The sequence below is a fragment of the Pelophylax lessonae genome (genome assembly GCF_965119305.1).
Source record: "Pelophylax lessonae genome assembly, chromosome: 8".
Lineage (NCBI taxonomy): Eukaryota > Metazoa > Chordata > Amphibia > Anura > Ranidae > Pelophylax > Pelophylax lessonae.
In genome coordinates this window covers 97,435,513-97,507,601 of record NC_138775.1, presented here as the reverse complement: position 1 = coordinate 97,507,601, position 72,089 = coordinate 97,435,513, and the positions used below count along the sequence as shown (strand labels likewise).

Here is a 72,089-nt window from a genome sequence, read left to right as displayed (position 1 = left end):
GATTGCACAAGGGATCTCATCTGCTCTTCCACAACCGGGTCATGGGAGGGGACGTTCTTGACCCGTACTTCCTATCCACCGAGAAGTCCAGAGCTATGTTCGTGTCACCCATCAGGATGAGGGTCCCGGAGCTATGCTGGGAAACTACTTTGTGGAGGTGGGAGAAGAACCTGTATTGAAAGCGATTTGGGGAGTAGTGGTCAACCAAAATTTTTACTCCAGGGCACTTTAAATGGCCAGAACATAAGTATCTACCGGTCGGGTCTGCTATTTCCTTAGAGCACGAGAATAGAAGATTGTGTCTAAAGGCAATTAGAACCCCTCCCTGCTTCTTTCGGGCGGAGGCTAAATAAAAAAAAGGAAGGCGAGAGGAGAAAAGCCATTTGACTTTCAACTGTGATCAGCTGTGGTCATTTTGATTAGTTCAGCATGAAAATAGCTTTCCTGGAGCAAAAAGGTGTTATGGTCAGAGGAGACTAAAATTGAATTATTTGGCCTTAAAACCAAACAATATGTCTGGCGGAAATCCAGCTCACCATCCAAATAACACCATTCCTACAGTAAAGCATGGAGGGGGTAATATGCTGTTTTTGGGGGTGTTTCTCTGCAGCAGAAACTGGAGCACATGTCAGGATAGAAGGAAAAATGGATGGGGCAAAATACTGTTTTTTGTTTAGGTAAATCTGCTGCCCTCTGCCTCAAAGCTGACAATGGGAAGGTTTACCTTCCAACATGACAATGACCCAAAGCACACAGCAAAAATGACCATACAGTGGTTGAAGGAGAAAAAGGTGAATGTCCTTGCATGGCCTAGTCAGAGCCCAGACTTAAAACCCCATTGCAAATCTATGGAATTACTTGAAGACTGCAGTCCACAAATGGTCACCATCAAATTTAACTGATCTTGAGCAGTTCTACAAAGAAGAGTGGGCAAGTATTGCAAAGTCTAGATGTGCAAAGTTAGTAGAGACATATCCCAACAGACTAAAGGCTGTAATTAAAGCAAAAGAATGTTAAACAAAATACTGACACAAGGGGGTGATCCTTTTTCCAACTCAGTGATTCTGGTTTTTATTTATTTATTTATTATTTTTATTTATTTATTATTTTAAAGGGGGTTGCTTTTTTTCGACACCCACTGTACATCTTGTCTCTGGGTGGCTACACTTACTCCTCCACGATATCTATGGTTGTTACACAGGCTGGACTTTAAGGCCTCATGTATACTACACCTGCTAACCTGAAGTTTAAGAGCAGTTGGGTGTTTTTTTTCAACAGCCCCTTAACTCTCCTCAATGTTATCTTATGTGTACATGTACACTCAGTAGTTTATTGTAGTTTAGAGGCAGTTGAGGTTACAGGCATATTTGAAAAAAAATCACGTTCAGGACTGTAGCATCTCAAACGCCAAACGCTTGTAACCACGTGCCACCGCATGTAACCGCAGAAAACCACGTTTATGAACATTTGCATTTATAAGCGTTTTTAAAGGGGGAAACATTTCTGATAATTTTTTAAACATATAAAAATGTTGAAAAAACATAAATTTCACCACATGCTGTTGCCTGCATCAATGGTAGCCTTTCACTAAATGTTCTTGTCTTTGGAGCCTCAGCAACATCAGGAGCCATTCCTCACACATGCTCATGATGGGATCCATATTGAAAACACATAAAATAAGACAGCTATCTACAAGCCCACTGCTCTCTCTGCTGCTACCCTCTCTTCTCTCACAGAATGGCTGAAATAGGTAATAATTTACCTGTTTTTCATGCACTGTGGGCATTTGGGAGGGTCTCCTAAAGCTATCTTTAAAAAATGCTTCTAACCTTTAATGCTTAAGTTTTGTTGCCAGCGGTTTAGACATTAGTGGCTGTGTGTTGTTATTTTGAGGGGACAGCAAATTTACACTGTTACACTCGGTTCACACTGGGGCGGCACGACTCTGTACTACTTTGGGGGCGACTTGTGAATTCTCATGCACCACGACTTCGGAGTGACTTGCATGGACTTCACATAATGGAAGTCTATGCAAGTCGCTCCGAGGTCGCCCTGAAGTAGTACAGGACCCTTTTTCTAAGTCGGAGCGACTTGTGTCGCTTCTATTAGAACGGGTCCTGTAGCAGTCAATGGAGCGCGACTTGTCAGGCTGACAAGTCGCGCTAGTGTGAATCGACTCTTATACAAGCTGTACACTCACTACTTTACATTGTACCAAAGTGTCATTTCTTCAGTGTTGTCATGTAAAAAGATATAATAAAATATTTACAAAAATGTGAGGGGTGTACTCACTTTTGTGAGATACTGCACGTGACTCGATTGTAAAAGGATAATTCTGTTGCACCTAAAACTGATTTAAATGCATGTATGGAATGTTGGTTCTTCTACTGAACTTTGTCTTTATCCTGTGCCCTGACTTCCATTATAAACAAAGCTATTAGCTACATTAGCAACAATAAATCTTTGTTGTCTAGTTTTTTGCAGGAATTTAAGTCACAACTAATAATCATGGGGGCAAATGAACGAATTCCAGGCAGTTTCACATAAAATACATGCCATTCCTTGGATGAGGCACTAATCACATTACACAGATTGCTAGTAATGCTTTAACAATACTGTGCATTGCAGCCTAAACAGAGATGGGCTGTTTACTGCAAATAGTATCATTTATGATAACAAATACTGTAATTAGCATGCAGCTAAACCTATGGCAGCATATGTGGGGAAGAAAATATATATAGCTACAGTATATTTATGTGTCTATATTTATAAAGCTGTACTGTTTTTATGGCACTTCCTTCCTCATTATTTTTTCAATTAAAAAACATGTTAGAAGGGAATCCAATGGCAAAGCTGACTGTAGACTGAAATGGGCAATCAGCTGAAAGACAATCATATGACTGCCGTAAAATCTATAATTACCACGATTCTCATATAAAGACATAAATGTGTGTATGTAAAGAACTGAATGGGCTGCCCTTCATGCAAAGCATGACAATGCGTGACAAACGTACAGAATCGCGATGCCTGATGGCGCTCTACACTATTGGGAATGAGGGGGAATATTTTAGAGAGACACACACATATTTTTGGCCATATAATATGTTTGCGTTCTATGTACAAGCATGACTTCAGTGCAATGTGCACTCTCAAGGCATATTTGATGGGATTAGCTAGTGGCAAATTATTCTGTTATTTCACAAATAGTGACAATATAGTGGGAAAAAAATGTAAATGAGTTGCCACAGGTGTCCAGTTGCCTCCATTCCTATGTATATGTGTACAAGCAGAAAAGATTTGGGACTTTAATTGAGGTCAATTGGACAAAAGATATATATTCTTTATTATTGTTTGATGACATGAGTGATATGGTAAAAACATAAAAATACTGTAGCATAAATACATACAGAGATAGCGCACATAGTAAGTACAGCGATACACATTGAATACACAATAAATACAATCTTTTTCTAGGACCAAAAATGGATCACTCAAGAATAAAATGGATACAATATAGCATATATATTCTGTGTGCGCATAATCTTTCAATATATTACAGTAAAATGAAACATATGAATAATTATTAACTTAATTTTCGATATATCACAGTTAGATAGAACATATGAGTAAATGTAGGCTCGACGCGTTTCATGGACCTCCGTCCATTCATCAGGAGCTTTGAATGTTTGTCTAAAAATAATGATAATATGGGTTATGTTGATGTACTAATATGGATTATTGGACTATAGTGAAAAGTATAATGGAATGGACACTACTTTAAGCAGTGTCATAAATACTAGAGCTATCCAGTCAGGGGCAGACAGACCAAAGCTGATCCAGGATATGCCTGACCCGGGGCTGAGGCATGGATCACCTCCAAAAAAACGGGCAGTAGAGAGGAAAGGATCTCAGATGGAGTAAGAATACATCAGCAAGTAAAAAGGTTTTAGGAGCGTCACTTCACGAATTGATGATAAAGATGTATTGGGAGCAAATGTAGTCTGAAAATATATATATAAAACTAGATAAGTATAAAAAAAAGTATATATATATATATATATTGAGAACATCAATCTCAACGACTCTATACAAGATAAGATATATACTGTAAGTCAGACAGTTGAACCCAAAAAAAAAATAATGCCTTTGGGTAGCCAGCTAAAAATCATATAACTGAACAGAATAATAAAGTGCATATAATCAAAGCAAGAGTCCAAGAAAATGTATGAGTTGAATAAACCCCCGACAGTATAGTATTTATTTTGTAGTGAACTAGGCTTTTGGCATGGAAATGAATTCCTGACTCAGACACAACATGCAGTTGAGAAAAAAAAAGTATGGGGAAATCCCCTCTTGTTCAGAGTGACCAGAACAGGTAACCCCCCCCCCCCCCCCCCTCCGTAAAACTCTTCTTCTTCCCATTCTAGTGACAGTGAAACATTTTGGATTCCCCTCACTTTTTGACTAGCTTGTTCTAGTTCATGCTTCATATTTATGTTATAAAGGGAACACCGTACCTCTGCATTAAACCCTTAAAGTGGTATTAACCACTTGCTTACCTGGCACCTATACCCCCTTCCTCCCCAGGGCAATGTTTAGCTTTCACTGCTGTGGCACTTTGAAAAAAATGATAAATATTTCATTTGGGTTCAGTGATGCATGACAGCACAATTGTCATTCAAAGTAATAAAGCTTTTTTTGGTGGTATTTAATTGCCACTGGGTTTTTTATTTTTTTGCGTAAGAAACCTAAAATTTGAAAAAAAAATATTTTTCATAGGTTGTTATAAAATTTTGCAAACAGGTAATTTTTCCCCTTCACTGATGTGCGCTGATGAGGCTGCAGTGATGGGCACTGATGAGGAGGCACTATTCGCACTGATGAGGAGGCACTCATAGGTGGCACCAATGAAGCACTGATGGGAACTGATTGGCAGCACTGATGGGCACTGATAGGTGGCACTGGTGGGTACTGATTGGCAGCACTGGTGGGAACTGCTAGATGGCACTGGTGGGCACTGATGAGGCGGCACTATTCGCACTGATGAGGAGGCACTGATAGGTGGCACTGATGGGCATTGATAGGTGGTACTGATGGGTCTGATAGGCAGCACTGAAGGGCACTGATGAGGAGGCACTGATGGGCACTGATGAGGTGGCACTATTCGCACTGATGAGGAGGCACTGATAGGTGGCACCAATGAAGCACTGATGGGAATTGATTGGCAGCACTGATGGGCACTGATAGGTGGCACTGGTGGGTACTGATTGGCAGCACTGGTGGGAACTGCTAGATGGCACTGGTGGGCACTGATGAGGCGGCACTATTTGCACTAATGAGGTGGCACTGATAGGTGGCACTGATGGCCATTGATAGGTGGTACTGATGGGTCTGATAGGCAGCACTGAAGGGCACTGATGAGGAGGCAGTGATGGGCACTGATGAGGTGGCACTATTCGCACTGATGAGGAGGCACTGATAGGTGGCACCAATGAAGCACTGATGGGAATTGATTGGCAGCACTGATGGGCACTGATAGGTGGCACTGGTGGGTACTGATTGGCAGCACTGGTGGGAACTGCTAGATGGCACTGGTGGGCACTGATGAGGCGGCACTATTTGCACTAATGAGGTGGCACTGATAGGTTGCACTGATGGGCACTAGTGGGCAGTACTGATGGGCACTGATAGGTACTGGTAGGTGACACTGATAGGCAGGACTGATAGATGACACTGATGAAGCACTGATGGGAACTGATTGGCAGCACTGATGGGCACTGATAGGTGGCACTGGTGGGTACTGATTGGCAGAACTGGTGGGGACTGCTAGATGGCACTGGTGGGCACAGATGGACATTGTTAGGTGGCACTGGTGGGCACAGATAGGTGGCACTGATTAGCAGCACTGGTAGGCACAGATTGGGATCCATGACTCTATTAAAGAAAGCCAGTCACCAGCTTTCTTCTTTTCTCTTCACTCTGATCGTGAGGAGAAAAAAAGCCGATAACCGGCTTCTGTTTACTTCTGCAATCAGCTGTCATTGGCTGACAGCTGATCACATGGTGATCTGTGATCAGCTGAGTCCGAAGGACTCTACAATCACAGAGTGCACCGCCTGCGTGCTGCAGGGGCGTGCGAGCAGCGCAAATTACAAGAGGACATTTATACAGACTTGTATAAAGTACTCGAAATTTCTACTTGAGTAAAAGTACAAGTGCTCGATCAAAAAATTACTTGAGTAGAAGTGGAAGTGCTCGCAGAAAAAGTTACTTAAGTAGAAGTACTAAAGTATTCAACATTTTTTTTACTTAAGTATTGCAAGTAGTTTTTTCAAAAAATTTGCTACTTAAGTACTAAAAGTAAAAAGTACAAGTAGTTTTGAAAAAAAATTTCTACTCAAGTACTGAAAGTAGAAGTACAAGTACTGTGTTATGTAGTTATTAAAGAAATAAGTCAAAAGTTTGAACATCATATTGTTTTTATTATTTCAAATGATTTATTCAAATGATTAACCTGTGTTTGTTAGTAGTTTCTTGATGCACTTTAAGCGCTGTAGCACCATTTATTTGTTTGTTTCATATTTTATTTTTATTGGAAAGATTTGGTATAGCAGCTTTTATTATACACAGCCTTTATTTTCGTATGCGCTGATTTACAAATGACATTATACACATTTTTTTGAGCTTTATGCAACCTGCCATCTACTGTTCTGGCAGTGGTAATTTTTTTAAAAGTAACTAGTAACTATGCAGCACAAAAAAAAAATACTTGAGTAGAAGTATCGAAATCATCGAAAAAATGTAGTGAAGTAAAAGTAGAAGTAGGAGAAAAAAATTCTACTCTAGGAAAGTACAGATACCGCATTTCGGTACTTAAGTAGAGTACTTAAGTAGTTCTACTTCGTTACTATACATCTCTGCATTTATAGAAGCCCTCCCGGCATTGTAAGCCCGCGCTGTAGCTGTCTTTCGGCTATAGCACAGACATAAAGTGGTTAAATACAAAGGCAAACATTTATAATGCAGTTTTTATAACAGCTTATTGCAGTTTACCAATTCTTAAATGTGATGGCTACATTCATTTTTTTAAACTTTCTTTTCATTGTTTTCACCTGGCGATCCTGCCAGTAAGTCTGTTGTTTTTCCAGAGAACAAGCTCTCTTGCAGATGTAGCTGTTAGGCCTGGTTCATACTGGTGCAGCTGTGATTTCATTGGAGTTCCAATGCAAATATGTTGTGCAACTACAGTGTGACTTGGACTATTTTGATGCATTTTTGACCCGATTTCACTGGTGCAATTTCTGCTGGGGGAGGGAGGAGGAGGAGAAGAGTTGGGGGAAAATTGCATGGAATCACATCAAAAACATGCTTACATGCATTTTTTTTTTTTTCCATAAACTTACATGCAATTTTTATGCATTTCCATTTCCAAAGTACCTTCCGCAAAGTTGTGTTGCGTTGATGTGAAGAGGCCCCATTGAAATCAATGTGATTTCTATTGTCATGAGATTCTGTCAAGTCGCATCTGAAATGACACCAATGTGAAACCAGGCCTTAGAGAGATGAGACAAACCGTTAACAGTAACAGGGGTGCTTACAATGATCAGCTTTTATATATGTGAAACCTTTACCCCAAAAGGAAAAAAACTGTTGCTGTAAATGCTTATAAAGTGTTACCTGGAGTTTGCCTTCAATGTATTAGTGTATCTAAATTCGCTACTACATCTAACACTCCCCTCCCCCCAGATTAACAAAGATGCTATTCAAAAGTGTCCCTGTGCTCCTTCATCCAGAGTGGAAGCACTCTAATACAGAAGGTGTGTTACTGGCAAGATCAACAGGTGAAAACAGAGGGGGAAAAAACTATAAAAAAGAAAATGAATGCAGCACCACATCTAATTACGATATATAGAATTTTTAGTTTTGGGTTTAACTCCGCTTAAACAGGGTTTCTAACTTTTCCCAACTCTATCCAAAACTAAAGGAAAAGTTTTGGCTTTTCATACATTTTGAAGGTAAAGTGAAGTTGATATGCAAATCAAAAACAGTGACAAGTCACCTGGTAGCAACATTCATATTAAGATTGTGAACATGAAAGACCTTGCACCATCATAAGCTCCTCTTGAAAACCAATGATCACTTTTTTTCAGGTCTCTAACTATAGATAGTGATGAGTACAGAGAGGACTGTATCTAAATATAGTAACTTGATGATATCACTGTCTATATAGAGGCACAGGACATCCAGACAGTTGCAGAGGTGGTGTTATGTGCTGATACCAAGAAATAAATATATGTATATTAAAGCATAAAACACTACTTTTATCTCAGGTGCCATTTTAAAGGACAGTTCAAATAAAGTGCAGAATTTAGTTTTAAATTGGGAAGTTTTTGAATTATTTAAATACTAGCAAATGTTTGACTGTTCATGAACGGGTTAATTTAGGCTCAACAATTTATGGCCTCTGAATGACTCATAACCCATTGGTATGTATTACTGTCCAGTCAGACAGTATTTTAATTAGACATGTATCGTTTGGTCAGGTGGACCATCTTACTACAGCTGATCATAGGGGAGGAAGAGTGTGTAGACTATTTGTAGAGTTGGAGTTAGAAGATGCATAGTGGGGGCTGATCATAGACAACAGGGAAAAGAAGTAGAGTGGAAATGGATCATGGACCATGAGGTTCAGCTGTCCATAAAGGGTTAGATTTTCATATGAACATGTACGGAAATTATGAAAAGTCGTTTATCTGAACACTCTTTCTTGCCATCATTGAGCCACCTAATGAATGGATGGTATTTAAAGCGGAGTTACGGGCACAAAATCAACCTAATCGAATTTGTGGCCATCCGCTTGCTCTTCTTCACCTGAAAAGGAATTGGATAGTTAGGATTATTTTTTTTTTTATACTTACCTTGTAATTGTAGAAAGAAATACTCATCTATTTTCCACTTCCTCCCTCTGTGGCCGCGGCCCGCGCCGTCACAACCGGTTTGCAATGATTCCTGGGAGCTGAACGTCATCGCTCCCAGGAATCAATGCGACGGCACCAGCCCCGCTTGTCACTTCTGGTGCGACGCCGCACCGGGAAGTGACGAGAGGGGCCGGTGCAGGCGCATTCTGGGAGAAGAAGACACGGAAGAGGACGCAGAAGAGGATCGCGCTGGCTTCAGCTGCCCACAACAGAGATGGCAACGCTGGAGAAGAAATTTTATAAGTGAGTATTTCTTCTTGCAGGTAAGTGCGAACCGGGACAGATCAGAGGCTAGCCATTGTGGAATGTACTAGCCCTGACTGTCCCGGGGGTATGTTCATTGAAACATTTTTTTTGTGCCCGGAATTCCGCTTTAACAAGTTTAACAAAAAAACAACGTGACAACGAGAATTGAATTCACTCAAGAAAACACATTCCATCCTGCTCCATGGAATTTTCCCATCACAACATTAAAAACAAAGATCGATTTGACCCTACTAACTGTTCCAAAATTGAATGAATGAGCCCAAAATAAAAATGTTTGTCTAAATTTCTTCTTGTGTTCGGCCGAAGAAGCATTTCAATGATGACTAAACATGGACTTTTAGAGGTTTAGAGGGGGTTAGAGGAGGCAGAAAGGTAACTTTGTGGGCCAAAGAAGAGGCAGAGTTGAAGCTAATCATGGGCAGATCGGAGAGAGAAGCACCAGCAGATCATGGAACATTGGGTGATGCAGGGAAGGATCTGACACGGGAGGAAAGAGAGAGGCCCAAAGGAGAAGATCATGAACTAGGGGAAGAGAGAGAAGGCAGTAAAATCGAATGGCGAACTTGAGATAGAAAACCATTTGTTCGAATATTCAAAAAGGGTTGGTGTCAAAGAGGAAGATGGCTGGGTGGTGGGAGAACTACAGTAGAAAATGAGAGGAAGAAGAGTAAGACGTTATTATTTTTGAGGGTCTAGGGGAAAAGAGAAGCAGCTAATCTTATTCTACTAGGAGAGAAGGCAGAGGAAAAACAGGTAAAAGACTGTAGCACGAAGAGATGGCATGTTGATGTCCCCAATCCTTTATTTACATTCACCTGTCAGCCAGGAATCCCCCACTGACAGCTGAATGAGTGGGCAGGGATAAGTCACTGGTTGAGCCTGAAATAAATACCGCATGAGTTATTTTATTGCAAAATTGCAATATTTAAATCAGTATTTAATTTTTACTGAATTGACCCCACTTTTTTTTGTAGGCAGTTTTCCATCTAAACATAAGTACCTCTATTTAAAACAATGTAGGTGGAAGAGGTAATTGTATGCAAACCATCCTGGCATCAGAGAAACTTGCAATTGGGGGGAGGTGGGGTTAAAAAAGTTTCTTTGATGTGTTTTTATTTTACAGCTTCTAACCCACCCCCCCCCCCCCATGTGATCCGTTTAGGTGAATGGGGCCATACTGCTACCACACCACAACTGTGAGTAATGCACGTGGTTGCAGCATGATGGTGCAAGCTTTTCGGGGTTAAAACAGGCAGTAGGGAGATGACATAATGCCACAAATCGCTCATCAGAGGGCTACCTATAGTGTAAAAAGCCTCTGCAGAGCTTATTACTAATGTTTATATAAAAGAACATCTGGGTAGCAGTGACCTTCATATAATTTCTCTTAATTTTAGCAACAAACACATAGAGGAAATATAAAAACACTTAACTATAAGAGAACAGATTTTCCAAGGATGAGGGCTGCTTTCCAAGATTTGGACTGGGAGGGAATATTGGCATCGATGAACATATAACAGAAATGGGAATTCTTCAAAAAGACTGTATGCAAACTTATTGCAAAGTATATTCCCATGGGCAATACATTTAAAAGGCTAAAAATAAAACCTATGTGGCTCACGGCCAAAGTTAAAAAAAGCTATAAATAGTAAGAAAAGAGCTTTTAAAAAATATAAAAATGAGGGAACACTATCATTGTTTAATTGTTACAAAGAACATAACAGAATATGTAAAAAGGAAATCAAGGATGCAAAAATTTTAAATGAAGGACAGATTGCAAAAGATAGTAGGACAAACCCCAAACAATTCTACAAATATATTAATAGTAAAAAGGTTAGGTCTGAGTATGTAGGCCTTTTACAAAATAATCTGGAGTGGGTGACTGGGGACAAAGAGATAGCAAATTTATTAAACACTTTCTTAAGCTCTGTATATACAAAGGAGCATGATGGGGATGGTAGTGACACAGCCCCAAATAATCCACAATGGCCCAAGATTTTCCAGAAATATTTAGACAGAATAAAGGTGGATAAAGCTCCTGGACCAAATGGCATCCACCCATGCATCCTAAAAAAATTGAGCTCTGTCATTTAAAAGCCTTTGTTTCTAATTTTTAGGGACTCGTTAATGACTGGAATAGTACCACTGGATTGGTGTAGAGCCAATGTGGTGCTTATATTTAAAAAGGGATGAAAGTCTTTGCCAAGTAACTATAGACCTGTTAGTTTAACTTCTATAGTCGGGAAGATACTGGAGAGTTTAATAAAAGACCACATAGATGAATTATTGCTGGAAAAAAAATATTTTAAGCAATCTGGATTCATCAAAGACAGAAGTTGTCAAACAAACCTGATTTTTTTTTTATGAGGAGGTAAGTAAAACCTTGGACAGAGGGGTGGCTGTGGACGTGGTATACTTGGATTTTGAAAAAGCGTTTAACCACTTGCCGACCGCCGCACGACTATCTACGTGGGCGGTCAGCCCCTCACAGGCAAAGTGACGTAGGTCTACGTCGCTCGCCTGTGAGGGTTTAGGGAGCGAGCGCGCGCCGCCGGAGGCGCGCTCCCGCTCCCGCGTGGTCACGGACCCCCCCGCGCGCGTGACCGGCGGACCCGATCGCCGCCGGCCACTCTGCGATCGGCGGGGGAGAGGGAGATAGTCAGGCAGCTTGTGTAAACAAGCTGCCTGTCATTCTCCTCTCTGTATGAGAGCTGATCACATGGATCTACTATGTAGATCCATTGATCACTCTGCATACAGTTGAAGCCACAGCCAATCACAGTTAGAATCACGCCCCTAGGGACACACACAGCCCCTCCCTCTCAAATAAAGTTAACCCCTTCACTACCAGTGCATTTTTACAGTAACAGTGCATATGTATAGCACTGATTACTGTAGAAATGTCACTGGTAACCCCAAAAGTGTCAAAAATGTCAGTCAAGGGTCCGATCTGTCCGCCGCAATGTCGCAGTACCGCAAAAAAAATCGCAGATCGCCGCCATTACGCGTTAAAAAAAAAAACAACAAAAATGACAAAAATCTTTCCCTTTGTTAGTAAACGCAATAACTTTTGCGCAAACCAATCAAAATACGCTTTTTGCGATTTTTTTTACCAAACATAGGTAGCATAAAACAAATTGGCCGAAAATATTAAAAAATTTTGATTTTTACATTTTTTTTTGGGGGAATTTCATATAAAAAAAAGGGAAAAATATTGCTATTTTTGCAAAATTTACGCTCTTTTTTTGTTTATAGCGCGTGATCAAAAAATCGCACAGGTGATCAAATACCACCAAAAGAAAGCTCTGTTTGTGGGAAAAAAAGGACGCCAAATTCGTTTCGGTACAGCGTCGCACGACCGCGCAATTGTCCGTTAAAGTCACGCAGTGCCGAATCGCAAAATGCCCTCTGGTCGTTTAGCAGCCAAATCCTCCGGGGCTTAAGTGGTTAACACAGTTCCCAACACACGGCTAATGTGTAAGGTAATGTCTACTGGCTTGGAAAGATCAGTTTGTAAATGGATAGAAAAGAAGTGGTTAATGATTCTTACTCTGAATGATCTAAGGTTATCAGTGGTGTACCGCAAGGTTCAGTGTTGGGACCCTTACTTTTTAATATCTTTATAAATGATATAGGGTCTGGGATTAAAAATACCATTTCAGTCTTTGCAGATGACATCAGGCTTTGCAGTGGAATAACTTCCTTACAGGATGTCTCCAACTTACAAGCCGACCTCAATGCACTGTTTCATTGGACAACTATGTGGCAAATGAAGTTTAATGTTGGTAAATGTAAAGTTTTGCACTTGGGGGCTAAGAATATGCAGGTATCATACATACTAGGGGGAGTAAAATTGGGGGAATCCATAGCAGAGAAGGATCTGTGTGTTCTGATAGATCATAAGCTTAACAATAGCATGCAAAGCCTAACTGCGGTTTCCAACGCGAGCAAAGTCCTTTTTTTGTATTAACAGAGGCATGGACTCCAAAGAGAGAGATATAATTTTGCCCCCGTACAAATCATTAGTAAAACCTCTTCTGGAATATGCAGTTCAGTTTTGGGCACCAGTTCTCAAAAAGGATATCGGGGAACTAGAGAAAGTGCAGAGAAGGGCAACCAAACTGATAAGAGGCATGGAGGAGCTCAGCTATGAGGAAAGATTAGAGGAACTGAATTTATTCTCTCTTGAGAAGAGGAGATTAAGGGGGGATATGATCAACATAAAATACATAAGGGGTCCGTATAGTGAACTTGGTGTTGAGTTATTCACTTTAAGGTCATCACAGGAGACATGGGGGCACTCTTTACGTCTAGAGGAAAAGAGATTTTGTCTCCATATACGGAGAGGTTTCTTTACATTAAGAGCTGTGAAACAGCCGACCGCTCTTCTCCCTGAAATGATCACAGAGCTCATGTGATCCTTCTATATAGGATCACAGGTCTCTAAGGTAAATTCAAAAGCCACGCCCCCCCCCCCACAGTTAGAATCACTCCCCTAGGTTCCCATTTAACCCATTAATCACCCATAGGGTTAACCCCCTTCCCTGCTAGTGTCATTATTACAGTAACAGTGCATATTTTTAGCACTAATTACTGTAGTAATGTCACTGGTACCACCAAAAGTGTCAAAAATGTCAGTTAGGGGTCTGATCTGTCCGCCGCAATGTCGCAGTCCTGCAAAAAATCGCAGATCGCCGCCATTACTAGTAAAAAAAAAATGTAAAAAAAAACAATAAAAATGACATAAATCTTTCCCGTAGGTAGTAGACGCGATAACTTTTGCGCAAACCAATCAAAATAAGCTTATTGCAATTTTTCTTTTACCAAGAATATGTAGCAGAAAACAAATTGGCCTAAAATGTTAAAAAAATGTTGATTTTTACATTTTTTTTGAGAATGTCACATAGCAGAATGTGAAAAATATTGTTTTTTTTTTTTCAAAATTGTCGCTCTTTTTATGTTTATAGCGCAAAAAATAAAAATCGCACAGGTGATCAAATACCACCAAAAGAAAGCTCTATTTGTGGGGAAAAAATGACATTGATTTTATTTAGGTACAGCGTCGCACGATTGTGCAATTGTCCGTTAAAATAACGCAGTGACGAATCGCAAAATAGGGCCTGGTCAGGAAGGGGGCAAATCCTTCCGGTCTTAAAGTGGTTAAGTATTGTTTTGCTAGTCTCCAGTAGAGTGTATTTCCGCCCTTTCATGTAGCCCGTGCTGTACTGTTAACCCAGCCTCGTTCTCGATCCAACGCTCCTTTGCCAACCGTGCTCCACTGCCGACTTGTTTTATTCCTCATTATTTACTTGTGCTGATCTTGTAATGATTGCCTGTGTCAGTGTTATAAAGTTCGCTGTATGCTGCGGCTGATCTCCACTGCAGTATGCAGTCTGATGCCCAGGTTTACACCCCATGTGATGTCACATGGTGTAGGGGGAAGCTTTGAGTGACCCTTTGAAATGCCATCATGCGTCGGTGACGTTGTTATAAAGAACAGGACTGATTACAACAGTGAGCAAGTAAGGAGACACCTACAAGCAGTGATCATTAGGCTTTTATATGCTGATTTAAATGTGATAAAGTTGTGGGAGAGAGTTTACAACCACTTTAATTTTTATTGCACTCAGCTGGCTTACTACTGCAGAATGTGGGGCACAATGCACCTTGGCAAAGTGCATCAGTTTACCTAAAACATGTGTGATGCCTTTTTTCCTTTTTAAACCACTGGTATATCTGAGATAAAGCCATATCCCTTCTTTTTAAATGTGCTCCTTGGTTTCTCAAGAACACTAGATTATGGCTAATGTGTTCTGTCCCATACACATTGGACACTTGTTGGATTGGGCAACTATCATCTAATGTCTCTAGTCAGCTCATAAGTCAATTTTCACAATAAATAAATTATAGACGGAAGGAGTTTGGGGGTTTTAGAAGGAAAGGAATGATAAGAAGAGTCATAAGACCCTTTACAGTTCAAAAAACATTACACCACCTCTCATTTATCTAGTTTAGTGGTCTCTACAGGTGAAAAGTATCTCTGCATACCACATGCTGTCTCCTATAGCTCTTTCTGTCATTTAATTTTATTAAAATAATGGCATGACACAAAGTGAGGGATTTGTACAAAAGAATGTTATCATTCAGATGTGCCTTGGGCAACTTGATGTCGAAATACAGCCCTGTTTATCTTCCTTTGATTCTCCCACAACTCTGTTTAGAAGTAAAGCTAAATGTCACATGAGGCTATGAACTCCCTGTGTGCTACATGAAGTGGGGACATCTTCCTCCATGCCGGGAAGTATTTCCTTCAGCTCCCAGCACTGAACAGAGCAGTGGGAGAAACAAGGCAAGGAAAGGATCTGCTTGGGAAGAATGTGGGATTAAAGCTTTGCTTGCGGTTTCCATTGCTAAGCTTTTTTTGCCTCTATTTCATACACACTTGATTTACTAAAACTGGAGAGTGCAAAATCTGGAGCAGCTCTGCATGGTAGCCAATCAGCTTCTAACTTCATCTTGTTCAGTTAACCACTTTAAGACCGGAAAAGATTTACCCCCTTCCTGACCAGGCCATATTTTGCGATTCGGCACTGCGTTACTTTAACCACCTCCCACCCGGGCCATTGTAAATATACGGCCAGGTGGGAGTCTCGTCCTTCTGATCAGACGTTCCAGAACGTCCTTCAGAAGGAGAGAGATCGCGCCGCCGCGGGCATGCGCAGCGGCGCGATCTCGATGTGCCTGTGTCCCAAGGACACAGAGCAACAAGACTCGGCAGGAGGGCCCTGTGATTGGCCCTCCTGATCACATGACGGCTGTGTCCAATCACAGCCGTCATGTAATGTAAATAGAGCCGTTGTAACGGCTTCGATCTCCTCTCCTCCTGACAGATCCTGTCAGTGAGGAGAAGAGGAGAGGATCGGTGCTGCAGCCGGGGGGATCAGTGAGTATTTCTAATTACTCACTGATCACAGGGGGGGTCTGTGCTGGTAATCAGATGATTGATTACCAGTGCAGCCCTGGGGGGAGGGGGTGCCACTAGAGCCACCAGGGATGCCCACCCATGACCACCAGGGATGCCCACCATGGCCACCAGGGATGGCAAACAGGGCTCAGAGAGCCTGCCAGTGGTGCCCTACTATCAGTGCTGCCCACCAATGCCATCTATCAGTGCTGCCCACCAGTGCCCGTTATTGCCATCTATCAGTGGCACCCACCAGTGCCCATTATTGCCCACCAGTGCTGCCTATCAGTGCCCATCAGTGCCCCCCATCAGTGCCGATCAGTGCCGCCCATCAGTGCCACCTATCAGTGCCCATCAGTGCCCATCAGTGCCCATCAGTGCCACCGATCAGTCCCCATCAGTGCTACCTATCAGTGCCCATCAGCGCTGCCTATCAGTGCCCACCAATGCTGCATATCAGTGCTATCTATCAGTGCCACATATCAGTGCCCATCAGTGCTGCATATCAGTGCTACCTATCAGTGCCCATCAGTGCTGCATATCAGCGCCACCCCATCAGTGCCACCCCATCAGTGTCTCCTCATCAGTGCCTGTCAGTGCGGCGTCATCAGTGCTCATCAGTGCAGGAAAAAACGTATCTATTTACAAAATTTTATAACCTAAACAAAAAAACTTTCAAACTTTTCGGTCTTTTTTTATTTGTGCACCAAAAAAGAAAAAACCTGGCGGTGATCAAATACCACCAAAAGAAAGCTCTATTTGTGGGAAAAAAATGACACAAATTTGGTTTAGGTACAGTGTTGCATGACCGCGCAATTGTCATTCAAAATGCAACAGTGCTAAAAGCTGAAAATTGGTCTGAGAAGGAAGGGGGTTTAAGTGCCCAGTATTGAGGTAGTTAATGGACAATTACGCAGTCGGGCGTAAAATTGATGTCCTTTTTTTCCACACAAACAGAGCTTTCTTTTGGTGGTATTTGATCACCTGTGCGATTTTTATTTTTTGCGCTATAACCAAAAAAAGAGCAACAATTCTGAAAAAAAAACTATATGTTTCACATTCTGCTATATAACATTCCCCCCCCCCCCCCCCAAAAAAAAATTGAAAAATCTAAATTTTTTAACATTTTATGCCAATCTGATTTCTGCTACAAATTTTTGGTAAAAAAATCGCAATAAGCGTATTTTGATTAAATTATGCAAAAGTTATCTACTGGAAAGATTTGTGTCATTTTTATTGTTTTTTTTTTTTTTATTTTTTCACTAGTAATGCTGGCAATCTGCTATTTTTTGCGGGACTGCGACGTTGCGGCGGACAGATCGGACCCCTGACTGACATTTTTGACACTTTTGTGGGGACCAGTGACATTACTACAGTAATCAGTGCTAAAAAATATGCACTGTTACTGTAATAATCACACTGGCCGGGGAGGGGTTAACACTGTGGGTGATCAAGGGGTTAAATGTGAACCTAGGGGTGTGTTACTAACTGTGGGGGGGGGGGGGGACGTGGCTTGTGAAATGACCACAGAGACCTGGGTTCCTAAACAGCAGGATCACAGGAGCTCTGTCATCATTTCAGGGAGAAGAATGGTCGGCTGTGTTTACAACAGCTGCACGTCCTTCTCTCTCTCTGCGGGGAGCGATCACGGGTGTCAGGCGGAAATCGGGGCCACCTGCCCGCTGCATCGGCTTCCCCGCTGATGAGCGGGGGCGGGAGCGTGCCGCCGGCGGGGCGTGCTTAACCCCTAGCTGCCTGCATGCGACCGACCTATAGCTACACCGGTTCACCTAGGAGCGGGTGCCTGCTGCAGTATAACTGCGGCGGGTGGTCGTTAAACGGTTAAGCTTTGACAATAAAACCTGGAAGCTGATTGGTTTCTATGCAGAACTGGACTTTTGTCATTGATCTATATACTTCTTCAGTAACTCAGTATTGAAGTCATTGGGTCCAAATATCAGCCAGGCAGCTACCATTTTGAGAAAGAACTCAGAAAATGAAGCTAAGTATTTTTTTCATAAAAGGTTGACTTTAACCCCTTCACGCCTAAGGGTAAAACAAATCTAAATGCCTTGAGCCAAATTTTGTCATTTTGTTAGTAAAACGGTACATATCATCACAACTACTTTGTGCATTTAGGTGGATTATACTTTTTTTTTTTCAGGACAAATTGGGCTTTTTATTTGGTGGTAAATGATAATGGATATCTCCTGATATTTTGTATATTATTATCAAAGAAAAACTGGCACAAAATAGTAAAAAAAAAAAAAGAAAACATTTTTTTTTAAATGTAACTGTTTATTACTTGCCGCTACCATAACCTACCACCAAAGAACAACCCAAAATACTGACAATCGCAGTGATACCGCATATGCGTATGTTAGTTGTTGTTTGTACTCGTGGTACAGCCAAGAATCAATAGTGCGCATTTTGCTTTTTTAAAATCCTACCTAAAATAAAAATAAAAAAAACAATCCTGTCCAAAAAAAAAATACTGAACTTGACCTTTCGCCCCAACCTTTGACCTTGACCTCTGACCCTGACCTTGACCCAAACATTAACCCTGGCACTGACCTAGATCGAACCTTGAGCTGGGTATTTTTTTAATTATTATTTTTTTTTTAATTACTATTATTTATTTATTTTCCCATACTTTTTTCTCTATCTCTACAAGGACAGTGAATAATACAACGTATCTCTCGTCCATTCACAGAGACAGAAAACACAAGAGCGGGCTTCAGAGTGACTGATCACTGTGATAGCCAATCAGAGGCTATCACAGTGTTTAAGTGACCCCGGACTGGTCGTCCTGGGTCTCGATAGTTGGAACAGGGCTGGGGCTCTGTGCTGGGAGCGTGCCGCACAGGGAGATAGATAAAAGTTCATGGAGCTGGGCCAGCACAAAGAGTAAAGCTGGGTACACAAAAATGGCATTTTTGTCTGTGTGTAGGCCTCTCTGTTCAACAGAAACCAATTGTTAGACTGGCGTCTGTCAAACAGTCCTTCTGGAAAACCAGCATTCGATCGGTCGCTGCAGCCAATCGCTTTCAGAATACAATAGCACAGTGGGAAGGGTTCTTCCATCCATCTCACTTGTGTGAATGGGGGAATCCATTTTCGTTCAGCCCACCAGCTAATTAATCACTTACCGACTGCCCGCCGTCGATTTACGTCGGTCCTTTGATGCTAAATACCGTGGTTATGGCAGCAGATAGCTGCTATAACCCTGGTATTTTTAATACGGCGGGCGATCGGCTTTCAGGTAAGGGTGGTCCCAGCGGCGGATTTGCAGCGGGATCACGCTTACAGTGAGGCGGAAGAGGTGGTCCCTCCCATTCTGCCGCATCCCGGTCTTTTTCCATGCTTACTGGACCCGCCGAAAGTGGGCAAAACTATCCGGTCCCGGATCCACTTAGACAGGAAGTCGAGTGAGTGCAAGATGGCCCTCACTCGACTCTATGGTCTTGGATGACCGGAGCGACGTCAAGCGTCGTTGCCTAGCAACCGGCTTAACCACTTGCCTACAGTGCACTTTCACCCCCTTCCTGCCCAGACCGATTTTCAGCTTTCAGCGCTCTCACATTTTGACTGAGAATTACTCAGTCATGCAACACTGTACCCATACAAAAATTGTGTCCTTTTTTTCACACAAATAGAGCTTTCTTTTGATGGTATTTGATCAATACTGGGTTTTTTATTTTTTGTGCTATAAATAAAAAAAGACTGAAAATATCGTGAAAAAACGCATTTTTCTTTGTTTCTGTCATAAAATTTTGCAAATTAGTCATTTTTCTTCACAAATTTTGGCCAAAATTTATACTGCTACTTATCTTTGGTAAAAATAACCTAAGTAAGTGTATATTATTTGGTCTTTGTGAAAGTTATAGAGTCCAGAAGCTATGGTGCGAATCATTGAAAATTGATCACACTTGATCACACCTGATGTACTGAAGGCCTATCTCATTTCTTGAGACACTAAAAAGTCAGGAAAGTACAAATACCCCCCAAATGACCCCTTTTTGGAAAGTAGACATTCCAAGGTATTTAATAAGGGGCATGGTGAGTTTTTTGAAGTTGTAATTTTTTCCCACAATGCTTTGCAAAATGAAGATTTTTTTTTTTTTTTTTTTTTTTTTTTTACAAATTGCCATATTAACAGGTTATTTCTCTCACACAGCACATGTATACTTGCAACTACACCCCAAAACACATTCTGCTACTCCTCCTGAGTATGGCGATACCACATGTGTGAGACTTTTTCACAGCCTGGCCACATACAGAGGCCTAACATTCAAGTAGCCCGTCCGGCATTCTAGGAGCACAAATTACACATATAATTTCCTGACAACCTATCGCACTTTTGAAGGCCCTGGAGCACCAGGACAATGGAAACCCCCATAAAATGACCCCATTTTGGAAAGCAAACAGCCCAACGTATAATTTTTAAAGGACATAATGAGTCTTTTGAATATGTAATTTTTTTCCACAAGTTTTTGGAAAATGTGGAAAGAAAATGAAAACACATTTTTTTTTCACAAAGCTGCCCATTTATGCAATATTTCTAACACATAGCATGTACATAGCAAAAATTGCACCCCAAAATACATTCTGCTATTCCTCCTGAGTATGGCGATACCACATGTGTAACACTTTTTCACAGCCTGGCCACACACATAGGCCTAACATCCAAGTAGCGCTTTACACAAAGTTGTCCATTTATCCACTTTAAGACTGGGCCTATTTTTGACACTTGGTGTTTACAAGCTAAAATCATTTTTTTTGCTAGAAAATTACTTGGAACCCCCAAACATTATATATTTTTTTTTAGCAGAGACCCTAGAGAATAAAATGGAGATCGTTGCAATATTTTTTATCACACCATATTTGCGCAGCAGTCTTCCAGATGCGATTTTTTTGAAAAAAATTCACTTTTTTGAACTAAAAAATAAGAAAACAGTAAATTTAGCACAATTTTTTTCCATAATGTGAAAGATAATGTTATGCCGAGAAATTAGATACCCAACATGTCATGCTTCAAAATTGCACATGCTCACAGAATGGCGCCAAACATTGGTACTTAAAAATCCCCATAGGCAACATTTTAAAAATTTCTACAGGTTACTAGCTTAGAGTTACAGAGGAGGTCTAGGGCTCAAATTATTGCTCTCGCTCTAACGATCGCGGCGATACCTCACATGTATGGTTTGAACACCGTTTACATATGTGGGCGGGACTTGCGTATGCGTTTGCTTCTGCGCGCAAGCTAACGGGGACAGGGCGCTTTAATTTTTTTTTTTTTTTTTCCTATTTATTTTATTTATTATTTTTTTATTTTTACACAGTTTAAAAAAAAAAATGTTTTGATCATTTTTATTCCTATTACAAGGAATGTAAACATCCCTTGTAATAGAAATAGGCATGACAGGTCCTCTTTATTGTGAGATCTGGGGTCAAAAAGACCTCACACCTCACAACTACACTAAAAAAGAAAAGAAAAAAAAGATTGTTGAAAGAGGAAAAAAAAAAAAAGAAAAAAAAAAAGCGGCCCTTTAAACCGGTTGCTAGGCCTTTTGACGTAGCTCCGGTCCTCCAAGACCATAGAGTTGAGTGAGGGCCATCTTGCCCTCACTCGACTTCCTGTCTCTGAGGATCCGGATCGTTTTCCCCGCTGCCGGCGGGTCCGGTAAGCTGGGAAAACGTCTGGGACGTGGCAGGAGGGGGGGGGGGCACCTCTTCCCCTGCACCGTAAGGGTAATTCCGCGGCGAATCCGCCACTGGGACCACCCTTATCTGAAAAGCCGACCGCCCGCCGTTTCAAAAAATACCGGGGTTATGGGGGCTATCTGCTGCCATAACCCCAGTATTTAGCTTTTAATGGCCGACGCATATAGTCGTTAGGCGGTCAGTAAGTGATTGCATGCATATGGCAAACAGGTGACGATGACTGATGGGGTGACAGGTGACGATGACTGATGGGGTGACAGGTGACAATGACTGATGGGGTGACAGGTGATGATGACTGATGGGGTGACAGGTGACGATGACTGATGGGGTGACAGGTGACGATGACTGATGAGGTGACAGGTGACGATGATTGATGAGGTGACAAGTGACGATGATTGATGGGGTGACAGATGACAATCACTGACGGGGTGACATGTGACGATGATTGATGGGGTGACAAGTGACGATCACTGATGGGGTGTCAAGTGACGATGATTGATAGGGTGACAGATGACGATGACTGATGGGGTGACAGGTGACGGTGATTGATGGGGTGACAGGTGACCGGCGATGGTCACTGATGGGTGACAGGTGACGGGCGATGGTGCACGGCGGTACTGATGGCAGTCTCTGGTGACCGGTGAATTTTAGGCTACGTTCACATGTGAGCGTAGCGATCGCGGGCAGAATCACTGCGATTCTGCCCGTGATCCAGAAATCATTGCAAATTGCGGGACGCCTGTGCGTTGCCCGTGATTTGCAATAGCACCCCAAACGCTGTGCGATGTTGCTGCGATTTCCGCCTGACGAATCGCGGTAACATCACGCAAACAACGCATGACGCCCCAAAGAAGCTCTTGTACCTTTTTTGGGCGTCATGCGTTGTTTGCGCGATGTTACCGCGATTCGGCAGGCGGAAATGGTGGCAACATTGCACAGCGTTTGGGGTGCTATTGCAAAAAACGGGCAACGCACAGGCGTCCCGCAATTTGCAATGATTTCCGTATTGCGGGCAGAATCGCGGTGATTCTGCCCGCGATCGCTGCGCTCACATGTGAACGTTATGGGTGTCAATTTCTGGGCACTGATGAGGTGACTGTTGGGTGACAGGTGACATTGGGGGGGGCTAAGGACTGTGTGGGGGGACCTTTATTAGTGTGATTTTACTTTGTGACAGGTACACAGAGCAGTAACTCACTATTTCTAGCTCTGCTCTCCTCATACTGAAAACTGTATGAGGGGAGAAGAGCTAGTAACACTGAGTTACTGCTCTTTGTTTACATTTTGTGATTGGCTGTGAATGGATTCACAGCCGATCACTTAGTAAACAATCACTGTCAGTGACTGTTTACTACCGCCGGTGACAGCTGTGTTCCTACGGAACACAGTGCCACCGACATGACCGCGCTGCGCGCTCCCGATCGCGCATGCGCGGTCATCTCCCGGCCGCCTCCATTGTGATCGGCTGTGTCATTGGAACACAGCCGATCACGTGGGAAACAGCCACGCCCAGTGGCTGTTTCCCCCCTGCCGGTGACGGGGGGTGTCCCGGGGACACCCCGACACCGGCAGTGCACGGCGGCGCGCCCGCGATCGCGCGCCTGCCGTGCATTTCCTGAGTCACGTCATATGACGTCCGCCCAGGATAATAGCCGCACCGTCCCGCCGTCATATGACGGCGGGCGGGCGGTAAGTGGTTAAAGAGCCGATTTTTTTTTTAACCATTTTTTTTTTCTTTTTTAGTGTACTTGTGAGATCTGAGGACTTTTTGGCCCCAGATCTCACAATAAAGAGGTCCTGTCATGGCTATTTCTATTACAAGGAATGTTGTTCTATTACAAGGAAGGGAATAGTGGGATACTCCAACTTGAACTATTTACAGTTGATAAGGACAACTCTCACTTGGCTTTACCAGGTTACCAGGTTATTGGAAGCAGTCACACTGCTTTAACCATAACCATACCGCCACTTGTATGGAAGAGGTTAAGTCTTCTCTCTCCAGCAACAGACTTGATGAACTACATTATCTTCAGGGCACTTTCTAGCATCCCCTTTGACTGACACCCGTCAACTGACTCTTCTAGCTGAAGGGATTGCTCTCTCAGGACAGGCCCCATGACCCAGATCTGTACTCACTGTATGCAGAATCAGATCCTCTCCAGTGTCTTTCTTCCAGTCAGCTCTGCACGACATCCAGGTTCAGTTCCTCTCTAACTCTCGGGCGCTAAGGTCGACCACCTAAAACTGCATTGCAACTCCTACAGAGGAGAGGCAACTGCCCCATCCCTCCGAACCCCGCTCTCCAGCTTAAAGACCTCGAACACATGCGCTCTTGGAATTTATACAGTATCCCAGCATGCACCAAGGCACTTTCCTCTGCCAATCACCAGGGCTGTACTAAATGCCTAAAAATGCCTATAAATGCCTCATTTGTTAGGTGTCCTCCTACTGTCCAATATGCCTTCCTATTGGACCAGTGTAAAACACTTCAGACAAACTGAGCTGCACCTGAACACAATGAGCAGACCTTACCAGCAGATCCTGCTCTCTGATAGGCAGAGAACAATATAGATTTACCTGGCAAACTTTCTCATAAGCAAAAAAGATCCAAAACTATACTCTCTATCTAGCACATTCCTAGGAGGATGCTACGTGTGTGAGGGCTATATTTCCTAATATTTAGGTTGTTTCATTATAACACTGTGTTAACATAGATAGCAGAACCATCATAAACCAAATTGACTGGATAAAGAGATTTGAGGGGTGGCCCATTTTGGCCATTGTGAAGGGAAACAAAATAACTTTTTTATTCAGCAATGCTTTTGTATATGTGCTTTTAGTAATTAAAGCGGAGTTCCTTGCAAAAATTGAACTGTCTCTAACAAAAGAACATCCCCACCCCGACCCTCGTTTTTGGATATTTTTTTTCTGTACCTTTTTGGCATGTTTTCTTTAGTACTTCCGTCCCATATTGCCGTGGCGAGGTATGTCACTTCCGCGAGGTACGTCACTTCAGCAGGTTTTATCATCCCTCCCCCCCTGTTGCCTTCTGGGACCTTTGTTGTCCCAGAAGACAGTGGGACCATTCAGAAAGCGCCCAGCGACTCGCACATGTGCAGTAGGAAACCAGCTGTGAAGCCTAAATGCTTCACAGCCAGTTTCCATTACTTGCAATGCCAGCGCCTGCACCCGAAGCCGATGCATGGATCCGCTTGGGGTGCCGACATTGTGGGCTCCCTGGACAGGTATGTGCCCTTTTTTTTTTTCCCCCAGGCTGGAATTCCGTTTTAAATGTTAAAAATGGTTCAAATAAAATGAATGACCTCATCTGGAATATGCAGTTCCTTTTTGGGCACCAGTTCTTAAAAAGGATATTGGGGAACTGGAGAAAGTGCAGAGAAGGGCAACAAAACTGATAAGAGACATGGAGGACCTCAGCTATGAGAAAAGATTAGAGGAACTGAATTTATTCTCTCTTGAAACAAGGAGATTAAGGGGGGATATGATAAACCTGTATAAATACATAATGGGTCTATGTAGTGAACTTGGTGTTGAGTTGATCACTTTAAGGTCAACACAGAGGACAAGGGGGCACTCTTTATGTCTAGAGGAAAACAGATTTCGTCTCCAAATACGGAAAGGTTTCTTCACCGTAAGAGCTGTGAAAATGTGGAATAGACTCCCTCCAGAGGTGGTTCTGGCCAGCTCAGTAGATTGCTTTAAAAAAGGCCTGGATTCTTTCCTGGGTGTACATAATATAAATGGGTACTGATATTTTTTGGTAAAGTTGATCCAGGGAATATCCGATTGCCTCTCGGGGGATCAGGGAGGAATTTTTCTCCCCTGCTGTAGCAAATTAGATCATGCTTTGCTGGGGTTTTTCACCTTCTTCTGGATCAACTACGGGTATTAGATTGTGCATATGGGATTGCATGGTTGGGTTTTCAATACTGTTTTTTTTTTTGTTGTTTTTTTTTATTGGTTGAGCCAGATGGACTTGTGTCTTTTTTCAACCTGACTAACTATGTAACTATGTATATGTAACTACTGTATGAATGGCATTTTAGAAAAAGTTCATGTTTTGTATATGCGAAGTAGCACCTTTAAAAAGTCCCAAAAATTGAGGGGTTATTTGCAGAGATTTAAAATACTTGATTTTCCTATGACTTTACCTGAAAAGTTAGTCACTGGGTCTGTCCAAGCACTGAGCTGGCATGATTGTAAAGGCTAATCTACTTTCCCTCCAATGGCTAGCCTACAGAGCTTTAGATTAAATATGGTAAAATAAGGAAAACATAGAAATTAGAAAATTGGTTTCTGGTAAACTTGCAATAATAAGTGCTGAAAACACACTCATATAAGCTGAACTCTAGGAATGATCTTTACTGTAAATGTACATTAGTCCAGCTTGGTTGAATCCTATTCTTCATATCTCACATCCAGAGGGCCCCTGGGGTTGAAGATATTCCCTATAGTTGTCTGTGCTACATACAGTAAGCATTGGTCTTTTCCGGGCGGTGCTCAAGCAAATTGCATACTGTATACTGACCACAGGGGGTCACTCACTCAGCACCTCCACCATTCAAAGAATGTCTTGTATCCTTTTTAATGAATACAAGGCGTTCTCTGATTGGACAAGGCAGAGAGGAGGAGTGGATGATGTCACAAACTTCTCCTTGTGATATTAGAGAATGCATTTTATTCATTAAAAAGAATACAAGACATTCTTTGAATGGTGGAGGTACTGAGTGAGTGACCCCCTGTGGTCAGTATACAGTATGCAAGTTGCTCGAGCACCGCCCGAAAAAGACCAATGCTGACTGTATGTAGGACAAACTACTACGGAGAATTTCTTTATCCCCAGGGGCCCTCTGGATGTGAGATATTAGAAGAATTAGATGTAACCAGGGATAAACTTGGGTTCAGTTTAAACTGGGTTTGTTCTGGAACCAGAAATTACCTGTATTGCTGAATCTTCTGCCTGCAACTCATTGGTCCTGCAGGGATGTGATCATGTGACCACTTCCAGCTTCTTACAGTTTCCAAGTCAGGTTTACAATCACAGGACATAGATAGCATGAGAGCGGTTGAGGGACACTATGGGGTTGATTTCCCAAAGGCAAATAGGCTGTACACTTTGAAAAGGGAATCAGAGCAGCGGCAAGGGGTGGTCAGGAGGGGAGGCTGCTCTGGGCGCAGCCGCAGTGGTATTATGTGAGGTGGGAGAGCGCACCACAAGGAGGTTGAGGGAGGGGATTTGTGTTGGAAGAGGGAATTTGGGGGTTGGCAGGGGATAACAATTGTTCTAGGAGGTACATTTTGGAGAGGTGAGCTGGGTGTAGTGATTTGAGCAGATTTGTGTTGGGAGGGGGGATGGAGGAAGAAGATTTGTGCTAGGAGGGGGAATTTTGGGGGTTTGTGCTAGAAAAGCAAGTATGGTAGGGGAAGGGGATTTGTGTTAGGAGGGATGATTAGGGGGATTTGTGCTAGGAGGGGAAATTTGTGCTAGAATGGGGGAGTGGGGAGAAGTTGTGCTGGGAGGGGGGATTTTGGGTGGGGGAGAGGATTTGTGTTCAGAGGGGAAATTTGAGGGGTAGAGGATTTGTACTAGGAGGGGAGAATTTATTTTTGGGGGGTGGATTTATGCTGGGGGCATATGGGAAATGAGAAGATTTGAGTGGGGGGGGGGCAAAGATTCATGCTAGGAAGAGGATTTCAGCAGCAGGTGGATTTTTTTCGGGAGGAGGGGGGATTTATGCTTAGGGGGATAAGCACGCAGATTTCTAATTGGGGGGGGGGGGGTTCTGACCCATATTGCTCATACATCTTGGGGGGTTGCAATTTGGCATGCTCGTCCTGGGCTCTAGATGACCTTGTCCCGACACTGAAGGGAATTAGCCCCAGATCGTTGTGAATGAGGTAAAGCTCTGCTGCCTTCCATCATCCAATCATGTGCAAGCAAAATTGGCAAGGAGAAGGCTCTGTTGGTGGGAGATAGTTGATTGGGAGCATATTACGTTACACCGTATATACGGGTGTAATGTGTTCCTAAAGTTGAACCTATCCTGTCCTTTAATATAATGGGATGAGCTTTCATTTGTTAGGAATTGGATTTGGGTCCAAACTCAGAATTCAGCTGTCAGTCCTGGCCCAAAGAGCTGTAGGCAGGGCCAGGGGATTCCCTGCTCCACAGCTGACATTTACAAGCCATCATTGGCCTTATATGGCCACATAGCCATATAAGGTCAATGCCATTGACCTATAATGGCCATGTGACCATATTAGAGCAATGATGTCACAGGGAATCCCCTTGCCTGTAGCTCCTTGTACCAGGAATGACAGCTGGGTTCTGGGTTTTGACCTTAACTGGTTCTGAACACATGCAAGCCCATCCCTAGTGCTAATGCTGATTGCTGGACATCCAGAGTATGGAGAATAGTCATACATAGTGCTATGCATTTATCGTGGTCCATGTGTTCTTTGAGCATTCATGGTTCATAGAGTCACCCCAGGGTGATCTGTGCGGTCAGTAGGTCCATGTGTTCTATGTCTATCCAGTAGAACCGCGATATTCCCCGCGCACAATTTCAAGATAACTGACAGTTCAGTCATGCTTGGTGCTGTAATGACCATAGGTTGGAAACTGTGGATACTCAAAGTGATGAAATGTCATCAGCAAACTAAGGATTCCTTGAAAGGGTCCAAAGCTTTATTCCATGGTCACACAGTAGATATGTAGCAATGTTTCGAAGCCACGCAGGGCCCCCTTCATCAGGCAACTTGCCTGATGAATCCTTGGTGTGCTGATGACATTTCTTCACTATGACTATCCAGGGTTCATAGAATCACTCCAGGGTGATGTGTGTCGTCAGTAGGTCCAAGTGTTCTGTGTCTATCCAGGGTTCCTAGAGTCACCCCCAGGGTGATGTGTGCGGTCAGTAGTCCCTGTGTCTTGTGTCAGTAGGTCCATGTGTCCTGTGTCCATCCAGGATTCATAGAGTCACCCCAAGGTGATGTGTGCGGTCAGTAGGTCCTTGTGTGCTGTGTCCATCCAGGGTACATAGAGTCACCCCAGGGTGATGTGTGCGGTCAGTAGGTCCATGTGTCCTGTGTCCATCCAGGGTTCATAGAGTCACCCCAGGGTGATGTGTGTGGTCGGTAGGTCCATGTGTTCTGTGTCCATCCAGGGTTCATAGAGTCACCCCAGGGTGATGTGTGCGGTCAGTAGGTCCATGTGTCCTGTGGTCATCCAGGGTTCATAGAGTCACCCCGGGGTGATGTGTGCAGTCAGTAGGTCCATGTGTCCTGTGGTCATCCAGGGTTCATAGAGTCACCCCAGGGTGATGTGTGCGGTCAGTAGGTCCATGTGTCCTGTGATCATCCAGGGTTCATAGAGTCACCCCGGGGTGATGTGTGCGGTCAGTAGGTCCATGTGTCCTGTGTCCATCCAGGGTTCATAGAATCACCCCGGGGTGATGTGTGCAGTCAGTAGGTCCATGTGTCCTGTGTCCATCCAGGGTTCATAGAATCACTCCTGGGTGATGTGTGCGGCCAGTAGGTCCTTGTGTCCATCCAGGGTACATAGAGTCACCCCAGGGTGATGTGTGCGGTCAGTAGGTCCATGTGCCCATCCAGGGTTCATAGAGTCACCCCAGGGTGATGTGTGCGGTCAGTAGGTCCCTGTGTCCTGTGATCATCCAGGGTACATAGAGTCACCCAAGGGTGATGTGTGCGGTAAGTAGGTCCATGTGTCCTGTGATCATCCAGGGTACATAGAGTCACCCCAAGCTGATGTGTGCAGTCAGTAGGTCCATGTCTCCTGTGCCCATCCAGGGTACATAGAGTCACCCCAGGGTGATGTGTGCAGTCAGTAGGTCCCTGTGTTCTGTGCCCATCCAGGGTACATAGAATCACCCCAGGGTGATGTGTGTGGTCAGTAGGTCCATGTGCCCATCCAGGGTTCATATAATCACCCCAGGGTGATGTGTGCGGTAAGTAGGTCCCTGTGTCCTGTGATCATCCAGGGTACATAGAGTCACCCAAGGGTGATGTGTGCGGTCAGTAGGTCCCTGTGTCCTGTGCCCATCCAGGGTACATAGAGTGACCCCAGGGTGATGTGGGTGGTCAGTAGGTCCATGTGCCCATCCAGGGTTCATATAATCACCCCAGGGTGATGTGTGTGGTAAGTAGGTCCCTGTGTCCTGTGATCATCCAGGGTACATAGAGTCACCCAAGGGTGATGTGTGAGGTCAGTAGGTCCCTGTGTTCTGTGCCCATCCAGGGTACATAGAGTCACCCCAGGGTGGTGTGTGCGGTCAGTAGGTCCCTGTGTCCTGTGTCCATCCAGGGTTCATAGAGTCACCCCAGGGTGATGTGTGCAATCAGTAGGTCCAAGTGTTCTGTGTCCATCCAGGGTACATAGAGTCACCCCAGGGTGATGTGTGCAGTCAGTAGGTCCATGTGTTCTGTGCCCATCCAGGGTTCATGGAATCACCCCAGGGTGATGTGTGCAATCAGTAGGTCCAAGTGTTCTGTGTCCATCCAGGGTTCATAGAGTCACCCCAGGGTGATGTGGGCGGTCAGTAGGTCCATGTGTCCTGTGCCCATCCAGGGTTCATAGAGTCACCCCAGGCTGATGTGTGCAGTGAGTAGGTCCATGTGCCCATCCAGGGTTCATATAATCACCCCAGGGTGATGTGTGCAGTCAGTAGGTCCCTGTGTCCTGTGTCCATCCAGGGTTCATAGAATCACCCCAGGGTGATGTGTGCGGTCAGTAGGTCCATGTGTCCTGTGTCCATCCAGGGTTCATAGAATCACTCCTGGGTGATGTGTGCGGCCAGTAGGTCCTTGTGTCCATCCAGGGTACATAGAGTCACCCCAGGGTGATGTGTGCGGTCAGTAGGTCCATGTGCCCATCCAGGGTTCATAGAGTCACCCCAGGGTGATGTGTGCGGTCAGTAGGTCCCTGTGTCCTGTGATCATCCAGGGTACATAGAGTCACCCAAGGGTGATGTGTGCGGTAAGTAGGTCCATGTGTCCTGTGATCATCCAGGGTACATAGAGTCACCCCAAGCTGATGTGTGCAGTCAGTAGGTCCATGTCTCCTGTGCCCATCCAGGGTACATAGAGTCACCCCAGGGTGATGTGTGCAGTCAGTAGGTCCCTGTGTTCTGTGCCCATCCAGGGTACATAGAATCACCCCAGGGTGATGTGTGTGGTCAGTAGGTCCATGTGCCCATCCAGGGTTCATATAATCACCCCAGGGTGATGTGTGCGGTAAGTAGGTCCCTGTGTCCTGTGATCATCCAGGGTACATAGAGTCACCCAAGGGTGATGTGTGCGGTCAGTAGGTCCCTGTGTCCTGTGCCCATCCAGGGTACATAGAGTGACCCCAGGGTGATGTGGGTGGTCAGTAGGTCCATGTGCCCATCCAGGGTTCATATAATCACCCCAGGGTGATGTGTGTGGTAAGTAGGTCCCTGTGTCCTGTGATCATCCAGGGTACATAGAGTCACCCAAGGGTGATGTGTGAGGTCAGTAGGTCCCTGTGTTCTGTGCCCATCCAGGGTACATAGAGTCACCCCAGGGTGGTGTGTGCGGTCAGTAGGTCCCTGTGTCCTGTGTCCATCCAGGGTTCATAGAGTCACCCCAGGGTGATGTGTGCAATCAGTAGGTCCAAGTGTTCTGTGTCCATCCAGGGTACATAGAGTCACCCCAGGGTGATGTGTGCAGTCAGTAGGTCCATGTGTTCTGTGCCCATCCAGGGTTCATGGAATCACCCCAGGGTGATGTGTGCAATCAGTAGGTCCAAGTGTTCTGTGTCCATCCAGGGTTCATAGAGTCACCCCAGGGTGATGTGGGCGGTCAGTAGGTCCATGTGTCCTGTGCCCATCCAGGGTTCATAGAGTCACCCCAGGCTGATGTGTGCAGTCAGTAGGTCCCTGTGTCCTGTGATCATCCAGGGTTCATAGAGTCACCCCAGGCTGATGTGTGCAGTGAGTAGGTCCATGTGCCCATCCAGGGTTCATATAATCACCCCAGGGTGATGTGTGCAGTCAGTAGGTCCCTGTGTCCTGTGATCATCCAGGGTTCATAGAATCACCCCAGGGTGATGTGTGAGGTCAGTAGGTCCATGTGTCCTGTGTCCATCCAGGGTTCATAGAGTCACCCCAGGGTGATGTGTGTGGTCGGTAGTTCCCTGTGTTCTGTGTCCATCCAGGGTACATAGAATCACCCAGGGTGATGTGTGCAGTGAGTAGGTGCTGAGCTCGGTGTGAGGTCCCCTGCGATCATTAGCAGCACACAGACAGACAGACATGACACATTGGTAAATGATTGGAATGGTTTGTCCACATGTTGTGTGCGCTGTCAGTGTCTCCCCGCCCATCATCCGGCCCCCTACACACCTTAGTATGTGTCTCGGCCCCGCCCCTCCCCGCCCCTCCACTCCGACATCTAAAGACTAGAGCTGAGTTTCAGTGCCTGCAGTGCCCGGGTCCTGTGTACATGTGGAGCAGACATGGACTATTGATGCCAGCCATCCCACCTTGGCATCTCCTCTCCATCCCCCGGACTCTGGAATAAGGATCGCTATTCTCCGGGGAGGGAGGAGGATTCCGCTGTCACATTCCCTGTCTACACCGAGCTGACAGCTGCTATATACATGAACCACACATTCTGCCCCGGACTACAGGATGAATCTGGGGGGTCTGATAATGTATTTGGGGCTCCTCTTTGCGGTTCGTGCTGAGGTGAGTCCGATCATCTGGGATAATCATGACCAATCATCAGCCTTACCAGAGACACCAAAAATATACATTACCATAGCAACCAATTAGAGATGAGATTTCATGAGTGAGAATATGCTGAACTAATGAAAGGTGATTTCTAATTGGCTGCTCTGAGTTACTGTGCACCTTGGATCTACTGTATGGGCAACTTTGTCATATCCATAGTGTGTGTACAGATCGAATGGGCTGTCCATTATACAGCACACATCGGATGGAAGCCTCATAGTTGAAGGTTGAAAAAAGACACAAGTCCATCTAGCTCAACCAATAAGCTGCTTGTTTTTTAGTTTTACTAATCATATAGGGGTCTGCTTGTGAATGTTTTCACCCAAGATCCATACAACTTTCACCCAGGATTTACACATTTGTCTGATTGGTTCCAATTAGAGAATTTTGTAAATTCTAGGTGAAAGTGTTGAGAATTTGAAGTGAAGATATCAATAAGGATTCCCCACAATGTCAGGTCAGAAAAGTATATCATATGTTTATTATTATTATTATTATTATTATTATTATTTGTATTGGCATTCTTTTTATTATTATGTTTACTTAATAATATTTTTAAAATGATTATTTTTATTTATTATTACTATTATAATAATACTATTATCATCATCAATACATTAATATTTTTGTTATAATTATTTTTAATGATTATTATAATTGTTTCTTATTTTTCAATGTTATTATTATTATTATTATTATTATTATGTGTTGTTATTATTATTTGCTTATTTAAGCCCTTTTTCATTTTTGTTGTATGGATCTGCTGAATGTACCATTCTTTCATTGCTCTTTGTGGGATTCTCTATGTAAAAGTCAAGATTATTGCACAGATGTTTGCCCTAAATTAATCCTGTCCTTCAGCTGGCCATAATGGTGACTTTCTAGGTGTCCATGGCAGAATCTAGAAAACAAAGTCCTGGGTGGACATAAAATAATGCCCTCTGATATAAAGTGCATGCATAGAAGTGACAGTTCCATAGATGTGTTATGATAAGAGCACAGGGAATGCTGTGTTTGGACATGGGTGGTGTGGGAAGGTGGTTGGCAGTGGGTGCCAGTTGTAGAGGTGACCCATGCAGTCCCGAGTCATGGCCCGCTGCACCTGCCAGGGACTGACTGTGTGTGTGTTTGCGGAAGTGTGATCACAGCAGTGAATGTGCAGCCTCAGGGACAGAGTTCTGAGATGCCTGAGGAGGGCAGGTTACATTACAACACAAATACTTGCCTGGGAGGCAGGGAGAGGACAGCCATGAAGGAGATAGGAAGACAAACTTGGAGAGAGTTAAAAATGCTCAGTGATAAGTATCTTTGATGGATTCCTTTAGATCAGCCTTTATCAACGTTTTTAATTACACAATAACCCTTGAAAAATTGTTCAGGTCTCAGGGAACCCCTGCTTATAATTGTTATATCCACAGCTCACGGGACTATAGTGTGAACAGCAAGTGATTTCATATAATAATAAATAGAAGAGTAAGGAATGTGGTATACTTACTGTATTTGGTACATGGGGCTGCCCTATACAACATCATTATTTTCAGTAATACTAATGAAATGCAACAAATAATGCTGATGGCCAGGAAAGAAACCTCACATTGGTGGTCCTTAGAAACGTAATGCCCACATGTATTGGCGGGCAGTGAAGTTCCCATTTATACTGGAGATTAGTGAAGTGCTCTGTTACATTGATGATCAGCATAGTGCCCCTTAGACTGGTCATCAGTGAAGTCTCCATTTACATTAGTGGTGAGTGAATTTTCCCTTACATTGGTGGTAAGCTAAATGCTTTGTTAGATTGGTGGTCAGTAAGAAGGGCCCATTTAGACTGGTGGTCTGTGAAGAAGGGCCTGCTACACTAGTTCCCAGTGTGGTTCCCCCTTACATTGGTGGTTAGTGAAGTGCTCTGTTACACTGGTGGTTAGTGAAGTGCTCTGTTACAGAGCACTTCACTGACCACCAATGTAACAGAGCACTTCACTGACCACCAATGTAACAGAGCACTTCACTGACCACCAATGTAACATTGGTGGTTAGTGAAGTGCTCTGTTACATTGGTGGTTAGTGACGTGTTCTGGTACGTTAGTGGTCAGTGTGGTACCCTTACACTGGTGGTCAGTGAAGTCTCCATTTACATAGGTGGTCAGTGACATTTCTCTAACATTGGTGCTTGATGAAGTGCTTTGTGAGTAATAGAAGAAGAGTCCCCTTAGATTGGTGGGCTGTGAAGTAGGGCCCCATTACATTGATGGCCATTTTAGTGCCCCTTACGTAGATGGTCAATGAGAAAAATGCTCCTTACATTGTTGCTCAGTGAAGTGCCCTGTTACATTGTTGGTCAGTTAAGAAGGACCCCTTAGTTTGGAGGTCAATAGAGAAGGGCTCCTTTTTAGATTAGTGGGCAGTGGAGAAGAGCCCCATTACACTGATGGTCACTGAGAAAAATGCTTCATTCAATACTGATCAGTGAAGTGCTCTGTTACATTACTGGTCTGTGAAGTGCTCTGTTACATTACTGGTCTGTGAAGTGCTCTGTTACATTACTGGTCAGTGAAGTGCTCTGTTACATTACTGGTCTGTGAAGTGCTCTGTTACATTACTGGTCAGTGAAGTGCTCTGTTACATTACTGGTCTGTGAAGTGCTCTGTTACATTACTGGTCTGTGAAGTGCTCTGTTACATTACTGGTCTGTGAAGTGCTCTGTTACATTACTGGTCAGTGAAGTACTCTGTTACATTACTGGTCTGTGAAGTGCTCTGTACATTACTGGTCAGTGAAGTGCTCTGTTACATTACTGGTCTGTGAAGTGCTCTGTTACATTACTGGTCTGTGAAGTGCTCTGTACATTACTGGTCTGTGAAGTGCTCTGTACATTACTGGTCAGTGAAGTGCTCTGTACATTACTGGTCAGTGAAGTGCTCTGTACATTACTGGTCAGTGAAGTGCTCTGTACATTACTGGTTTGTGAAGTGCTCTGTACATTACTGGTCAGTGAAGTGCTCTGTACATTACTGGTCAGTGAAGTGCTCTGTACATTACTGGTCCGTGAAGTGCTCTGTTACATTACTGGTCCGTGAAGTGCTCTGTTACATTACTGGTTTGTGAAGTGCTCTGTTACATTACTGGTCTGTGAAGTGCTCTATTACATTACTGGTCTGTGAAGTGCTCTGTACATTACTGGTCAGTGAAGTGCTCTGTACATTACTGGTCAGTGAAGTGCTCTGTACATTACTGGTCCGTGAAGTGCTCTGTACATTACTGGTCAGTGAATTGCTCTGTACATTACTGGTTTGTGAAGTGCTCTGTTACATTACTGGTCTGTGAAGTGCTCTGTACATTACTGGTCAGTGAAGTGCTCTGTACATTACTGGTCAGTGAAGTGCTCTGTACATTACTGGTCCGTGAAGTGCTTTGTACATTACTGGTCAGTGAAGTGCTCTGTACATTACTGGTTTGTGAAGTGCTCTGTACATTACTGGTCAGTGAAGTGCTCTGTTACATTACTGGTCTGTGAAGTGCTCTGTACATTACTGGTCTGTGAAGTGCTCTGTTACATTACTGGTCTGTGAAGTGCTCTGTTACATTACTGGTCTGTGAAGTGCTCTGTACATTACTGGTCTGTGAAGTGCTCTGTACATTACTGGTCTGTGAAGTGCTCTGTTACATTACTGGTCTGTGAAGTGCTCTGTTACATTACTGGTCAGTGAAGTGCTCTGTTACATTGGCAATCAGTTGAGAAGGGTCCCTTGGAGTGAAGGTCAGTGGAGAAGGACCCCCTTTAGATGGTTAGGCAATGGAGAAGAGCCCCATTGCACTGGCAGTCACTGAGAAAAATGCTGCTTACATTGCTGGTCAATGGGAAGAATGCCCCCCTTACTGACAGCTGAAAAGCTCATTGATGTCAGTGATAGCGTATCCTAGATGCAGAAATCGCTCATTGGTCTAGGAACCCCTAGCAACATCTGGAGGAATCTTGGGGTTTCGTAGAACTAACAAATAAAAAAAAGTTTAAGTTTTGCTTTTTAAGCAAATAAAAAGCAGGTTTAAAATTTACCTGGCAAATGACTGTTCCATGGAACGTACATGAAAGAAACATATATAGAATCCAAGTCACAAACTTAAAAACACAAGTTCAATGATCTCTTTTTCAGCCATGTAACTGTAATCTTGGCTGAAAAACAACTGTCACTTTTTTTTTAAACTAAGGATCGCTATGCTTGTCTGTTAGCTTTGTTATCCTTTGAAGTTTATAGATTGAGGAAATGGCATCATTGTATAAGGTTATCCAGGAAAATCCATTTTACATGGTTTATTCTTCCTGGAAGTGCTGGGGAGGTCACAGTGTGCCCATACACGTACACTGGTTGCTGACTGTAGTTAGGTTAGGAATCATCCCGTGTCAGTTTTACGTCTAAGCAATGTGAATTAACCAATAGCTTCTCCCCAAGTAACATCAAAGATATGCATGTAGATCCCAGCTGTGGTTAAATGAAGTAACAATACTTGGGAATGTACAGGATTGGTTTGGTTGGTGATGCCCCTAGAACTTCAGTACATCTAAGAGCATGTATCACAGCAAGGGTAGACAGGAGCTGGCTTTCCAGCTGTTGCCTACCTGCCTGGCAGGACATAACAGGAATGTGAAAACATTGGGCTGCTTAGACTGGGCAGGGTTTGAAGCACTTCTTGTAATGATACATGTTCCTTGGCTGCCTTCCAGTACAGGTGCAACATGTCAGGATGTCTGGACCTCATTGCCTCCTTTGTTTCTTTGTTTATAGTATTTTTTCTTTTCTTTTTACAAGTCTTCAGTTTATTGCTACTTTTATCTTGATTTAATAATAGCAATGTTCTCTTAGCATTCTCCTTAGATAAGACATATTTACACATTAGCATTTTTGTACTTTTTATTGTGCATATATCTGCAGTTCTTTGCTTCAGGGTAGGTTTTACACCTGAGTTTGAGATTCTTCAAGTGTTTTTGAAAAGTTTTTTATGCACATTTGTGCATGCACTTTTTTTTTTTTTTTTGGGTGCTTTCAAGCTTGAGCATTTTTGCTTTAGCCAAAGTAAAGATCATTACTAGAAGAGGGCAAGATTCCCATTCTATTCAATGGTATCCCTTAACACCTGAGCATCGTTTCTCTTAAAGCTTGAAAAAGTACATGAGCTTCTTTAGGAGCTGAGTTGTGTGTTTTTGGTCTTTACAGTTGGAGCGCCTCAAAAATACATGTAGAAAAAGAAATAGCCGCACATCCAGGGATTCCAATAAGTTTCAAATACCTTTAATTCCAAAATGTTGCAAGTGATGACACCAGCATGAAGTCTCGTAGACGCGTTTCACACATACATCTTGTGCTTAATCATTACTTAGTAACGATTAAGCACAAGATGTATGTTTGAAACGCGTCTACGAGACTTCATGTTGGTGTCTTTGGTGTCATCACTTGCAACATTTTGGAATTAAAGGTATTTGAAACTTATTGGAATCCCTGGATGTGCGGCTAATTTCTTTTTCTACAAGTGTTCCCACGGAGGCGGGCCGGGGCCAGCACTCTATGGGTTATCCTATCTCCTGGCTATTACTACACACTATACACCTGGAGCAGCGTTTTCCTTTCTTCAGTAGCTTCAAAAATGCATGTGACACTCATATATTGGGATTCTTGATGTTGAGCATTGAAGCACTTTGGGAAATGTACTTCATATTGCTTAAGTATGAATATAGACTAACATTTGTCAAGTTCATCAGCATGCTACAGAGCAGGATCTCAGTAACTCACACTTTTAGAAGCAACAGCACTTCCCATCGTCAAGAAGCCTGGAACTTGTAGTTCCACTTGTAGCTGAGGCTTATCAAGATGCTTGTGCCTATAGTAGAGAGATACTTAATATTTCAGCAAGTGGTTCATGATTGCCAACCTCCAGTCCTTTCCTCCCTCAGCTCCGCTTTCTCTGTTTAGCCTTCTCACCTTTACATCAGGGCATTCATTTCTCTGAACAATAGCTGGCATCGCTCCTTGTGGTCCTAGTATTTCTTTCCTAGAAAGGCTGCATGCCAGAATTTTCTTTGTCCCGGCTTGTTTCTCTCTCTGGGCTGGGTTTTTATGTGTGGGAGAACTGTGTGCAGAGCCTAAACACCTTCACAAAATTTTGGAAGGGAATTCAAGCTGTGTATTAGATGTGTTCTGATGTTTTCTGTTGACTTGATATGTTTTATGACTCCCCCAACACACAGAGATGTCTTAAGGCTCGTACACACTTGACGAAAATCGGACGAAATATCCTCCGATTTTTCTCCCTCATGCTCAGCGGTCATAACTGTTTTTAGTTGACAGTGCATAATGTTCACGTCATTTCTCGTCCGTTTTTTTTTTTTGGGGGACTTTGCTCCTAGACTTCCGGGTCGTCAGCAACTTCAGATCATGCGTGGTCTTTCATATCCGATTTTTCGCGGACGTACTGCATACACATTAAACCAAAATTGGTTGTGCTGGAGACAGACGATAAACATTTTGGTGTTTGTCCCTCTGTTTTTTTTCGTTGAAAATGTCGGCTGCTGAAAGTTGTGTACACACTAGCCGAAAATCATACGGTTTTACCTCGGACGGGAATTTTCGGCAAAGATTTTCTACTAGTGTGTACCCCACTTTAGTGACTGTAGTGGAGAGACAACGTAAATAATAGCATGGTCTACATGTTAACACAGTTATTTCTCATTTTATTTAAGTCTTCTGATCATATATCTTGGTATGGCGTTAATGGAACAATTAGTGGTGGCAGTTGTCATCTGTTATTCAGTTTGCTTTGAAACTTGAAGTGGTAGAAAGTTTCTTTGCTACTGACCTATTGAGTATACTTTGAGAGGTTTAATCTCTCTTATTTCATTCATCTCCTTCCATGAAAGTAAAATATGAGTGTTTGCTGTGGGTGGCTACTCGTTTCACATCACCATTGCTCTCTGCCCTCACCAAGTATAGGCAATCTATCTTCATTTTGTTGCTTGTGTACTGAATTGGATTGACATAGCTGCACTTGCTCAACAGCAACATCTCAAATGTTCATGAAACATCCATTCATGTTGTCTGAAGAGTAAGCCATGTCAAATATTCCATACTTTCTAACTGTCCTGGTTTTCAAGTGCAGTTCGGCATTTTACTCTGTTGTCCTGCTACAGCTGTGTCTAGAGCAGCGTCTGTGTACAATTCCCATACACCCAGAGAGTGTTGTCTGCTGTTTGATTACTTGCTTGTTAGCTTCCACATACATGGCTCTACAACATTGACTAGTCAGATAACTTAGCTATTGGCAGTGCGGGGCTGACATTGTTCATTGTCAGTGTTGTGTCTTGTAGCATATTGCTACACTTCTGCTGGGCCATAGTGGAAACTTCCTGTGTAGCCTCATGGCTTTCCTCAGGCCTACTAATGTTGGGTATCTGATTAGTCTTTCGGGTGGGACACACTAGATAAGAATCCTACTTATAAAGGGAGGGCCCATCCTATTACCCTAACAAAATGGATATTGTTGGGAGGATGACTGGCATCACATAGTAGTCTGCAAATTGGGGGACTAGGAACTCCACCTGTGTAGGGAATGTTGTCTGTGGACCCGCAGTGTTCTGTGAAGGGGGTTTGAGAGTTGATTGGGAGTGTTACAGTGTTTTGTGGACACCACAGTATTATTGACAGGAAGGGGTAGACTTGGGACCCCAGAGGAATCTGTAAGGGGATGGTGGGGGGGGGGGGGGTAGGCTGTGTTCTCCAAGTGATCTGTAAAGAATATAGGATGGATCATTGGGGACCCCACAGTAATCTTAAAAGAGCTCTAGCTGGGTACCCCTCTATAATCTGTGAAATGGTTTGTGGGTTGGCCAGAGACCAAAAGTATTCTGTAAAAGGAGTTGGCTTGACATTCCACAGTGATCTGTAAATGTGGTTTATGTGGCTTGGGACTCTACAGTTACCTGCAAGTGGGGTTGTAGGTTAGGGACCTTTTCATGATTATGGGAAAGGGAGAAATGGGGGACAGTACAGTGATCTGAAAATAAGAAAATATTTTCCTGCAGCAATCTGTAAAGGGATGTGTTTGGGTAGGGATCCTACAGTCTTCTACAGAAGGGGGGTGGGGGTTACAAAGATCAGAAAATTGGGATGATAGGGATACTGTAAGAGCAAGGGGGTAAGTTCATAACTAGGCTCTTGTAAAACCACACCCTTTTTAATTGAATACAATGCCCCTAATTAACATACAAAAAATGTGAAAATCATATCAAATGTTTATGTAGCATTCAGTCATGCCACCAGAAGAGAAAATAAGATAAAATTAGGGACTGAATGCAAATATTACACCTGTAGACAGTCTGCTTATTTGATATTCAGTGACAGTATATGACTCAGTTTTGTGATGAGATGCATTTTAAACGAATTACATGATAAGTCATTCCCGGGAGAGTGTGAATGTCTGCAGAAGATAAGGATGGTCATTGCTTCTTTTCTCTAGCATGAAAATGTAAATCTGTCATCTTCATATAGATTTATTAAAGTTATTTTCAGTAATTATTACACATGCTTCTTTGATGATCATATTAAAAGTTTACTGCTAATTCTTTAACAGGGGGACCCTATTCCAGAAGAGATGTACGAGAAAATTGCAGCAGGATCTGTCAAGTCTATAAACGATATACGAAGACTGCTGCAAATAGATTCCGTAGGTAAATCTCTACAGAACTGTCTTTTCATACACATATTTTAGAAGATGGTTATTTACAGGTGAAGTTTTTGGCCTGATGCTCATATTCTTTACATTTGTGTGTAACAAATTGTAAATCGTTTCTGACTGATCATAATGTCGACCTGTCTGCTGGAAATTTTCTGTTGTTAGATCTCATGTGGGTACAAACCTTTTTCATGTCAATGGCATATACTGTATACATGTATACACGTGCGCGCGCACTCACACACATACTTCACCCCAGCCTAGGTTAATCAGTACAAAGGGCTGACCCATGTGTGCAGGGAGTCCAGCCAGGAGCACAGTGTTTGCTGTAGCTCAGAGTTTGCTATGTGGCACTGCGACCTCCCTTTCTGCTATTGTCTCTGTACGCACGTCAGACCCTTGCACTCGGCTATCTGTGTCTGGACACAACTTCCCCTCTTTGTCTGTTGTGCAAGTCTCCATCTCTGGCTTGTGCTTGAAAAGAATTCTTTGCGCCCCCCCCCCCCCCTTTTCCACTAACCGCCCTCTCGCTTCCAGACTTCATCCAGCTGTAGCAGCTGTGTGTGCTATTAATACCTACAGAGTACATACAGCGGTGCTAAACCTTGGCCATGCCAATGGGAATCTGGCATGAAAATATTAGGGATGCAGCAGGGGAGGATTCTGCACTTGGTTGCTCTTTACTGGTTTATACATTATATGCCTTTCTGTATGTGTGTGTATATATATATATATATATATATATATATATATATGAATTAAATTATTTCCAGGCTTAAAACAGGCAGACGTGCTGTTTGTTTTTAATCCTCCCTGCTAATTATGTTAAAACCATTGACGATAGGCCTTGTTTATATCTGTGCTATGCACGCTTCCCTGGTATGAAATTATCTTCCTGCAAACCAATGAGCTCCTCTTAATTATCTCCTTCCTCTACAAACAATAAATTATTATTTTGTTTATTTAGATGGGAGTGAACAATGCTGTAAATGTGCATGCTTCAACAGCAACAGATGCGTTGTTCTGTTATATAGGACAGAAGTAACAATCACCATTGAAGTCATAATCAAAGCCAACCCTCCTCCACACACACAAACACCACATTTTCTTCTGTATTTTCAACATGTTTATTGACAAAGTATCTTAGGGAATAACCCTCAAAGTAATCTTGTCATAAGAAGAATACAGGGGTTTCCACTGGTGACCCTCTTTTGATAATGTCGACCAGCTTTCAAATAGAAGGGTCAGGAGCGGCAACCTCTATCAGATTTTGTGTAAAGGGGTTTTTTGTTTCAGATGTATCCATTTGTCTCTTAAACCTCTTGGCCAGCCTTTCTCAACCTTTATAATATAGAGGAATCCTTAAAACAATGTTCAGGTCTCCAGAAACCTCAGCTAAAAAATAAATAAGGAATAAACAATGTGACGAACTTAGTGGTACCTAGAGCAGATCAATGGAGAAGGAACTCTTAAAATCAGTGATCAGTGGGGAGGAACCCCTTTGCACTAGTGGTCAGCAGAGAAGGAACTCCTTACCTTGGTGGTTAGCGGAGAAAGAAGCCGTAACATTTGTAGTTGATGCAGAAAGAACCATTTACATTGGTGGTCAGTGGAGAAGGAACCCTTTACAATGGTCCAGCCACATCTGGAGTATGCTGTCCAGTTCTGGGCACCGGTCCTCAGGAAGGATGTGCTGGAACTGGAAAGAGTCCAGAGAAGGGCAACAAAAATAATCAGGGGAATGGAGGACATCAGCTATGAGGAAAGACTACAAGCACTGAACCTATTCTCTCTGGAGAAGAGACGATTGAGGGGGGATATGATATCAATGTACAAATACTGTACTGGCGACCCTAGCATAAGGAACAAACTATTCAAAGAAAGGAAATACAATAAGACACGTGGCCACTCACTAAAACTAGAGGAAAAGCGGTTTAACCTTAAAGTACGTAAGGGGTTCTTCACTGTAAGAGCGGTAAGGATGTGGAATTCTCTTCCACAAGCAGTCGTATCAGCAGGGAGCATTGATAGTTTCAAAAAACTATTAGATGGGCACCTTAAAGACCACAACATACAGGGGTATACAATATACGGTTAACAGCAAACACACACACACATCATAGGTTGAACTGGATGGACGGATGTCTTTTTTCAACCTCACTAACTATGTAATGGTTGTCAGTGGAGAAGGAACCATTTTATTGGTGGTCAGCAGAAAAGAAACCCTTTACGTTGGTGGTCAGCAGAGAAGGTACCTTTTACATTGTTGGTCAGTGGAGATAGAACCCCCTACATTGGTGGTCAGCAAAGAAGGGACCCTTTACATTTCTGGTCAGTAGAAAAGGAACCATTTACACTTGTGTTATGTGGAAGCATGCCCTTTTACGTTCCATGGAACCCTAGTTGAATAAAAGCTGCTCCAGATAATTATAAGAGGACAGCCCCATATAGTACAGGATACAGCTGGGTATTCTATTAGTAAGACCCACCCTCCCATGTACAGGGCGATAATATTTTTTACTGGTCAGTGTTCTTTCCCAAATGAAGGTCTAATCATATATAGGGATCTATTGTCAGTTAGGTGAAGGCCCCACAATTGCCTATTCCTTACTTCTTTTATCCCCTGTCAGTCAAATAACTATTTTCCCAGTTGCTGTATTTCTGAACTTTTAGGCTCCTTTCACACGGCCGCTCCGTGTGAAAGGTCCGCTGCGGGACTTTTTTTTTTTTTTTTCCACGGAGCGGATGACATTTCTGTCATCCGCTCCGTGTGCCCGCATATCATCCCATCCGTTTGCGGATGATATGCGGACATAATGTAAGTATATGGCACTGCGGATGTCAGCGGATGACACCGCTGACATTCGATTTCCCTTCCTTTCCGTTTTTTACACGGAAGGAAAAATGGGGTTCTGTTCCATTCGTAAAAACGGAACAGAACTGACAGGAGGAAAATCGGATGTCAGCGGATGGTATTCCGCTGACACCCGCAGTGCCATTCACTTACATTATGTCCGCAAATCATCCGCAAACGGATTGGATGATTTGCGGACACACGGAGCGGCCGTGTGAAAGGACCCTAAGAGTTATATTGTATAATATATGAAATCCAGGAATGTATAAACAGAATAGCAGGGCAAAATATCTTTCATTGACTGTTAAAAATGGAAAATTCACTTATAGGTTTAAAACGTCATCCCAGCATGTTAGCTTAATCTGTTTCTAGCTTTAGTTTCTATTATAGTAAATATGAGAGTAGATTCAGAATTGGGAAGACAGATAGGCTTATCTACAAACTGTCCATACAAGTACATTTAAAAAGTTATAATTTCAGCAGTGGATTTAGGCCCGATTCAGACTGGAGCGACATGGGATCCGACTTGTGAGAGCACAGGTCTCATGACATGTCAAATTCAGTGTTTCTCTATGAGAGCCATCTTAATTGATCCAACACAAGTTGCTCTGACTTTAGAAAAGGTTCCTGCACTTCTTTGGTCGGACTTCAATACGACTTCAATGCCATGCGTAAAAAGTCACATTTAATCTGATCAGAGTCAGACTGAAATTGCAGGGCAAAGTCGGATCGGGAATTGCGTGACTTTTATGTTGGAGCAGTGTGAACCTGGGCTAAATCAACTAAATCTAGTTAGATCTTCATTAAGCTGGCCATACATGGATCACCATTCTGCAAAGGAGGTTGTACAGAAGTAAATCTAGCTATCGTTTTCTGTACAAACGCCCTATCTGACTTTCCCTGCTCATCAGTGTATTCTGATGGCGAAGAAGCCTCCCCACTATCAGAATACAAAAACCCAGCGGGAAGGATTCCATATCGAGTGTGTGGATGGGGAATCAAGTCTTTTTTTTTTTTTTAAGTCTTTTTTTTTTCTTTTCATTCAACCCACTGTTTGAATGAAAACAAAAAAAAAGACTAATCTTTGGGCTGCCTTATTTTGGGGAGGGGGTAAACAAAATGACTAGTAACAGTTAAATGTCGCTAAGCTAAAAGCCACTTTAAATTTTAATTATTCTCTGTTAAAATAGTAAAAAATGACTTTGTTCAAATGTAATTTATAACATTCTTCCTTGCTATTAATCTAAATTATTTTGGATTTGCATTTGAGAGAAATCTCATATAAAAACTGACCAAACACTCCCTCATGCCTTAACGAAATGTGTTTGGGCATGTACTTTAAACTCGTTTACGAAGTAGGTGGAAGATTTGGGTGCTTACAGTGAACTTTAGAAACTCCAGTGTGTTATTTTAATTCCTTTTAGAAGCCTCATTCATTTCTAGAAATGGTCATTTTATGAGTTGTGACATACACAATGCAGTGTCATTAATAAGCCTGGGGACAGTCAGACCCCAGCGTCTCCTAGCCTATTCACTGTTTGTCCTTGGTGTGTTCTCATACAGACAGGGTGTGGTGAATGGCTGTTTTGGAAACACAACTTACTGAGGGTTACCAAAATTCTAAATAATAGCTATTGTCTTCTTTTATTCCTTTCCCAGAATAAACTATATTTTTCCTTGCAAAGGCAGTGTAGTAATATTTTCATATACATCTTATATACTACTGTCAATTTTATTATGTGTTTTAATGACATTTATCACCAAACTTGCTAGAGTAGTGCTGGAGGGTAGTTAGTAATAGCCAGGTGTGATGATATACAAACCACTGTTATCTATTTTAAAATACTTTTTCTTGTAATGTGTTTAATAAAAATGATTAACACGTTGGAAGCTCAAAATACTTAACTTACTGCTTAAAATGTAAGCAGGGCTCAAATTTAGGGTGATTCCTGCTGAATGTCCCTGTTGGCACTTCCCAGCTCAACAAAAGTTGATTTCAAAATTGAAGGAGGCAGGTTAAAAATTGTTGGCAGGTTGAAAATTGTTGGCAGAACAATGACTGCTTTTAAACTGATGCATTCACTGTTTGGGTCAGTGTTGTATCTTGGCCTTGGCCAACAAGGCCCAGGCATAGGGCAGCACTTTGCAAGGGGGCAGCAAAAAAGCTGCACCCCGCAGAGAAAAAAAACAGCCTTCTCCTGGCTCCCGCACGAAAAGGGTCCCCATCGGCTTGCACTACACTTTTAGTATAGTGCCAGTCCTATGGGGCAAATCTGTCTGGCACCCCCATAAAGTGGTCACACTGCTACCTGCTGGTACTGATGGGCACTAATAGGCTTCACTGATGGCTACACTGATGGGCACTGATATGATGCACTGATAGGCTGCACTGATGGCCACTGATTGGGCTGTACTGATGAGGCCGCACTGATATGCTACATTGATGAGGCTGTACTGATGGGCACTGATGAGGCTGAACTTATTGGAATTGATGAGGCTGGACTGATGGGCACTGATAGACTGGTTGTGGTCTGTGGTTTACAGATGACAGGGCGGGTCACAAACAGGAAGGGGTGTGGCCTTTACAGGAAGAGGTGGTTAATATTTAAATTAGGGGGTGCACAAGTTTAGTCAGGCCTAGGGCAGCACAAAACCTAAATACACCACTGGTTTGGGTATTCAGATAGTTGCGAGTGCTGCTGCCATCTGAACACAATAACCAGGAGAGAAGATTACACCATCCATGCTGTATAGGGGGAATCAATTGATTTTTTTCTCAGTCAGCCTATGGGGATGAATAAAAGAAAAATAACTAAGTATTACTAAGCCTTAGACTGGCCACATCTACTGCCGGATGGTGCCTAAAAATACCTTTTCTTATCTTCAAGTCATCCCTTTTTTGTTTGTGGAGGACCTTGGATCCTAAATCTATTCTAATTATAAGACCCCAACTTTTCTCCAAGTCACAATTAGGGGAAACCTGTACTAAGAGAATCATGGAGGCTGCCAACACCCTCTCTCCTTTAAAAATGCTAGATGCCTGGTATACATGTTGTTTGCGGCAATTGTTTTGTGATATCTTATGTTATGAAGCCTTATGTGAGACATACACTGATCGAAATTCGGCCAGTCTGGATTTTAATCTATGTGTGGCCTCCCCGGTCAACGAAAGTCAATTATTCATAAAATGTGTAGCGCCAAAAATTACATAAGTGACAAACCGTGAAATAAAGTGAAAAATAATGAAGTCCAAAAACACATAAATAAAAACATGCCGTCCTCTCAGCAGAACCCAAAAAACAGGCTCATGCACAAAATCCCATGAAAGGATAAAACTTGTGAAGAAAAGTCCAGTGTATTGATGTGCAGAAACATCAACTAATATGTCTTAAGGTGAAGACAAGTGATCCAATGAAGTTCTTTAAGATCAGCCACCAGACCCCAGTGAAATGGACACTCACCAGAAAGGATGGCGTTACAACAGCAAACACGCATTTAGCAAGTATCTGTCATCCAATTACAATGGGCTGGCCATCGACACTCCTCATCGGGATGCAGCTATGATAAATGAAGCTCGCCAAGAGCCAGATAAAATCCTCATAGTGCTGACGTCACGCTGCTGTCCGATTCTGGATTGGCAACGGCATTGAATGTAAGGATTTTATGTCATATTCTGACTTTCAATGTAATAAAGCTACTACACTATGAGGATTTTTGATCTGGCTCTTGGTGAGCTTCATTTTTCTTAGCCGCATCCTGATGAGGATTATTGAACTGGTTGAACTGGATGGACTATTGTCTTTATTCAACCTCACCTACTATGTAACTATGTAATGTATGAGCAGCCTAAGGCCAGCCATAAACAGTTCGAATCTCGGCCAGTTCAGCAGGAACAGGCCGAGATTTGAACCGTTATTGGGCAGGCTGAATGTATCAAGTTGATCGATTGGGTACAACCTGCCTGCCAGATTCTCTTGCAATAATGCCGCTAGCAGCTGCTATAGCCGCTGGCATTAATCACTGTCTGATCCCGATGGGGACAGCTTTCCCTGCCAGCCCATAAAATGTTTTATTCAAAGTGTATTTAAACAGAAGAACAAAATAGATTTGCCTTTATTTGCACCTGGTGATCCAGCCAGTATCATACTCCCAGTCTAAGTCCCCATTCACACTAGCGCGACTTGTCAGGCGACTTGGTCGCCTGACAAGTCGCGGTGGGTCGCCTGCCATTGATTAGCACAGGACCCGTTCTAATAGGAGCGACACAAGTCGCTCCGACTTAGAAAAAGGGTCCTGTACTACTTTGGGGCAACCTGGAGGCGAATTGCATTGACTTCAATGATATGAAGTCCGTGCATGTCGCGCCGAGGTCGCAGTGCACCGCTACTTCACAGGTCGCCCCGGCAAGTCGTGTCGCCCCTGTGTGAATGGGCTCAAAGGGTCACAATACCCATCCACTGTACTTTATCTGTGGAAAAGCATTGTCCCCCTATGACGGGAAGTATGCTAGGATTACAGAACATCTACCCCTATTCTCATCTCTATAAAAGAGGGAGGAGTTGTTATGTGGTCTACAGAGGTGAACTGGGCAGGGCTGATAATACTGAGATAAAACTTAAGAACCTACAAGAACATATAAATTTATTGGATTTCTGGTATGATCAACAGGCAGAGATGTATAGTAACGAAGTAGAACTACTTAAGTACTGTACTTAAGTACCGAAATGCGGTATCTGTACTTTCCTAGAGTAGAATTTTTTTTTTTTTTACTTTTACTTTTACTTCACTACATTTTTTCGATGATTTCGATACTTCTACTCAAGTATTTTTTTTTGTACTGCATAGTTACTCGTTACTTTTAAAAAAATTACCACTGCCAGAACAGTAGATGGCAGGTTGCATAAAGTTCAAAAAAATGTGTATAATGTCATTTGTAAATCAGAGCATACGAAAATAAAGGCTGTGTATAATAAAAGCTGCTATACCAAATCTTTCCAATAAAAAGAAAATATGAAACAAACAAATAAATGGTGCTACAGCGCTTAAAGTGCATCAAGAAACTACTAACAAACACAGGTTAATCATTTGAATAAATCATTTGAATTAATAAAAACAATATGATGTTCAAACTTTTGACTTATTTCTTTAATAACTACATAACACAGTACTTGTACTTCTACTTTCAGTACTTGAGTAGAATTTTTTTTTCAACTACTGGTACTTTTACTTTTAGTACTTAAGTAGCAAATTTTTTGAAAAAATTACTTGCAATACTTAAGTAAAAAAAATGTTGAATACTTTAGTACTTCTACTTAAGTAACTTTTTCTGCGAGCACTTCCACTTCTACTCAAGTAATTTTTTGATCGAGCACTTGTACTTTTACTCAAGTAGAAATTTCGAGTACTTTATACAAGTCTGTCAACAGGTAATTTTTAGCACTTATCAATCAGATGTAACAAAACCCTTTTAATGATAGATTTAACAGACCAAAATTGAACCAATAGGAATTGTTCATTCACACGCATTCAGCAATACACTTTAAATTTATTTTGAGGTTCTATGAAGAAACACTAATAGAGCATGTGGTTACCATTTAGGAATGTGTTTTCTCCTTATGTAAATCCAGTTGAGGTGGAATGATACAGTACAACCTCCCCAGGCTTCGAAATCTAAATCCTAAATACCTTACTGTAAATTAGATAACTGCAATTAACTATCCCCTTAGGCTCTAAGTAAATGAGGCATCCACTGCATGTATTTAGTGAGATAGGGAATGGTAACATCGGCTTTCTGCTTGTTCCATGGAAGCTCTCAGCAGGTTGTGATTTTACTGGTGCCAGGTTTTTGGGGGAAACGCTAATGTCATTCCCCTTAGTGTCCACTCCCGTCCATTATGGTTTGTTTTGTTAACAGCGCTAAACACATAGATCTTTTTTAGTAGGACCCTGTTTATATTATGAATAAAGAAAGTCATTCAGCAAGTGAAAGGTGATTGGTTTCTGTAAGCTGTAGCACATTGCACATTATCCTTAGGGCTAGTGTACATGTACAGTTATAAATTGTTTCTGTCCTCTGGTATGAGGCATTGTTGGAGACCTTTTTATTGCAGTTGTACCATTCTAAAGCCCCTTACACACGCATCGATTATTGGTCGGGAATTTTCGGCCAACGTCCGATCTGCTGATTTTCGGCTTGTTAGTATGATGCTTCCGACAACCAACTCCGACTTTTCGGCCGAAAAAAATCTGGTGTGCAGGCTATAAAATTTTTGTTGGCCGTCAACAGAACGGCCGATTTTCCGTCAGTCAGTACAGATTTCAGCAGACAAAAATCTGATGAGCAAGACTGGGCATGCTCAGAGAAGAAAAAACACACGGAAAGTAAACCAGCACATGACATCACTTCTGAAGTAGATTTTTGTTGGCCGAGAAAATTCGTGTGCAGTCTAGGCACATTCCAACCAACAAAACATAACTCTGGACAAAAGTCGGACGATCGGTCGGCCAATAATCGTTGCGTGTGTACGAGGCATTAGGGATTTATTTATTTAGTGGTGAATATGGTATTCATTAAACATTACTACAGGTGGATATTTTCTGGTGCTTATGATTTAAATTACAGCGAATAAATAACCTGCAGTGAACTTTGGTAAATGTTACATTCACTGCTATATGAAAATTACCCTTATTTTTAGTACTTAACAGTGAAAATTAAAAAAAATATGAAGAAAAGTTCACACATGGCACAAATACCCAAAAAATCATGCATGTGGATAACATTATGCAGACGTCCAAATTTATGCTAAATCATAAAGCTGTAAAATAGATGGTTTTCTGTTATACCCTTGCTGCTTATGTATTGCATACATCCTTAAGTTTTTTGTGCCATTAGCAACAAGTCAGATACGAGCTTTTGCTGGAAATAAAAATGACAATCTGTTTTGTCGGAATGGGAAATAGAAGAGCTGTAATATACATTTTTTGCTTAATGTAAAGTATTTCCTGCTGATTTATTGTGATGCCGACTTGTATGTTGATAGGTGATAGGTTGATGCCAACTTGTATGTGATAGGTGAATGCACTGTAAATAGAGCCAAAATAGATACAGACATTGTGCAGCATATTTAACTCAGAATATTTTTTTATTTATTTATGTATATATTTGTTATCATATATTTTACAAATCTATATTGTATTGGCATATTTTACAGAAACCATTGACCCATTCAGATCAGTTGAAAAACAATTTAGGTTTCCCACTATGTCCGAGAAATTTTGGGTGGGCGCCAAATAACGTCATTGTATCTTCATGGGTTCTGGGAACATGCCAAAGCAACTAGAAGATACCAATGCAAATACAGACTCCATGCACATAGACTGCATTCATTCTCTGTAGCTAATAGGTTATGTACTACTGCGCTGCCCATAGGACTTGTTTCTTTCTTTTAAGAACACCTATTAATCTTTACCCTCTACAGCGTAATATAAAATAGGTTTTAGTTTCTTTAATAATGGACACATTAACTTTTACAGGAAGCAAATCTGTGACAATGTAAGTGTGAAAATTGTAGCGTACACAGCCCTGCATGCTTTAGTGATATAATCTAAGCTTTAACCACAGCTGATGTTTGCTCAGCAGAGCACCCATTTCTTTGTAAGCTGACCTTGAAGTACACGTCTTTATATAGTAGATACAAGTGTGTAAATCTCTTTTAAATCCTGTTTCCCTTGCTAGATGACGAGGACGATGTATATGAATTAACCAGAAATGAAACAAGAAGTTTGCCTAGGGGCAGTTCCAGCCACTCCCGGGTCATTCGCAGCTTAGGTAAGAGATATCCCTGGGCTAAACCATTTCTCAATGACAAAGAAGCATAGTTTGCAAATTACATCATGCATACCTACTTTATGGTTAACTGGGCTTATCAAAATTGTACTCACAGCGTGTACTTATGCATATACAAAGGTTTCACAACTACATATAAGTCAGAAAGCACACAGCTGTTCATAGTATATAACACTTGCATGAAAGGGGTAATATCTGACAAGCGCTCTTTGCACAACCTCTAACTTTATAAGTAGGAAAGCGTTTACAATGTAACAGATGTTGTAGTTATTGGTTTGAAATCCACTGGTGTTAAATCAGACGATAAATAATGCAACATTTTAGTAGAGCCACATCATTCACAAGTCAACCTAGCTAGGGGCCTACAGCCTGGTGGATGTCTAGGAGGCATAGCTACAACTGCTATGCTGAAAACCAGAGGTATAGCACAGTAGTGCAACTGCCTGTCACATCACAATGGAGAATTCACGAGCCTGTATTTATTTGGTGTAAGGGTCATGCCAGTCCCGGCAATGCAAATGTGTAAGTAGCTCTGTTCCTACTATAATCTTTATCACTGTCAATCAAAGGAATTTTACCTTGCCTAGGGCTTATTCTACCTTAATCCATCTTTGCCGTGCTGTGTTTCTTTGATGTGAGTGTCAGAGATCTGTCACATGGACTCACAACACACTATTTAGAACTTTCAGCTGCTTGCTCACTGTATCATTGATCGAGACATTGAATCTTTGCAGGTGCTGAGCAGGCCCAGATCGCAGAGTGCAAACCCAGAACAGAAGTGTTTGAAATCACGCGCCAGATGGTCGATCCAACCAATGCCAACTTCCTTGTGCAGCCACCATGTGTGGAGGTTGAGAGGTGCTCAGGGTGTTGTAACTCCAGACACATAAAATGTGTTCCATCCCGCATGCGCATCCGACATGTGCAGGTAATGCATAACTTGGTTTTTACCTTTCAGTCTTGACAATGTTTAATGCATGATATCTTGGCAGTCCCGCTTAGTATGCAGCCACGCATAGGTAAAGTTACAAGTGCGCCAAAAAGTCCAAATGTGGTTGCCAATGTGGTTGATTTACTAAAACTGGAGAGTGCAAAATCTGGTGGCGCTGTGAATGGTAGCCGATAAGCTTCTAACTTCAGCTTGTTCAATTAGGTTTTGACAGAAAAACCTGGAAGCTGATTGGTTTCTATGCAGAGCTGCACCAGATTTTGCACACTCCAGTTTTAGTAAATCAACCCCAATGAGCCATAATAACATACTGCCCTTATTAAAGGGTTATAATTTTTTAATGCAGTATTGCAACCTGTTAAGACCCATCTTGCACTGGTTTAAATTTAGCAGAATGGACTTGTTGGTTCTTGTACGTTACTTCAACTGAAGTCCAAACAGAAAGCAGATTTATTCCACATACAGTGCTTGGCCTATGCTTAACATGCCTCTTAATTGGCATGAGCTAAAATACTCTCTTCCTATTTTGCTAGTTTTCATCTTCTAACTGGTAACTGGATCAGGTGCCCACCACTAATCTTTCTATTCATTGAAACCTCAGTGACCACATTACACTCAACTAGAAGCCTAGAGGTCACATACACTCCCTTCAATGCCTATGAGACTGTGAGGAATGAAACTGTGGGGTTGGTTTACTAAAACTGGAGAGTGCAAAATCTGGTGCGGCTCTGCAAAGAAATCGGCTTCCATTTTTTTTTTTGGCAAAGCTTAACCCCCCTTAGCGGTTTTTCTGAGTGTGGCTCGGGTGGAATTTTAGTGCCATTAGCGGTAACCCCGAGCCACACTCGGGGTACCGCCAGGGAGCATCGCTGGATCCTGCGGGATCCCGCGATGTGTCCCTGCAGCATACGGCGGCTGGATCTTACGCCCGATGCTGTGAGCCCCGACTTCCGTCTCCTGCGACGTGACGCTCACAGGGGGGTGGAACCGGCGGCAAATTTGAAAAGTAAAACACACAAACACACTGATATATTGTAATCCAATCGGATTACATTACAAAATAAATTGACATTTATTTGCCCCCCAGTGCCCTTTCCTGCAGTTTTACTGTACTTTTTATATATATCTATAGATATATATATCTATATATCTATAGATATATATATATTGTGAGGGATTAGCTCGGTGGCGGGTGTGGATGACCCCTTTGGGGGTGCGTTTTCACAGAGAGATAGCCGAGCAGAGGTTGAAAACAAGACTGATTTATTCATGCAATTTACTTCACATAATTGCAAGCGTCAAAACAGCCAAAATAAAATAAAAGACAAAATAAATCCTTGCCTCTGTGGGCGGCTACCTTCTCACGCTGGAACCTACCTAAGAAGTCTTCCCAACCTACTGTTGGGCCGACACTGCTGATCCTACAGCAGACACTCAAATGTCCATTTGTTTGCTTTTCACACAGCACAAACATTGTCCATTGAACATGTCCCTTTGTTTTCTTTCACACAGCACATGTTCATTTATAACAGGATCCTTTACTCTTCACACTCTTCACATGGAACACTTTGTCTTCTCACCTTTGAGACGTCTTCACTCGTGGTTACCCTCCTTAGCTTCACATCGCTGTAGGGGGTCTTCTCCCATGCTCACCAGCTTGTCGGGAGGCACACATCCGACTGTCCCCCTCTCCCAGCCCACACGGCGACAGGCGGCAGCAGTCCTTCTCCCATGCCCACACGGCGTCGGGAGGTACACGTATGTCTGTCCTCCTCTCCCAGCCTACACGGCGACAGGAGGCAGCACTCAATAGATTTTCTCTGGACAAATTATAGAGGCCTTGATCTCCTCATTCTGAACAGCTGAACGGTTTTCAACTTCCTGCTGGCTCTCTTTGCAGCCAACACCCTATAGTATCAGTGAACTTTTCAAAGCAGGTGGGAATGTGTCTCCTCTCAGTGACTACATTCCCAGATTTACCTGACTTCCTGTCACATACCCCCCCCTCTTGTTTCAACCCTAGGGTTGGGACACATATTTCCAGGCACGCATGTGTCAGACACTGCTGACTCACTGATAAGCCTCCTATTATCCTCAAGCTTCCGGATGAAACTGTTTCTGTCATCTTCACTGACAGATTTCTCATAAATGCCACACAGTTTGTCTCTCATCTCATATACACATTCTTCAACTGCATTTTTGGCATAATTTTGCTCCTTCTCGTTTCTGTCATCTTCATTGACAGCTTTCTCATAAATGTCAGACAGCTTGTCCCTCATAACCGTCTGTCCAATCCACCATGGAGGACCGTGATCCATAGGCAACTCAATTGGGCTAGTCTTAATGTCTTCAACATTCTTAAGACGCCTCTCTCTGCAATCCATAAATGTTTTCCACAAAACTTTGAGAACCTTTGCTTCACTAAGCTTTGTTCCAAGTAGGGACTCTTGACATCCCTCTGTGACTTGAGTTGCCTCTCCATACAGCTGTACACAATCATTGACTTTTTGTTGTAAAAGGGAATGATCTTCCTTTTTGAGCTTTGCTTGCTCTAAGATGCTGTGCAGAGGATTTTCCAATTGAGACAACAGGCTGTCACACATTTCTTCAAAGTGACCCCTGTTCCTTTTCCCAGAGATATCAATATCATTCAAACATTTCATATTCATAGGCAGATCTGAAGCATTTGCACTCATCAACTTCTTAAACTTTTCGCCCTCCTGAGCGAGTCGCAGTAAAGGCCTACTATTTGATTTGATATTCAGTTTATATTTTTTTTTGCCAAACTCTTCACAGAAGTAGCCAACCAGAACATCATCAACTTTCCTTCCACCAACATAGGGGTTAAAGGCAACAACACAGTTGAACCCAGCGATCTGGGTGGTATCCATTATAGACCTCCTCTCTGCATCAGTGAAGAAGCATGGAACTGCAACACATTCTTTTACAGGTTTCTTCAATGCACTTTCTGCTGAACTATTTGACCGCTCAAGGTCACCTAGTTCCTTTTCTCTATCTGAATTCCACATGGAATGCATCTCAAGATCACGATCAAACTTCTGCCACCCGTCTTTCACCAGTTCCATTTTGGAAACACTCCCTGAAAGGCACTTATTCATTTGCTTCACGTTTTCACCAACAGCCTTAGTTTTCTCCACTAGGTGGCGTTTGCTTTTTTCTCCCAGATTTATATCACTTGCTTTAGTTTTCTCCGCTTTAGTTTTCTCCACTAGGTTTTCAGCCTGAACTGAGAAATCATCACATTTCTTACACAACTCTTTTGTTTGCTGAAGCTCTAATGATACATTTTCCAATGCTTGAAGTTTTTGAAGGAACGGTTTATTCCAAAGGGGTGATTCAAGCCACATGTCATCACATTTCTGAGGCTCACTCAGGACAGACCCCAAAACACTGATCCTTTTAAAAACTGCATCAGGCACACTATCCCCTCTTTGAGACAGATCCTCTGTTGCCTGGAATTCCTCTTCCAGTTCCTGCAACGGAATCTTCATCTCTTCTACTTGCTGTTCTAAGGCTCGCTTAGACTTTTCTAGCTCCTGAACTCTTTTCACAACATCATCCTTGGAGCGGACCAAATCTTCCATTTCTGTACACAGCTGTTGGTTAACTCTTTCTAGTTCAGCCTTACACTCTAGAGCTTCCTCCAAAGAGCGAGCCAAGAACAGGGCTTTGCTCTCGTTATCACGCACCTCCGTTTCTGCACGGGCGCGTTCTTCTGCATATTTTGCAGACACAGTCTTCTCTTCACCAAGCATCTGATCAAACTTCTTTTTCACATCTTCAACACACTGTAATGAACCAACGCTTTCTTCCATGCGTTTTTTCATATCCGCTATCTGAGCTTGCAATGTTGCGACTTGCTCTGATAGGTTTTTCTTTGCTTCTGCCTCCTCTTTTAATTGTTCCAGGAAGCCATTTTTCTCATCTTCCATTTGTTTGAGCTTTGTGCTAAAACTCAGCCTTTGACACCTCTCTTCCTGTAAGAGTTCCTGCGTGTCTTGCAGCTGCGATTCCAAGATAGAAAAATCTTCCGCAATTTCTCTAGATTTGCTGTCTGCTTGAGAAAGCCGATTTGTAACATTGTCCAACTCAACCTGCAGTCGGTTTGCCTTCTCTGACAGCTTAGCACACAATCGGTCACCTTCTGACACCTTGACTTGCGATTCCAGAAGCTGTGCCTCTACTTTTTCCCTCTTATGTTCACAATCTTCTTTTCCCTGCATAAGAGCCTTCACCTCATTGGCTAGTTTCTGGGAATGAGACTGTAATTCTGCCACACAGGCTTCTTTCTCCTTTAACTGCTGCTGGAAACGTTGGGCTTCACCTTTCCAACTTTCACAGTCTGCACGTAATTCATCTACCACATTGCTCAAAGTGGTGAGCTCATACACAGTACTCAGTAATTTAGCCTCTCTTTCACTTTTCTCGTTGTCGCTGAGAGACAATGTCGTTTTCAGAGCGACATTCTGTTCCTGCGACTCCTGCAGGTCTATTTTTGTAGCTCCCAAAGACTGAAGACTTTTTTCCAGCTGATTACGCAACTCCAACATATCAGCCATACTTTGCTTCTGCAAAGTCTGAATTTCACTTTCCTTTTCCATGAGGATGGTATCTTTCTCCATTATAGTCTCTCTGCGTTTTTGCAACTCGACCAAAAGAAGAGCAGTGGATTCTTCCCACTGTAACACATGAGACTTGAGTAGTTCATTCATTTCCTGCAAGTTTCTATGCTCCATTTTAAGCAATTCCAAGGCTTGTTCCTTTTCTTCCATTTTCCGTTGCAAGGCATCCAACTCAGCCCTGCACACATACTCGGTTTCTTCCAAACCGATGGCCTCCATTGGCTGCTGGCGTCTCTGTTTCCAGCCTGCCATGCTCTCTTGATGAGCCTTTTGTTGAGCTGCAAAGCTCCGTTGTTTCAGCATCTCCCCCATTTTGGGTTTACTTTTCATCTGAGCACACTGCGTCTCCATAGCAGTTTCATCAGTGTTGCTAGGGACAACACCCTTCCTCTTTAGTAGACTCTCTTTAGGCATGGATGGGGCTGGTTCAGACGGTAGCATCCCCTCCATCCATAGAATCCGGTCTCTCATTTCATCTATCTTTGCATTCTTCAGGCGTTTTGAACGCCCCATCTTCAATAACTCCACAAACAAATTTTTCACAGTCCAGCAAAAAATTTTCAGACCACTGTCTCTTTAACACATGTAGTTTTTCTCTCTCTTGCAAGATCTCTTTTCCTGCACACACAGTTTGTGCAGTCACTTGCACCAGACACAACAAAGTTCATCAAATAATTTTGAGACCGCTGTCTCTTTAAAACACTTTTTTTTTTTCTGTCAGGATCTTCTCTCCTGCACACATAGATTGTGCAATCTCATGCACCAGATAAAGTTCATCAAACATTTGCACTTCCTTGCAGGGATCTCTGCTTATGCCCACTGCATACCTCCACCATATGTGAGGGATTAGCTCGGTGGCGGGTGTGGATGACCCCTTTGGGGGTGCGTTTTCACAGAGAGATAGCCGAGCAGAGGTTGAAAACAAGACTGATTTATTCATGCAATTTACTTCACATAATTGCAAGCGTCAAAACAGCCAAAATAAAATAAAAGACAAAATAAATCCTTGCCTCTGTGGGCGGCTACCTTCTCACGCTGGAACCTACCTAAGAAGTCTTCCCAACCTACTGTTGGGCCGACACTGCTGATCCTACAGCAGACACTCAAATGTCCATTTGTTTGCTTTTCACACAGCACAAACATTGTCCATTGAACATGTCCCTTTGTTTTCTTTCACACAGCACATGTTCATTTATAACAGGATCCTTTACTCTTCACACTCTTCACATGGAACACTTTGTCTTCTCACCTTTGAGACGTCTTCACTCGTGGTTACCCTCCTTAGCTTCACATCGCTGTAGGGGGTCTTCTCCCATGCTCACCAGCTTGTCGGGAGGCACACATCCGACTGTCCCCCTCTCCCAGCCCACACGGCGACAGGCGGCAGCAGTCCTTCTCCCATGCCCACACGGCGTCGGGAGGTACACGTATGTCTGTCCTCCTCTCCCAGCCTACACGGCGACAGGAGGCAGCACTCAATAGATTTTCTCTGGACAAATTATAGAGGCCTTGATCTCCTCATTCTGAACAGCTGAACGGTTTTCAACTTCCTGCTGGCTCTCTTTGCAGCCAACACCCTATAGTATCAGTGAACTTTTCAAAGCAGGTGGGAATGTGTCTCCTCTCAGTGACTACATTCCCAGATTTACCTGACTTCCTGTCACAATATATATATATTAATATATATCTATGTATACACAAATATATATATATATATATATATATATATATATATATATATATATATATATATATATATATATATACATATATAGAATTACATGCAAAATAATGGTACCGCTTTCAGCACCTAAAATCGGAAACAATCATACCGCCAGGGAGGTTAATTGAACAAGCTGAAGATAGAAGCTGATTGACTACTATGCAATCTGCACCAGATTTTGGACTATCCAGTTTTAGTAAATCCAACCCTGTGTGTGTTTTCTATGGGAAATAATATACAGTCACTTACATCTGCCAAAACCCCACCCAGTAATGCCTCTGTCTATTAATTGTCAGTGCTGGAGCCCTATAACACTGTCACCCTAAACATAGTGCCGCGTCTGTTAGGAGTCAACAGAATAGTATTACAGTACTGTGCTTTACCACTTTACTGTGATAATCACTGTCTAAGGAAGGGGCACATGCCTGTCCTCAAACGTATCAATGTTTCATCATGTGACTGACTAAATAAATAAATTGTCACTGGGAAGATCATGATGTGCTGGTGATTTATATGTCACTTGGATTCACAAACCATTTGTTGCTAATCACTACAGCACCCATATTTTCAAGGTTTTTTTATGCTGTAAATGCAAGACAAAGAGAAAAGGATACTTTTCAAACCAAGTGCATGGTACAGCAGACCCATATCCGAAAAAAAGAAATGTTGGGGTAACATTAAAATGAATCAGTAAGATTTTTAATCAGCATGTTTATGGGTTCTAAAGCTGCACATACCATTTTACTGCATAAATAAAAAACTATGGCACAGAACTGTGGGTTGGTGTATGTGGTTCAGCAATAAGGATTTTTCAGATAAGACAAAAAAAGCCATGCCGAAATCACACCTGTGTTTTCCTTCAATCCTATCATCTATTAAAATAAATGTAAACACATCAAAATGCATGTCAAGTCACGTTGATACCAGTTATTGTGCATTGCTTCGTGTTTTCAATGTATGTTGAAATGCACTTTGTATTGAACGCACATTGCGGTGTGTTTATGTGATCCATGGCTTCAGAACGCATGTTGATGTACATCTGAAGGTACGTGTTGAGATGCATTTTGATGTGTTTCCATTGATTTCAACAGAAAATGTATTAAACAAAAAGGCAAAGGTGTGAATGCCACTTTAAAGATTACTCTCATTCAGACTGGCAGTTTCTGACTACTAATGCTATCTTCATGGTTAGCTGCGCAAAAGCTTAGATTAATATCATATCATTTAAGCCTTATAAAACTTGATTAATTGAAAATACACATTCACACTGGAAAATACAAATGAAAATATCCCACCTGGAATGCATAGCCCTCCCCATTTCCATGGGATCAAAGCAATGTTTTACTTGACAGTCTGCCAAATTTCCTGACAATGTGGCATGTGTAGCCGGAACATTTCATCGCTGGACTTCTTTAGAAGTGTTTAATATGTAAAAATTGCTGTACAAAAAAGAAGATTTCTGACATTTTACATCCCGAAGTTAAGAAACAAAATCCAGTTTAAAAAGATTAAAAACTTGGGGTTCATGAGTACGTTAGACAGATTTTGTAAAACAAAGAAATTCTGTCATGATGCTGCTTATGTACCCCACTGTTGGGGGGAATTTCCAGGAAATTGTTGTGCTTTGGAAAAGTGTGATGTTTTTTATGGAAAATTCCTATTTGGATTATTTGTGTTATGGAATCTGTGATTGGGGCAGTGGAAATATCTGCTCAATGCACAGTATGATGATTCTACAGGCAGAATGTAAAGAGAAGGACCCAGTTTGTTTTAATGTGAATCTGAAAAGAGAAAAATTTCCACTTATTGGATAATGGAAAGCTTTCTGGTCTGGTTATAGCATGCAGATATTAGTTTTGATAGACCGGAGGTTGGCTGTAGCTATCATCAGTAAGCATCAGTGTTACTTTTTACAGTTTACTGACAACTTTAGTAGAGATAATAATCAGAACACTGGTAGGGCCAGTTATCCAGCTGTTGGAAGCAGTTCTAATATATGTGTTGTTGATACAGGTGAAGAAAATTGTAATCAGGAAATCCAGGAAGGATGTTCAACTTGTCCCCATTCCTCTGGAAGACCATTTGGAGTGCAGGTGTGAGGCAGTCAGTCCCTTACCTGTCAGAAGTCATCACACTTCCCATGAGCACAGGGGGGCTGCAGGTAATTACCTTTTTAAATGATCTGCTTTTTAGTACATACTAGATATTTTCTAGATTTCTTTACTGTTTTAATGTATGTTATTAACAAGTAACAGAAACAAGACCATGAGCTGGGAGTAAGGGTTTCGAAGTCCATAAATGGCACTTTTCCAATGCAAGTACCGGCTCGGCTCCACTCGGCCCTGCTTGGCCGTGCTTGGCCCTGCTTGGCTCGGTTTGGTTTTCCACTGCATGGTACGGTTGGAACGGTTCGGTACGGTTTGCTTTTCCACTAATAGTAAGTAGGTGGCATAACAACGATTCTCTGACCAATCAGTGGCTAGTAGTGACAAACAGTCAAGGCTGCATACAAAGGATTGTGGGATATGGTACCGGTACGGCCCTCTTGGAACCACAACCGAGGTGGTACTGTTTAAGCGAGCCATACCGTTTGGTTCCATGTAGTGGAAAATCGCCGCCGTACCGTACCGAACCGCTCCAACACCGTACCATGCGGTACCATGCAGTGGAAAAGCGCAAAAGCGAGCCGAACCGTTCGGTTCCATGCAGTGGAAAAGCGCCAAAAGTGAACTTGCCCAGATTATGCACCCTTTAGTTTGTACATATTCTGAACAAGCAGTAGAAAACAAGCCCTCTCTTATGTCTGTAGCTATAGGCACCGTTGAGAAATTAATTTTCCTAACTGAGACACCTTATTTTATTTTCTATTGCCACCAGAATCTTGGTAGGTATTACTAAGCTGCTAGAAGCCAACTGAAAGCTAGAGACTTTGTTGGGATCTTTGAGAATAAAAGTGGAATTCCGGGTATGGCTAATCTTGCATATTGACATTAGTCCAAGTTGGACCAATGTAAATACGCATGTGCCATACCTGACCAATCCCTGTAGAAGATGGAATTCACTGTAGTAGACACCGCTACCACAGTGATAACCTTTAGAGTTTGAGTCCCATGCAGTGTGGCTGCCCTGCTGCTTAGTGAACACAGGGAGTTGCTCATTCAGCACAGGTTCCTTTCAGGGAACACTTTGAATTTGTTCAAAGAATCCAAAGCGTTCTCTGATTGGACAGAGTGGAGAGCTGGGGCAGTGATGAGCACGGGACCTGGTATCTAGTGGTAATCACTCTAATAGTAGTGTCTACTATGGTGAATTCCAGCTTTCACAGAGATCAGGCAGGTATGGCACATACAGTACATACTTACATTGGTCCAAGGGGGATCAGTGTAACTATGCAAAAATATCCATTCATAAACGTGAGCTTTAATTAGTTCACAGTACAAGCAGCTAGAGAGGTATGGGATTTCTTGTAACCTGTTGCCACGAGGACATCCATAGACTGGGCAATTGTGCTATGTACAGGGAGCATGAGTAACAAAAGTTAGGATTGCGTAAAATTAGACTTAAAATTGTCTGTACTCTCAAGTAAAGGTTTATGGAATGGAGTGGAGACATGAAGAAGACACAAGGGTAGGGGTATAAAATGTGTAACAAGAAAACCAAAGGCAGGAAACACAGCACATTTATTTCCAGATGTAAGATCTTCTTTATTCAGTTAAAAGCATAGAAACATCACAAACAAACAACACTTATGATTAAGCGTGAACAAACGAGGCTGCATGATAAAGCTGCATCAGCGAAATGCGTCAAGGATTTGTTTATTCATGCTGTTACTACAATGTTAACTGAATGAAAAGCTCTTATGTCTGGATATCAGTGTTGTTTGTTGGAAAATTTGTAGTAAGGAAGTCAAATCTTAGAACCTTGCACCAACATGAGGCTGGAAGGCAAGCTGGTTTCCATAGGAATAACAGATTTTTTTGCAGTTCTTTACATCTTAAGGTTCCTTTTTTTAGAGCTAGGATAGGAAGCTAAGCAGTCCATCATTTTTGAGAACTTAGGTTGAGTCTCTTTAAGTAAGAGTTATTTGAATAATAGGCTCTCATGCATGTTAGATTTGACATCATAAAATTCAGCTCCGTGTCCATGCTATTGGTTTTTCTAAATTTATTCTTGATTTTCCTATTAATACAGTTGGTACATTTTAGTACATACGCACTGCTTGCTGCATATACTGTAGCACAGTAGTCAATACATAGGTATCCTCAGTTTAAATGTCTAGGCTGTTCCTATGCATATTTACAAATGTGAAAAATTACTTGCACTCATGGGCATTTATTTGTTCGTTTCTGGTCCAAGTTGCTACTAAGTGCTGATTGAGCACAGAAATCTGTATTCCACTGTTCATTTCTTTCATGAAGTAGAGAAGAGAGGCATTGTTCCTGCAGAGTTTGCATGTACTGTATTATTTTTTTAAATACATAAATAACTTTTGCCAGGAATTACTCTAATGACAGCTTTAGACTTTAAATGCTTTTGTATTTCTTTATAAATTTCCCAGGTGTATCTGTAACTACAGCCCCTCCCCCCACAACTATCCGAAAGGAAGAGCCCCCACTTCGACCGTCAAAGAAGAAAAATAAAAAATTCAAGTATCTTCCCAGCAAGAAGGAGCAGAGAGACCTCCTAGTCACGTAGTGACCGTGAAAATGGTTCTTAGTATCTGTCACTGAACAGGTGAGAGATCATAATCCTCCACAATTTCTAACACATTCAATTAATCCTAGGACTGCCAGAGGCACTTGCCGCAAGTTCTAGTGGGATTAAGTGGTATTGGAAGGGAAAAGCAAATCTTTAAACCCTAAATCAGCAGCTTCAATTTACAAACAGTTACAAGATTAAGTCTGCAAGTATAATGTTCTCCTCCGTATTTGACCTAGGAACAATGATGTAACCATATCAGTTCTCACACCTGTACATCCCAATGGACCAGAGCAATTTTTACATTTCTGCTATGGGCCATTTATGGAAAAACCTTGTCATTACTTAAGATTAAGTAGTATATATTGTCTTTTTGCAAAATTGGTGATATATTCTTGCAAAAATGGTTTTATTTCTTATGCAATCCAAAGACCAAAAAAAAGTTAAAAAATGCACTTTTATTTTACATGATCAGTGTTAGCTTATAAATAAACCAAGGGTAAATGGGTTAAATAGGCACAAACTTAAAAAAAAAACTGAGATCATATTCAGATTAAAGCCTTAGTTTACCTTAAAAAATATACAAAATAAGCACAAGGTGCATTATTCACCTTGAGTGAGATGTGTTTCTCATGCTTCTGTCTTCTAGTTCAGTAGTCATTTTCCTATTCCAATGCCCCCTGACCCCCCCCCCCCCAATCTTCTGGTGCGGTAAGGGATAATAGAACTGAGGAGCTGTCACGGGCACTCATCAAGAGTGCTGAGCAATGCCCATCCTTTTCACCAAGCTTTTCCATTCATAGAAGCCATTCTACAACTTCTATGAATGAAAAAGGATCTATGAATGGAGGATGGTTAGAAAAGGGCAAACATAATTGGGCACTCTTAATTCTGTTATCCCTTGACGCCCTGGAAGATTATGGCGGTGGCGAGAGGGGGAGGGGGGGCCTTGAAGGAGGATGATTTTTGTTAAACTTGAAGACAGAAGCACAAAGGACACAACACTCTGAAGGTAAATAATGTCCCTTGTGCTTATTTTTTATTTTGTCAGGTTAACTTAGGCTTTAAAATGAATAATTAAATGAAATAGTGTTGCAACAATTCTAAACAACAAAAAATCAAACTGGCACGTTCTGTGATTCACACAGTAAAGGATCAGAAATGAATATACAAGTATGTATATATGATCCAGTGTACAGCGTCTCCAGTAAACACCACCCCACCAACTGTATACGTGAAACTGCCCACCTTTGTATTGACCTCCAAATTATAAGGTATAATCAGGAAAAATGGTAAATGCCTCCAACCCCAAGGGAGATCACACCACCACTCCACTACCATCCAGGGGTTATGGTCCAAATCAAATATCCCTCAAATATCTTGTTTTATTGCTATGTGCTAAGATGCAATTATGAAATCTCAATAAGCAAAGTATAATTGAAATTACTATATTTTGAGATGTTAATCTCTTCTTATTGCTTCTTTGTCAAGGCAATTTATATTTTGGCAAGATAAATTATTTACATGATATAATATGATTGTCTCCGAGACAAATTTTCCTCAACTGTGCCCAAAAACTGCCAATGTGCCATGTTTTACAAATGCACAGATGCTTTCTTTCTCTAATTAACCAATCCACTAATAATCCCATATGTTTAGGTATTGTAACAAATAGAATATTAAGTGATATAAGATAAAATAAACTTTTTTTTTTTTTTAAAGACGAATCATACTAAGAAAAATATTGGGTTGCCATCACTACCCACCTTCTAAGAACACTTAGCTGCCTGGCTGCCTGTGGCTTCAATATTTTGACCCACTGGAATTAAAAAGTCGGTGTCAGATAAAACTATTTTAGGTCAGTGTCTCCGAAAGCATTGAAGCTATCGGATCAGCAAGACAGTCATACAAATAGAAACTAAGGCTCACTTCACACTGCTGCAACTCCAAAATCTTGCCACTTCCAGTGCGATTTTACATTGCAACTTGATGTGACTTAAATGTGACTGATGTTTTATGACTTTGGTTTTTGCAAATCACAACAATACATAGTGTCACACATATTATTGTACTTAAAAAACCCACTGAAGTCACAGCCAAAGTCGCAAAGATAAGACAAAGCAATGACTTCCTTGCGACTTTTGTGATTTTAACATTGTAGTCTATGCCACTTATGTTGCAAATAGGATGCAAAAAAGTAGTGCAGTAACTATATTTCTCTTTTGTTCATTGACGGACATAGCTCCTGATTCTTCCTAACCATTGGGTTTTACTGCCCCCTACAGGAGTAGGACACTAGGTAGGAAAAAACTTGACTATGCCTATGGGAAGTCCCAGGGGTATACACCCACTCTCAGCTACAGGCACTCAGTTTTGTTACAAGCAGTGTCAGAAGAAAGCCAACTCCACAGAGGGGTGGGTGCTGTGTCCGTCAATGAACATCAGAGAAATACATTTTTTTTTCTCTTTCGTTCATTGACGGACACAGCTCCTGATTCTTCTTAACCACTGGGACGTCCCTAGTGTCCTACTCCTGTAGGGGGCAGTATAACCTAATGGTTGAGAAGAATCAGGAGCTGTGTCCGTCAATGAACATCAGAGAAATGGATTTGACAGTAAGCCAAAAATCCCATTTTTTTTTTTTTTGCTGCTGCGATTTGAGCCAATTAAGATGGCACCCATTGAAATGTATGTGTTTTGACTTGTCATGCGAAGTCATAGCAGGGTAAACCAGGGCTCAGGGAAGTCTGCAATGGCAACCTCCATCTTCTCTTAGTACATGATTCCTTTACAAAGTAAATACAATATAAATTTGTTTGGTTGACAGAATGTTACTTCTGCAGAATGTGACTCAAGAAAAGTATATACGCTCCTAGCAGCCAGACTAAAAGTCTAATGTTTACTTTCATTTCCTAATGTGCACAATGCACACCACCACTGCAGATGATGTGGCATTACCAGCGCCAGTATTCATTTTGTGCCCTTTTGTGATGCAAACTATATTCTTTATTATTTCTCCTAAAAGTGTACAGATGTAAAAAATATATTGCAGCGTACCTAACCTTAGATGAGGTGGCTGTATTAGGCCCCCTTCACACATACAGATCTGTTTTTCATCAATCCATTGACGGATGAAAAATGGACATCAGTGCATCTCTATGGAAAAATGGATGTAAACGGATGATCGTCCATTTATATCCGTTTACATCCACCTCTGTCAACATCCATTTTTTGAAATGGATCAAATCCCTATTTTCTTCCATTAAAAAAACCGAAACAATGGATGTATATGGGCAAATGGTCAGTTTTTGCACAACAAAATGGGCTCTATTTACTAAAGGGAAATAGAAAGTGTAGTTGCCCTCTGCAAGTGCAGTTGCTCCAGAGCTTAGTAAATGAGCAGAAACTCTGCTGGCTTTTATCATCCAATCATGTGCAAGCAAAAATCCTGTTTTTTCTTCTTCTTTCTTGCACGTGGTTGGGTATTCTTTGCAAAGTGAAGCCTTATCTCATCTACTAAGCTCTAGAGCAACTGTACTTGCAGAGGGCAACTACCCTTTGCAAAGTGCACAGTCTATTTGCCTTTAGTAAATCAACCCCAATGGCTCCAGGACTCAAGTGGTTAAATACTCTAGCTGGCAGATGTAAAAAATGTTAACTGATAAAAAAACTGATATCTGAACTAATGAAACAAACGGTTCGCATTTGTGAAAGGGGCCTTATGGCACTTTTCCACTTCAAGTACCGGCTCGGCTCTACTCGGCCCTGCTTGACCCGGTTTGCTTTTCCACTGCTGGTACCGCATGGTACGGTGTTGGAACGATTCGGTACGGTTTGGTATGGTTTGCTTTTCCACTAAAGTAGTACTAAAGTTAAGTGGGTGGGATAACAACGATTCTCTGACCAATCAGTGGCTAGTAGTGACTGCATGCAAAGGATTGTGGGATATGGTACTGGGTATGGTACCTCTTGGAACCACAATCCAGGTGGTACTGTTTTAGAGAGCCGTACCGTTTGGTTCCATGCAGTGGAAAAGCGCCGCCGTACCATACCGTACCGAACCGTTCCTACACCGTACCATGCGGTACCAGCAGTGGAAAAGCACAAAAGCGAGCCGAACCGTTTGGTTCCATAAAGTGGAAAAGCACCATAAGTGTTTATTTCAGGCTTTTTTCTACTTGGTGATCCTGGCAGTAACAAAATTCTTATCCTAGGGTGACAGTCCTCACCCACAGTATGATAACTTTGGAGGAGAAGTGTTGCCACCCTAGGTTGCTCCTTTGATTTGGACTACAAACACGTCCCCCTCTCTTCATCCCTATTACTTAGGGGTATGTGTATTGTTATTTACAGAAGATAGCTGGAATCACTGTTGTTTGAGATTCAAGTTCAGTACAAAGGAGTACACATGATACAAGGTTTCAGAAAGAATAAACTGGTACTTTTTGTACTACGGGAAAATGTACGTAGCCTAAAAAAAGAAAACAAATGCAGCCACCACATCTAAGGATCTGCGATATATTACATTTTTATTTTTGGGTTTAGCTTTACTATTATTTACTAATATTTAGTGTTGACTTGAGCTTCAATGGTTCACATAAATTTTAATTCAGCCAAATGTTCTGCAAGTTTTAGCATATAAACATGAAGAAAATGGTTTATATTGGCAGGTCTGCTGTCATAATCACTGACATTTCCTTCCTTATTTTACAGAATAACTAAAGAATACATTTGGCCCCCATGGGGTCCTCCGGCTCACCTATAACAGCAAAGTTTTATATTCCGGACTTGGCAGACTTGGCACTGGTGCTTCACAAAGACAGTTTTCAGATGAAAATAGACTATATTCTATCTCTCCCTGCTACCCCAGACTGGATATTTCTCCTAACAAGAGATTCACAGAAGTACATTTCATTATCTGCAGCAAGATTTAAACCACTAACTGCCAGTTTCATATTTAAGTGACTGAATGTTTTTTGGGGTGGAGGGAGGGATAGGGAAGCTCAAAATTCTTTTGAACTCACTGGATGTATATTGACACCTTATTTAATGTACTTTATTTTGTATTTTTTTATATAAATATATGCATATTTTTGTAAAAATCTGTTTCCTTTGCTCAGATTGCACGAGGCAGGACAGAGACTGGAAAATGGGATTGGGACTGACTTCCTTGTAACCTTCTCCCCCCCCCCCCCCCGCCTTGTATTTTTACCAGGTCATATACACTGAAAGGTCATAAGCTGTACGTGCTATGCGTGTTACTGTTCTAAGCTAATGGGCCATATCAGGGAAAGCAAACAGTGGATAACAATTGCAGTGACTGTAACTTCAGGCCTACTAGTAGTTGTAGTTCAACCAAACAGCAGATACAACTGTGCAATGTTGATGCTGTTAGGAAATATAGAAGTGGTTATAGAATGTATTCTTACAAACTGACTAAAAGCTTTTTTTGTTTTTCTTACTGTTATCAAATCTTTCCCAGTGATCTGTGCCACTTGTACGATTTCTTGACACACTTGGGTGGTTCATTGGTGCATTTAGGTTTACTCCAGCCATGTAAACCTTTGCTACTTTCTGCTCTTTCCAGGCTAAGCAGATTCAATCTTTTGCACTCCAGGAAACTATCCCCAGGGCCTAGTATTGTGATGTATTACATCATTTGGGCTTTCTTCTATGTTTCTACTTTGGATCACAGGGCGAGAAAATGGGCTTTGTTGCAACACAGAGGCCACATGCCAACCCTTCACTCCACTCTACATGGATTTAGCAGCAAGTAGGGGATCACAAGAACTCTTGGCTGAGACACATATGACATCGCTTATTACTAGCAGTTCTGAGCTTTTCTAAATATTGCAGTATGGCAATATATAAGCTTTAACTTTTAGAAGAACCATCCCTCCATCATGCTAGTACGGTTGAGAAGTGGAGGTGTTTTCAAAACTCAATATGGCACCAGAATACATGAGCCCCATCTGTTCCCTTCCATCAAGTCTGGGCTTGTCGGGTTTGCACATCTGGAGTACAACCTAAACCCCCTTTTTAAAAAACCACCTCTCTATCTTCAATTCCTTTCTCTTTGCACACAGCTCTGCCTGTCATTAAAAAATAAATAAAATATTGATCTATTATGTAGTAATTTATATGCAATATTTAAATTGTATGAAGAAAAACCCAACAAAATTCTTAATTTGTATTAAAATGCAATCAAATCTACTGCTATGTATTATGTTTTAACTGAAAAGCTGACATTTTTAATACCTCTTTAAACTATTGTCCTATTATTTGGATTTTTGGAAGAAAACTGGAAAAACCCTAAGAAATCCCCAAAGCTTTTGAGTTCAAGCAATCTGTTTGGAGATAACCCAAGGGCCTATGTCAACAGGCTTTGAGGGACACATGCAGTCATCAGTATTAAGACACTTCTGGGATCATTTGGTATTCATTGCAGGTGTAGTTGACCTACATTTGACCTGCTTCAGTTGCTTTTGCATTCTAATAGGCTCATATGGGGAGCACGTAACCTAGTCAAATAATTGAAGCGTTGCACATTATAAATACATTTGCAGTAATTATGTAACAGTCTTAAAATATATGGCATTTGCAACAGAGGACAGAATTGAACTGGTGTTGAGAAATATCTTGGGACTCATGATTAATGTAGCTAGCAGGACTGATAGGGCAGCAATTGGTGGTGGTGATCAGCAGTTGGCACTGTTTCAGCAGCATACTTACTGTTGTCTTCCTCCCCTGATAGCTAGGTAACTTTGTAAAGCAGGCAACAGCAGTGTTGGACAGGAATGGTTTAACTGCACAGCACAGGAGAGGAGAAACAGTTTGAGCAAGATGTTTTTGATCTCAAAAATGTCTTTCAGTATTGCAGTGTCAGAACAATGCAAAAAAAAAAATAATCCAAATAATACATTATTATTATATAGAAATATATTCAAGAAGATCATCTAAGTGTCACTTATGTAGTCAGAGGATGTTTTGGTGACTGCTTCCATCCTGTGGGTTCTAACGTTGTGAAATAGTTTCAATATTTTCCGTTTTGGCTTTATCAGCTGGCCAGAGAACTTCCCCTGGTAAGTGGTTGGTGTATTCTGTGGCATCCAATAGTGGGTCATGTAATACCACAAATGCTTTTTTAAAGTACTTTAATTGGAGTAAATGGCAGCTCCAGCAAATATCTTTTTAACATAGGTGATTCAATAGATTGGATTATTTATCCAGGTCACTGATTCTGCAGAGTTTAAGACTTGAACTGATGAGTCTTGAGATGTGAATAGTGAAGCGAGCATAGAAGGATTTAGATGTCTCACTGAACGACCAATATGAGAAATATTTACCCCTCTTCTTCTCACTGCAGTGTGCCTGGGAGAGTGATATCCACTTATATCTTATTGTGATTCCAGCACTGCATGCACGGATTAGGAGTGCTGTGGTATAAGATGGCAAGTCATAAATATTGGAATTTAGGTGGGCCATCATTTACAGTATTTAACCATTTGAAAATTATTTACTAATAGCAACTATGGGAGCTAATGTTATGGATACAATAGTCCTATTAACCTCCTTAGCGGTATTCCCGAGTGTGGCTCGGGGTGAAATTTCAGAGCCATTAGCGGTAAACCCGAGCCACACTCGGGGTACCGCTAGAAAGATCGCTGGATCCTGTAAGAGAGGGTATTCACCTTGTCCCCGGGATCCAGCGATGTATCCCAGCAGTGTGCGGCGGCCGGATCTTCCTCCCGATGCTCTGTTCCCCCGGCTTCTGTCTCCGGGTGGAATCGGCAGCAAATTCAAATAGTAAAACACACCAAACACACTGATACATTACAAAATAAAAAAAAATTAACATTAGTTTGCCCCCCAGTGCCCTTTCCTGCAGTTTTACTGTACTTTTTATATATACGTATATCTATATATCTATAT

At 42.1% G+C, this 72,089-nt stretch overlaps 1 protein-coding gene across 1 annotated transcript; it reads left to right on the top strand.

Moving 5' to 3' along the window:
- The first annotated feature begins 32,387 nt into the window (after positions 1 to 32,387).
- PDGFB (platelet derived growth factor subunit B) lies at positions 32,388 to 69,009 on the top strand. Its single transcript, XM_082264917.1, has 7 exons — positions 32,388 to 32,684; positions 41,343 to 41,439; positions 52,034 to 52,126; positions 52,879 to 53,072; positions 61,473 to 61,620; positions 64,018 to 64,193; positions 68,871 to 69,009. Exons 1-6 carry the CDS (start codon positions 32,628 to 32,630, stop codon positions 64,152 to 64,154), a joined length of 726 nt encoding a protein of 241 aa, XP_082121043.1. The 5' UTR covers positions 32,388 to 32,627; the 3' UTR covers positions 64,155 to 64,193; positions 68,871 to 69,009.
- The last annotated feature ends 3,080 nt before the right edge of the window (positions 69,010 to 72,089 follow it).

What these genes read in the sequence shown, in the direction of transcription:
- PDGFB (XM_082264917.1), top strand. Translation starts at nt 32,628, where the DNA reads ATGAATCTGGGGGGTCTGATAATGTATTTGGGGCTCCTCTTTGCGGTT. An exon ending in TCTTTGCGGTTCGTGCTGAG is followed by an intron (nt 32,685 to 41,342) that starts GTGAGTCCGATC and finishes ATTCTTTAACAG; the next exon opens with GGGGACCCTATTCCAGAAGA. An exon ending in TGAGCACAGGGGGGCTGCAG is followed by an intron (nt 61,621 to 64,017) that starts GTAATTACCTTT and finishes TAAATTTCCCAG; the next exon opens with GTGTATCTGTAACTACAGCC.